The 72,089-nt window shown below is 41.3% G+C and overlaps 4 protein-coding genes across 4 annotated transcripts in view; 2 read left to right on the forward strand and 2 right to left on the reverse strand.

Annotated features, from left to right (window-relative positions):
• The window catches only part of LOC117490885 (gap junction alpha-5 protein-like), a 17,002-nt gene extending 11,152 nt beyond the window's left edge, over nt 1-5,850 (forward strand). Inside the window, 2 exon segments of the mRNA XM_034140665.1 lie at nt 3,880-3,940; nt 3,943-5,850. Of these exon segments, the coding sequence (XP_033996556.1) occupies nt 3,880-3,940; nt 3,943-4,392 (511 nt within the window). The 3' untranslated portion in view covers nt 4,393-5,850.
• An 11,902-nt stretch (nt 5,851-17,752) lies between these two features.
• LOC117490913 (cytochrome c) lies at nt 17,753-25,989 on the reverse strand. The gene is made up of 3 exons (XM_034140688.1): nt 25,844-25,989; nt 21,477-21,651; nt 17,753-18,646 (listed from the first exon to the last, which is right to left on the reverse strand). The coding sequence occupies exons 2-3, from the start codon at nt 21,643-21,645 to the stop codon at nt 18,501-18,503; spliced, it is 315 nt and encodes a 104-aa protein (XP_033996579.1). The 5' UTR covers nt 21,646-21,651; nt 25,844-25,989; the 3' UTR covers nt 17,753-18,500.
• Nucleotides 25,990-35,975: 9,986 nt separating this feature from the next.
• Nucleotides 35,976-49,509, forward strand: rbm45 (RNA binding motif protein 45). The gene is made up of 12 exons (XM_034140667.1): nt 35,976-36,272; nt 37,075-37,197; nt 37,283-37,409; nt 37,980-38,156; nt 39,287-39,460; nt 39,705-39,834; nt 39,915-40,017; nt 40,318-40,455; nt 41,013-41,031; nt 41,447-41,523; nt 41,712-41,836; nt 49,284-49,509. The coding sequence occupies exons 1-11, from the start codon at nt 36,003-36,005 to the stop codon at nt 41,826-41,828; spliced, it is 1,455 nt and encodes a 484-aa protein (XP_033996558.1). The 5' UTR covers nt 35,976-36,002; the 3' UTR covers nt 41,829-41,836; nt 49,284-49,509.
• Nucleotides 49,510-55,082: 5,573 nt separating this feature from the next.
• Nucleotides 55,083-71,125, reverse strand: zc3h15 (zinc finger CCCH-type containing 15). Its single transcript, XM_034140668.1, has 11 exons — nt 70,923-71,125; nt 68,121-68,222; nt 66,627-66,717; nt 66,390-66,542; nt 64,600-64,691; nt 64,105-64,290; nt 63,268-63,348; nt 62,702-62,767; nt 61,170-61,289; nt 59,619-59,757; nt 55,083-56,228 (listed from the first exon to the last, which is right to left on the reverse strand). Exons 1-11 carry the CDS (start codon nt 70,995-70,997, stop codon nt 56,050-56,052), a joined length of 1,284 nt encoding a protein of 427 aa, XP_033996559.1. The 5' UTR covers nt 70,998-71,125; the 3' UTR covers nt 55,083-56,049.
• Nucleotides 71,126-72,089: the final 964 nt, after the last annotated feature.

Below are 72,089 nucleotides of genomic sequence, written 5' to 3' on the forward strand. Positions count from 1 at the left end.
AAAGTACAGGTATTTGTGTTCAAACATGTAAGAAGTAGAAAGTACAGGTATTTGGGTTCAACATGTAAGAAGTAGAAAGTACAGGTATTTGTGTTCAACATGTTAGAAGTAGAAAGTACAGGTATTTGTGTTCAACATGTAAGAAGTAGAAAGTACAGGTATTTGTGTTCAACATGTAAGAAGTAGAAAGTACAGGTATTTGGGTTCAACATGTGAGAAGTAGAAAGTACAGGTATTTGTGTTCAACATGTAAGAAGTAGAAAGTACAGGTATTTGGGTTCAACATGTAAGAAGTAGAAAGTACAGGTATTTGTGTTCAACATGTAAGAAGTAGAAAGTACAGGTATTTGTGTTCAAAGTGTAAGAAGTAGAAAGTACAGGTATTTGTGTTCAACATGTAAGAAGTAGAAAGTACAGGTATTTGTGTTCAAAGTGTAAGAAGTAGAAAGTACAGGTATTTGTGTTCAAAGTGTAAGAAGTAGAAAGTACAGGTATTTGTGTTCAAAGTGTAAGAAGTAGAAAGTACAGGTATTTGAGTTCAAAATGTAAGAAGTCAAAGTCTTCAGAAAAATAAGTAGTGGAGCAAAGTACTGATACCAGAAACATGTACTTAAGTACAGTAACGAAGTATTTGTACTCCACTACTTCCCACCTCTGGTAAATGCTCTGTGTTTTATTGAATGATTCCTTCTTCAGAGTGTCCTTGGTAACTCATTGTGTTTGCTTCTGACTCTCAAGTCTTAGAGGTTATTTAAAACAAAGAGTAGAATATTGCAGCTCCTTTTATGTATTCCTTAGTATAATTTAAAGGCTTATATCACCCTTCAGATAACATCTATTCTCAGAGACTTTAAAGCGGCTACGTTTCTAAAAGAGTCTGAATGATCAGGTCTGAGTGCTGATTTTCCAACTTGATCAAAACTCCAAGGGCGTTTGAAGAGAGATTTGTTACCAGTGCATAATAACAAGTGTATCCGCAACCATGATTCCGATTTGCCCCAAATCTTAAGAGGTTATTCATCGGCTAATGCTCCACTTCTTCACCAAGTTTCATGGAAATCGGGAAAACAGTTTGTCCGTGATCCTGCTGACAAACAAACAAACAAAGTTGAAAACATGACCCTTTTGGCGGAAAATGAAAAGCTGCTTTTATAAAGGGACGATATGAATCCTACAAACGTCTTTATGAAACTTCACTGATTTCACACTTAAAGGTCAGTTTACCCATCATGAACTGGGGAAGACATTTTATAATCAATATGATCTTGAAGTCTTTGGAAAAAGATCTGTTGATGTGATCAGACTCAGATTGGGTTTTGTGAGAACATGAGAACAGAAACAGCCTGTTTTAAAGCTGCGGGCCCAGATATTAAAAACAAGAGATCCTGTTAGTTTCCGAGTAGATTGTTTTTTTAAAGTGAAAGTAGTGTAGTGTCCGTGGGAAGAAAGGCTCTTTGTGCACGTCTTGTAGAACTGGAGATAAACAAAGGTCTCTTTTCACCCACACCGAAGATCCTGCATTGATTTGAAGCATTCAGTGATTATTTGGTTTAACTTCATGTCGTTAAACAAAGGGCAAACTGAGCCTCAAACACCCTGAGGCCAAAACATGACTTCTTCTGCAAAGGAAAATCCATCTTTGTGTAATAAAAAGCTTCTTTCTACAAGACCACTGCTTCACAACCTCTGACTGGAGTTCAATATGACTTTCAAATCCACGGTCTCGGTACGTTTAGATTTAGAAAGATAGCGTGGTTCTTTTTTTTCTATTCGCCAGCGGGGTGTTTACTGACGTATTTCATACCGCAGATCTAAAATCTCTTCAGCTTGTGTTAACCACAGACCTCTGTCATGGTTTTGGATTTGTTGTTTTCTTTTTCCACCTTTTTATTTTGAAATGTTTTCCTCCTTGTGTCTTGTCTGGTCCTACTTCCTGTGTTTGCCTCCCTGTCGTTAGTTTCCCTGGTGTGTCTGATTGTCTGATTGTGTTCACCTGTTGCCCTTGTGTTTCTGCCTCCCCTGCCCAGCTGTGTCTTGTCCTGTGATTACCCTTCAGTGTATTTAGTCTTGTCTTCCCCTGTGCTCCTTGTCTGTTCGTCGTCTCTCCTTGTCTATGTTACCTGCCCGTCTCTTGATGTCCATGCTCTTGTCCATGCTACCTGTCACGCTCCATGTTTGTTCCTGAGGTTTTTTGCATTTGGGTCCTATTTTTCCCCACCCCTGACAATTTCAGGCTAACAACCAAAAACACATTCAGATAACCATTTGTCCAGGGGGGTATACTACGAATCTAGATTTTTGTTTAGCAAGCTAACTTCAGGGGTTTCCGGTCCTACGAAGCTGCTTCACTTTTTAGCAGGCTAGATAACTTATTCTGAACGGCTAGCCTCCGGAGCAGGATAGGTTCCAGGATAAAAGCACCGCCTGCTGACCAATCAGAGCTCAGTGTGCGGAGTTTAAAGCGATCAATTCATATGACAGGAGGAGAAAGGAAATACAGTTTAAACTGCCGTTGCAGGAAAGACGGCCGGACAAAATCACCGACTGTGTGAACGTGAACATTAATAGAATATCCCCTCCCATCTTCAGAGCAATCTGACTATTATAACATTAGCGTTAAGAAAGCTTACTTAAATATCTGCCACGACATAAGTAACCGGATCAGAGTAACATTAAGTACAGTCCACGTATCCACTGTGAGTGCAGACGTCGATGTGTGCCATTATCATTCATATCATATCACATCATAATGTATCATATATTTCCTTATCTGAGTCAGCTGAGCCGTATCTGGCCGTGCAACACTCACAGTGTCACATACTGTATGCAGAAGTATTATTTTAAGCAACACATTAAGTTGACGAAACACTCGAGTCAAATGTAATTAAAGTCAGATCGTGTCTTAGACGGGGCAGTGATATCATAAACCTGTTAATGTACGCATTCAAACACTTTCTCTGTTACCAGCTGTATTCACCTTGCAGGTGCAGCTATGTGGCTTTGATCCTGGATAAAGTGTTTAAGTCATGGATGTTTAAAGTTTAACGTCTTCATATTTGTCTAATATTAAAGTTCACTTTTCATTCAGGAAGTATGACGCTGCGCTGTCAGTACGCTTGTCCATGTTTGAGATTGGTCGAATGCTCCAAATACCACCCCTTTTATGTGAACGCGCACCTAACTAGATAGGACACGGCTGGCTTGAGCGATCGAGTTGATAGCCAGCGTCGTAGTACTGTTTAGCGAGAGCGTTTTTTTTTGGATTTAGTCAACCGGATAACTCAAACATATCCAGGATATGTTGAACTAGATTCGTAGTATACCCCCCAGGTCTCTTCATTCAGATAACCATTTGTCCAGGTCTCTTCTTGTGAAGCATTCAGATAACCATTTGTCCAGGTCTCTTCTTGTGAAGCATTCAGATATCTTGATCTTTCACATTGTGTTGGTTATTGAGATTTCTTCGCAGTGAGATTGTACGATATAATCATTATTACCTTAGCACAGTTACGGTCAGATATCCGACAACTTTTAAACTGAGTTGAAGTAAACCTTTTCAAAAAATCTGTCCAGCGTCCTCTCAAACTTCTAAATCCACCCAAAATTCATCAAAATCAGTCCATAGAGAGTTCAAATATGGTCACTTTCTGGTTAAAACTGCTTTATGATCCTGAAAATGTCAGAAATGGACTCAGTATCCTCAATTTACCTAAAAAAACACTCCAAAATTGTCCAAAGCAGCCAAGACATTTCCCCACATATGCTAATTAACGCAACTTATGCTAATTGTGTCCCAACTATATAACAATTTCTATCATAACACTTTTGGGGTCTCGACATCGTCTCAAATCATGTTAACTTTTCTAATTCTCTCTCCAGGAGTTACCTGTCGAACCGCCGTGCCGCCGCTTCAGGTAAAGCGTCTCTCGCCCGGCAGCTCTCTCTCCCTCTCTCTCCTCCCCCCCCCCCTCCACTCCCCCTCCAGACTTCAGCCAGTGTGTGATTGGCTCGTCTCTCTTCCTGCCCCTCCCCTTCCCAAACCACCACCTGGCTGACCAACAGAACTCTGAGAACATGGCGACTGAGAAGCACAAAATGGCCGAAGTGAACATGCTGCAGATGAGCTGCTTCTCTCAGAACCAGAATACCTTCATTACTCCTGGCTGGCAGGAAGCTGGGAACAATCAGATCCAAGATGGAGGATACCTGAGGACAGACACTACCTCCTATCCCCCATCAGGGAGGGACGTCAGCGGCGCTCAGAGCCAAAATGGCGGTGCAGGCGGTTTGATGAAGTGTCCGAACGGAGGAATCTGTCAGAAGGACAAACGCAGATTCAGCAAAACAAGTGGAACGAGCAGCCGCACGAGAACAGACGACCTCTCGGTGTAAATGGAGAATATTAAACTACACATAACGGCTGAATAAACAAAGGTCATACAACTGGAGGAATCGGGGCTTAAACTGAAACACTTTTCTCAGCCTCAAAAATGACTTTAATTTCCATATTTTTCTCCAAACTTCGACACATTTTCTGCTCCGTAAACTTGGACATATTTGGACTTGAACATTCAACTACAGACAACTGCAGAATAAACTGGGATATATTTGACCTTTAATGCATCAAATCAAAGGTCATTGAATACAGCTGGAGGAATCAGGACTCACTCTGCCGGTCAAAAATGACTCTCTTATTCCAAAGAACTGTCTTTTTCATTTCCATATTGTTCTCCGAACTCAGACACGTTTTCCGAGCACTACAAATATTTGTTCTTCCACAAATTCTTTAAACAATACAATTTAGCATTTTAGGAGGTCTTTTGTTTGCCTTTTTAAAGAGTCCCTATTCCTCTTTCTGTGGTATTCCCTCTCCTGTAGTGTGCTCTATATGTTTTAATGCATGTAAATGGTCTGCAAAGGCTAACTGTCTTTTTTTTTACTGTAACAGAAACAAATTCTTGCAGAAATACTGAATCTTCATCTGCAATGTGAACGTGTGTCGGCAGGTTTGAGCTGATGACTGGTTGCAAATCACTCAAAAGAAGGTGGCAAACATGTCTCTTTAAAATATGCTTCATGACAAATGTTCCTTCTGAAGATAAGCAACTAACGGGATGAAAAAAGAAGGTTCAAGAGCTGTGCATCCTACCACAAAGCAGCCGTCTGTCTAATGGAAAGCTTTTCAACTTGTTCACCAGTAAAGTGCCTCAAACTACTTTCTTATATTTCTGTGTTTCCAAAGAGCACCAACTTGAGGAAAGTCTTCCAAGCCGACTTTAATGTTTGTTATTTAGTGCCTGTTCTCTACGTCTGACTGATTTACGGACCCCTGAACTGAACATCTGTAAAAGTCACAACACTGGAGGGCGTTTGGGAACTTTTCACCCTTTAAAGCTCAAATATGATCCTGTTTCTCATCAATATCTCACAGGTCTCAGATACAGAACCTGTCTCTGAAGTGTTTGGCTGAAACTCCGTAAATGTCCTGTAATTATTGTTACTTCTAGGTTTGTTTACTTTATCGTCATTTTCACTGTGTTTTAAAGAGTCTAAACCTGTTTTATTTTGGGTTTCTTCAATTGTATTTCTTGTTTTATCAGCAGCAGTGATTGTTTTTCTACTGATACAGATGTGTGTCCAATCACTGGAGTGCACAAAATGCCTCTTTAAAGGAGGATTTTTCGTATTATTCTTAGTATTCCTTCACATTTCAAAGTTAGGCTATGTTCAAACTTGTCATATTGTGTTTGTAATTTGTTGTTTTGGATTTCTGCACCGTATTATTGTGATATATCATTAAAGGTCACCTATCATGCTATTTTTAGGCAATAGCATAGGTCTCAGATATATACAAATATATAAAAAACATGTCTATGAAGTGTTTTGCTCCAAATACCAAACAGATCACCCATTCTAGCCATGCCTCATATCCCTCTATTTCACTTCCTGTTTCAAAAGTGCTGATTCTGGGTATAAAGCTTCTTTTTTTTTATTTACTGAAAAAAATAAGAGGGGGCGGAGCTTATGCCGGCTCATGCGGGACCTGGCAGGATACTGTCTAAAATGCTGCGGTGATGAAACGCAAGGATTATTAGATCAAGGATTCTTTCTGAAACAGTATGGAGCTCAAAGGCTTTCTCTCTTGCCGGTTATACCACAAGGTGAGTTCCTTTTTATTTCCTGCTTCTTCACACACATGCTCTCCAGTACAGGTTAGCTCTGAGTGTTAGCGATGCTAATGTAAACAAAGACTATTATGTCCAAAACACGTCGGGAATTGTTTCTGATACAGCAACGTTTCTGATAGGCCGTGGGTCCCCGTTTTTAGAGATTTGGGTACGGAGGAAAAGAGAGAGGGTTTTATTTTCTGACGCTGCGTGAGTTCCCCGACACACCGGGGACACGTAGTTATGTATAAAAGACATCAAAAAGTGCATGTTGCATGATAGGTCCCCTTTAAGGGCTATGAAAACATCTGGACTCAAACACAATCTTTACAATCTTCGCGTAAGCTGTGTGTTTTAGGGTCAGGGTTCAAATATCATTAAAGTTACTGATATCAATGATGAATCAAAAGTGTTTCCCATCTTGTAGTTTTGTATTTATTATTCCACTTTAATACTGTGACTAGTGTAACGGCCCGTCCACACAGCGGCGTGCGTTGTCGCTTGCCGGCGGGCATGTCTGAAGCTAGACCAACAACCAATCACCTGAATCTCCCGCCCCGGACACACAAGCAGCGGTTTGATTGGCTAGAGCTTGTACTGGCATATAATTTGATTGGCTGACGCTTCCGTCGAAGCTTCAAAAGTTGAACATTGCTCAACTTTTGCAGCGACAATGCAGTTCGGCGAAGCGTGACGTCACCCCATTCAAAGTGAATGGGCTGAAGCGTTGAAGCTTCAACGCACGCCGCTGTGTGGACGGGCCGTGAGAGATTAAACTTTGTAAAACCTGCTAAAGCCTGTCTCTTATTGTCGAACAAATGCAGGTTTGTTTATCAGATTGAGACCATAAGAGGAACCCTTTAGCGTTTACGTTTTCATTCATGGAGATAACCAACATGTTGACCCTGTTATAACAAAGCACGTCGTTTCTTTATAAAGATGATTATCAATCAGATGTGAGAGCAACCTGCTGAGGTAGAAGATGGATGGAGTTAATGAGGGTGAAGAAAAGTCTAGTTTTCAACAGAAATACAAGGATTTAAGAAAATCAATAAATAACATTGATATGGTTTGTTTTTTAACGTTTGGAGAGACTCTTCGTGTTGCTAGTGTGTCATGTGACCCAGGTTAAATATATCTGTTTTGGCACAAACAATAAACAAAAGTGCTGAAAACATTTGGAAGTAATGCACCTACCTTTTGTATTTATATAACTTTATCATCGATATCCTGTGAGTATCTGATTATAGATCTGAATCCTTTCCCTTTGTCTCGTCTAAAAATATTAAATATTAGAGTTTGTATGATTGGTTGCTGAGAAAATGCTGGATACTTTAAGGAAGAGGCTCTCTGGGATTTAAAAATAACGTCTGCCCATTTCCCACGGCTCGTTTCCAGGAATGTTTCTCTGTTTTTCTTTCCCTCTTTCCATCTCCTCTCCCAGCTGTGCCATGTTTACACCACACATATATATATAGATATATATATATATCTATATATATATCTATATATATATATATATCTATATATATATATGAAGCTCATTAAATCACCTGATGATGTCACTCAGGTAAAAAGACAAAAGGAAATAAAGAAATGCAAATATGTGTGTGTGTGTGTGTGTGTGTGTGTGTGTGTGTGTGTGTGTGTGTGTGTGTGTGTGTGTGTGTGTGTGTGTGTGTGTGTGTTGTGTGTGTGTGTGTGTGTGTCTAACTAACGCAAATATGGCAAATATTTTTTTTTCAGATCAAAAATCTTTTTATTAAGTTTTAAAAATGCACAACCAGGGTTTGTCCTTTAGGAATGGAAAGCAAAATATAAGCATATATAAATGAGACTATAGTTTGCACTGATTATATGTACAAAGAGAGAAAGAAACAACACCAAAACAACAACAAACAATAACAACGACTAAAGTAACCCCTCACAGCCTCAAACAAACCAATATTCACCAGAAATGTTATTAAATTAATATATAGGCATGTAATACATATATACACACACACACACACACACACACACACACACACACACACACACACACACACACACACACACACACACACACACATGCTGAAGATAAACTGAATAATAATAACAGATGTTGTACCCAGTGTGGAATGCATTCAAACGAAGTATAAAATGTGACTTTTTTGAAATGGAAAAGCTCAAAGTGAAAGGCATAAAGGAAAATGTACTGGAGAATTGGAGATGAGAAATGCAGTTAAGTAAACAATGTGAAGCAGAGTGTGTAATCACTGAAACTACTTCAAGTCTCTCCTGTGGAAGTGCTGCCCTCTTGTGACCGAACACCGGACAAAACACCACATACATTGTGATTTGCTCATAGAGTTGTATTTTTGCACCACCTTCTCAGAAACTAGTAAAACAAGGAGTCATGAAAACATGAGTACTAGTATTTTATGTTAATGTGTACAAAGTGCATCAATAACAAAGTCAAATCAAATTAAATTAAATTAAAAATAAAGACAGTAAAAGAATGACGTGGTGGGTTCCTGCGTATATTAGGGTCAGGGTCAGGGTCACAAGAGGACAGGGAGATATTGTTAAAACATTCATTCAAACTCAACACAGGAAGTGACCGTCCATTTTCTACACGAACCAGAAAACCCAGGTTTCCTGAACATGTCCGTTAGAAAAACCTCGACTTAAGTCTCTGGTTCTCTCTAACTTCGCACGAGTTCTGTTTCTCATTTCCATTTTTTCCAGCACAATCACCACAGCCTCGTTATTTCCATGAGATAAGAGAGGGAGTTGAACCTCTGACCTTCAGGTTGGTAGACATCCATTGAGCGAAAGCACCTGCACAGGTTTCATTAAGATCATAACAGGTGGGCTTCTAAGTTCAAGGATCCTCATCTGTCAGTATTTAGCTTTTTAAGGAAAAAACCTGTTACAATATCTCAACGTGGAACTAAAGAAGTGGGAATGCAGTGTTTCATCAGCTACAGTACAAGCTTTCTGGTTCATTTGGGAAGCTGAGCAGCGTAACGAGGTCCAGATAAGAAGCTGGAGTTGTCAGAGGAAGAGAAAGAAAGTCTTATAGCAAAGCAGACACGTGAAGCTCAGCGCAAGTTCAACCAGGAAGACCGTCTTTCCTCATTCATTTACTATGTCCATGTTACTACTCTCTCTCCTCTCTATAAGTGATCGGGGGCGTCACTCCCCAGCTTAACCAATCACTTCGCTCTATTCTCAAAAGCCTATCATATCGCTCTGCTAAACCTTTTAAATCTGCTCTCCCCCCTCTGACAGCTGTCATTTCAGGTGACTCGACGCAACCCTCCTCCCCCCCTTTTCACCTCCTGTCCCTCTGAATCCAGGGTCAAGCTAAGCCCCTCCCCTTCAGACTGACCCCAACTATCCATTCACCACCACCAGGGTCAAGCTAAGCCCCTCCCCTTCAGACTGACCCCAACTATCCATTCACCACCACCAGGGTCAAGCTAAGCCCCTCCCCTTCAGACCGACCCCAACCATCCATTCACCACCACCAGGGTCAAGCTAAGCCCCTCCCCTTCAGACCGACCCCAACTATCCATTCACCACCACCAGGGTCAAGCTAAGCCCCTCCCCTTCAGACCGACCCCAACCATCCATTCACCACCACCAGGGTAAAGCTAAGCCACTCCCCTTCAGGCCGACCCCAACTACCCATTCACCACCACCAGGGTCAAGCTAAGCCCCTCCCCTTCAGACCGAACCCAACTATCCATTCACCACCACCAGGGACAAGCTAAGCCACTCCCCTTCAGACCGACCCCAACTATCCATTCACCACCACCAGGGTCAAGCTAAGCCCCTCCCCTTCAGACCGACCCCCAACCATCCATTCACCACCACCAGGGTCAAGCTAAGCCACTCCCCTTCAGGCCGACCCCAACTACCCATTCACCACCACCAGGATCAAGCTAAGCCCCTCCCCTTCAGACTGAACCCAACTATCCATTCACCACCACCAGGGACAAGCTAAGCCACTCCCCTTCAGACCGACCCCAACTATCCATTCACCACCACCAGGGTCAAGCTAAGCCCCTCCCCTTCAGACCGACCCCAACCATCCATTCACCACCACCAGGGTCAAGCTAAGCCCCTCCCCTTCAGACCGACCCCAACTATCCATTCACCACCACCAGGGTCAAGCTAAGCCCCTCCCCTTCAGACCGACCCCAACCATCCATTCACCACCACCATGGGTCAAGCTAAGCCACTCCCCTTCAGGCCGACCCCAACTACCCATTCACCACCACCAGGGTCAAGCTAAGCCCCTCCCCTTCAGACCGAACCCAACTATCCATTCACCACCACCAGGGACAAGCTAAGCCACTCCCCTTCAGACCGACCCCAACTATCCATTCACCACCACCAGGGTCAAGCTAAGCCCCTCCCCTTCAGACCGACCCCAACCATCCATTCACCACCACCAGGGTCAAGCTAAGCCCCTCCCCTTCAGACCGACCCCAACCATCCATTCACCACCACCAGGGTCAAGCTAAGCCACTCCCCTTCAGACCGACCCCAACTACCCATTCACCACCACCAGGGTCAAGCTAAGCCCCTCCCCTTCAGACCAAACCCAACTATCCTTTCACCACCACCAGGGTCAAGCTAAGCCACTCCCCTTCAGACCGACCCCAACCATCCATTCACCACCACCAGGGTCAAGCTAAGCCACTCCCCTTCAGACCGACCCCAACTACCCATTCACCACCACCAGGGTCAAGCTAAGCCCCTCCCCTTCAGACCGACCCCAACCATCCATTCACCACCACCAGGGTCAAGCTAAGCCACTCCCCTTCAGACCGACCCCAACTACCCATTCACCACCACCAGGGTCAAGCTAAGCCCCTCCCCTTCAGACCGAACCCAACTATCCTTTCACCACCACCAGGGTCAAGCTAAGCCACTCCCCTTCAGACCGACCCCAACCATCCATTCACCACCACCAGGGTCAAGCTAAGCCACTCCCCTTCAGACCGACCCCAACTACCCATTCACCACCACCAGGGTCAAGCTAAGCCCCTCCCCTTCAGACCGACCCCAACCATCCATTCACCACCACCAGGGTCAAGCTAAGCCACTCCCCTTCAGACCGACCCCAACTACCCATTCACCACCACCAGGGTCAAGCTAAGCTACTCCCCTTCAGACCGACCCCAACTACCCATTCACCACCACCAGGGTCAAGCTAAGCCCCTCCCCTTCAGACCGACCCCAACCATCCATTCACCACCACCAGGTTCAAGCTAAGCCACTCCCCTTCAGACCGACCCCAACTACCCATTCACCACCACCAGGGTCAAGCTAAGCCCCTCCCCTTCAGACCGACCCCAACCATCCATTCACCACCACCAGGGTCAAGCTAAGCCACTCCCCTTCAGACCGACCCCAACTACCCATTCACCACCACCAGGGTCAAGCTAAGCTACTCCCCTTCAGACCGACCCCAACTACCCATTCACCACCACCAGGGTCAAGCTAAGCCCCTCCCCTTCAGACCGAACCCAACTATCCATTCACCACCACCAGGGTCAAGCTAAGCCCCTCCCCTTCAGACCAAACCCAACTATCCATTCACCACCACCAGGGTCAAGCTAAGCCACTCCCCTTCAGACCGACCCCAACTATCCATTCACCACCACCAGTGTTAAGCTAAGCCCCTCCCCTTCAGACCGACCCCAACTACCCATTCACCACCACCAGGGTCAAGCTAAGCCCTTCCCCTTCAGACCGACCCCAACTATCCATTCACCACCACCAGGGTCAAGCTAAGCCCCTCCCCTTCAGACCGACCCCAACTATCCATTCACCACCACCAGGTTCAAGCTAAGCCCCTCCCCTTCAGACCGACCCCAACTATCCATTCACCACCACCAGGGTCAAGCTAAGCCCCTCCCCTTCAGACCAAACCCAACTATCCATTCACCACCACCAGGGTCAAGCTAAGCCACTCCCCTTCAGACCGACCCCAACTATCCATTCACCACCACCAGTGTTAAGCTAAGCCCCTCCCCTTCAGACCGACCCCAACTACCCATTCACCACCACCAGGGTCAAGCTAAGCCCCTCCCCTTCAGACCGACCCCAACTATCCATTCACCACCACCAGGGTCAAGCTAAGCCCCTCCCCTTCAGACCGACCCCAACTATCCATTCACCACCACCAGGTTCAAGCTAAGCCCCTCCCCTTCAGACCGACCCCAACTATCCATTCACCACCACCAGTGTCTAGACCCAGGGGGGGGTTCATCAGATCGGGTCTCCCCTCCCGAATGATACTCCCGCACAACGGGGCCTAATCGCCAAAACTCCATTACATTCCTGGCAATAAATATGTGTTCTTCCATCAACACCGTCTCTCCTGATTGAAATACGTTTGTTGAATATGTCAGAGGAGTTGACAGTTTTTCTCCTTCTCTCCTCTCACGTTCTACAACGCTGAAACTGCATTCATACATCTGAACGGCTCAATGGCGATGTTCCTGCTCTGAGTCTTATCTTTTCTGACCTGAGGATCACAAGGTGGCGGTGTGGTTGCTGTACAGGTGAAAGGTTGTAGGTTCAAACCCTGCAGTTGATATACATAGTTATAGCTAACAAAGCTTATTACATTACAGTTTCAAGGCTGGGATTACAAATGTAAAATATGTTGTAAATAATTTTAGGGGTTATATAGGGGTCATTTAGGGGTTATATAAGGGTCATTTAGGGGTTATTTAGTTTCTTTTTCGGGTCATTTAGGGGTTATTTAGTTTATTTTTAGGGTCATTCAGGGGTTATTTAGGGTTTATTGAGGGGTGAATTTAGGGGTTATTTCGTCTTTTTAGGGTTATTTAGGGGGTTATTTAGGGGCTATTTAGGGGTCATTTAGGGGCTATTTAGGGGTCATTTAGGGGTTATCTACGGGTTATCTAGGAGTTATTAAGGGGATATTTGGTGGTCATTTAGGGGTTATTTTAGGGGTTTCTTTCAGGGGGGTTTTAGGGGTAATTAGGGGTTTGTTGAGGGGTTATCTCCGGGTTATTTGGTGGTTATCTAGGAGTTATCTACGGGTTATCTAGGGATTATTAAGGGGATATTTGGTGGTAATTGAGGGGTTATTTAGGGGTCATTAAGGGGTCCTGACCTTTGCTCTTGTTGGTCAGTTTTTCTCCTTAACACAAACTAACCCATGAACTGATATGGGAGCTAAAGATGGAGGAAGACTGGAGATGGCTTCAAACTCATTTCTGGCCAACGCCTAATCTCGTCTAGATTTGGAAGCTAAGCAGCATCTGGCGACAGTTTTTAAAGTACAAGTACCTCTAAATTGTACTTAAGTACAGTACTTAAGTAAATGTACTTTACACATCTGCTTGTACTTAAATATTTCCATTTCCTGCTGCTTTATTTTCTACATTTCAGAGGGGAATACTATAACCTTAGTTACTCTTTATTTATTATAATCAACAAAGCATGTACTTTATAATGCACTGCTCGTCAAGGGAGCGTTCTCAAGCTGCTTATTACAAAGATCTGCTTATTGTACTTTGTAGTGATCACTAATTAACTAGGTTACATAATTCACTCATGGAACTACGGGTTGGGGGTATTGTTTCCGCACGGACACATATGTTGACGGTACCTACTGTGTACCTACTGTGTGCCCTCCTTTCACTTGTAGTCTTGTCTTCCTGGGCTGCGACCCGACAACATGTCTATTTCTGTCGCTCATTAAAGTACCCATTTGCACCTTCGATGCACCGCCTCCGACTCCCTTCTCTCGGCACTACATTGGTGACCCCGACATAAGTCTCGCGAAGGATCCGAGACTGAACCGAACACGGCAAAAAACAAACGCTGTTTTTCTCGAAATGCCGGGGATTTTTGGAGACGTCCGTGGCTGCCACGTGCACACGGACTGAGGCTCGGTGCGCCCCACGGAATGGCTGAGGACGTCGCTCGCCATTCCCGCGACCTGCTAGGTATGGAGGAATTCGACTTCTACCTCATGGAGCTGTTTCTTCGGGACATGCGGCTGCATGTCCAGGCTGCGCTAGCTAACACGGCTAGTGTTGGGCCCCGCGCTTTAGCCGAAGAAGCTAGCCGGTTCTTCCTGGCCGCCCGGCGATTTACCCCTGAGGTGCTGGCCACTATACGCTGCGGCACCTTCCCTGGTGGGGGCACACCGCCTAGCAGAGGCTCCGGGGCCGCCGACGCCGACGACAGCGACTAACGGCCGTCGAGAACGGCTAGCCACGGCTGCTAACGGCTAGCAGCTACCAACGGCTAACGACGACAACTAGCAACGGCTGACGACGACAGCTAACGACTAGCAGCTAGCGGCTATTGACATCAGTCTGTTTTTTTTTGTGGTGCCGGAGAGGAGGTTCGATCACGTCTGGTCGGCCTCGTGTGGATCCTCTCACAATTTCGCCCACCTGTTTTTGATCGTGGACAGGACGACCCTTTTGAGCTTTTTCTGGTGCCTGAGAGGAGGTTCGACCATGTCTGGTCGGCCTCGTGTGGACCCTCTCGCTTTTTCACCACCTCGACGGCGGCTTCGGACGTCGCCCATGCCTTCTTCGGCCCGTGGGTGGCGCACTTCTGGACCCCGTCTCGCCTCGACTCGACGGTTTCGGACGTCGCCCATGCCTTCATCGGCCCGTGGGTGGCGCGCTTCGGGACCCTGTCTGGCCTCTTCCCTCGCCTCGGCGGTTTCGGACGTCGCCCATGCCTTCATCGGCCTGTGGGTGGCGTGCTTCGGGACCCTGCCTGGCCTCACCTCTAACCGCGGCTCACGGTTCGCCTCGACGGCGGCTTCGGACGGCGCCCCGTCTGGCCTCTCCCCTGTCCACGGCTCCCTCCTCCCGGGGACACGGCTCCTTCCTCCCGAGGACTTCGTACCCGCCGCTGCTGTGCCTTCGCCTGCGGCCGGGCAGCGGTCCTCCCTGCTGGGGACCACCGGGATATTCACGCCCGTCCCCACGTCGCAACACATCGACCCTGCTTTCTGCGGCCCCCTGACGACGGCCCGTTCCGGCCCGCCCCCCACCCCCCGGTGGGGATGCCCTCGCCCTCGTTAGGGCCCCTACCCTATCCTGCGGCCCCCTTCCGACGGCCCGTTCCGTGGCCCGGCTCTCGCCTGCGGCGCCACCCTCCTCGGCCCCTGTGGTGCTTCCTCCCGGACGCGAGGATTGTGTCCATGGTTGAATTCTGGGGGGGCTTGTGTAGTGATCACTAATTAACTAGGTTACATAATTCACTCATGGAACTACGGGTTGGGGGTATTGTTTCCGCACGGACACATATGTTGACGGTACCTACTGTGTACCTACTGTGTGCCCTCCTTTCACTTGTAGTCTTGTCTTCCCGGGCTGCGACCTGACAACATGTCTATTTCTGTCGCTCATTAAAGTACCCATTTGCACCTTCGATGCACCGCCTCCGACTCCCTTCTCTCGGCACTACAACATCCTCTATAGATATCTTTTATTAAATCCATATCTACTGTCAACCCACTACTGCCACAATGATCTGAGTATGTTGACACTGTGATGTCACTACGTTTACTTAAGATAAAGAAATATAACCTCAGAGGAAATTAGAATCTAATTAAGAGGACATTAATAACATTATCAGCTGTTTATCTGTATTACATGTACTGCACACTGATCAATATATGACGTTCCACAGGCTGAGTGAGTGTGTGTGTGTGTGTGTGTGTGTGTGTGTGTGTGTGTGTGTGTGTGAGCTTTGATCGGGGGGGAGACGTGAACTCAGCTGACCTGTTCCTGGAAACACTTCACTGGAGGATTATGTAACACATATCAGGTGTGTGTGTGTGTGTGTGTGTGTGTGTGTGTGTCTTACTCAGAATTGATGTTGACTTTGCACTGATTGCTTTAAGTTAGTAGATGTCACGTTCACTGTTTTTATCTTGAGGCGTTTTACTCAGAAAACAATTCAGACTGTAATCTGTTTTATTCTGTTCAAACATCAGAGGTCTGAAGTACTGTACTTAAGTAGAATTTCTAGATACTTGTACTTTACTTGAGTATTTCCATCTTATTCTACTGTGTACTTCTACTCCTCTACAGTTCAGAGGTACATGGTGTACTTCTTCCACAAGCTACCCTGCAGTATACAAAGTCATTCAAACTAGCTGCTCCTTTACCAGCTTTGAGAACACTTTCATGATCAATCATTATAAAACATATCATATATATTATTCTGAAATGGACCAATCTGCACAATGACTACTTTTACTGTTGCTACTTTCACTATATTTTGATGAGAATACTTTTCTACTTTCACTTGAGGAACATTTTGAATGCAGGACTTTTACTGTAACAGAGTATTCCTACACTCTGGTACTTCTACTTTTACTCAAGTACAAGATCTGAGTACTTCTACTTTTACTAAAGTACAAGATCTGAGTACTTCTACTTTTACTCAAGTACAAGATCTGAGTACTTCTACTTTTACTCAAGTACAAGATCTGAGTACTTCTACTTTTACTCAAGTACAAGATCTGAGTACTTCTACTTTTACTCAAGTACAAGATCTAAGTACTTCTACTTTTACTAAAGTACAAGATCTGAGTACTTCTACTTTTACTCAAGTACAAGATCTGAGTACTTCTACTTTTACTCAAGTACAAGATCTGAGTACTTCTACTTTTACTCAAGTACAAGATCTGAGTACTTCTACTTTTACTCAAGTACAAGATCCGAGTACTTTTACTTTTACTAAGAACAAGATCTGAGTACTTCTACTTTTACTCAAGTACAAGATCTGAGTACTTCTACTTTTACTCAAGTACAAGATCTGAGTACTTCTACTTTTACTCAAGTACAAGATCTGAGTACTTCTACTTTTACTCAAGTACAAGATCTGAGTACTTCTACTTTTACTAAAGTACAAGATCTGAGTACTTCTACTTTTACTCAAGTACAAGATCTGAGTACTTCTACTTTTACTCAAGTACAAGATCTGAGTACTTCTACTTTTACTCAAGTACAAGATCTGAGTACTTCTACTTTTAGTCAAGTACAAGATCTGAGTACTTCTACTTTTACTCAAGTACAAGATCCGAGTACTTTTACTTTTACTAAGAACAAGATCTGAGTACTTCTACTTTTACTCAAGTACAAGATCTGAGTACTTCTACTTTTACTCAAGTACAAGATCTGAGTACTTCTACTTTTACTCAAGTACAAGATCTGAGTACTTCTACTTTTACTCAAGTACAAGATCTGAGTACTTCTACTTTTACTAAAGTACAAGATCTGAGTACTTCTACTTTTACTCAAGTACAAGATCTGAGTACTTCTACTTTTACTCAAGTACAAGATCTGAGTACTTCTACTTTTAGTCAAGTACAAGATCTGAGTACTTCTACTTTTAGTCAAGTACAAGATCTGAGTACTTCTACTTTTAGTCAAGTACAAGATCTGAGTACTTCTACTTTCACTCAAGTACAAGATCTGAGTACTTCTACTTCTACTTGAGGAACAGCTTGAGGACCTTATAATATCCGAGTACTTCTTAAACCGATGTAAATAAAAAGACAATGAGACATGTTTTCTGGACTTTTCTTTAATCCTTCATCCGTCCGTTTGCACACCGCTCGACATCATTATCATCATCATCATCATCATCATCATCATTACTATAGTTAAGTGCATACAGTGTGTGTTTCTGTGTGAACATCCTCACAGCAGGTTACAGTCAAATAAGTTAAACCCCTCTCTCTCTCTCTCTCTCCTGTGAAACCAGGTAAATAACGTACGCTTCCTTCTTCAGGACATGAGACACAGCGGGGATCGAACCGGCTGCAAAGAGGCTGATAACAGTGATTCAGACCTTTCTAAAACAGAGTGGCAGGAGGGTTAGTCCACATAATTTAAAAGAGTTCAATATTAAAACGAGAGGAATCTAAAAAGGGGCGTTTCAGGATAGAGAGTGTAAACAGCTCCTTGAGCACCACCTAGCCGTCTCACATTTCCACCGTTTCGCTCTGATTTCGCTCGTGTTTAGTTCAATATGAGGTCTATGTTGAAAGCATAAAGTACCAGACATGTGTCGTCATTAAAACAAAGCGTTAAAATTAAATAAAAGTGATTTTGTTCTTCATTATTCTAGTTTTATGTTTGGTCATTTGTTCAATCGTCTGAATCGCCACCCTGACCTCATTAGACTTTATACAACATAAATAAACCTCTTTAAAACGGAAATGACTAAACATAAAACGGTATATATTCAGTATGTGGCAGATAGATATAGACACGGGAAGAAATACAGTAATAAATGGACATTCATTGATCATCTTCATGAAGTGGCAGATTTGAGGTACGCCACCAGGTCCGTGCGCTCTCCCTTCTTCTTGATGCCGGCGAAGATCATTTTGGTGCCAGGAATGTACTTCTTAGGGTTCTCCAGGTACTCCATCAAGGTGGCGTCGCCCCAAACGATACCTGGGAGGAGGAGAGAGGGGGGGGGGTAAAGACGGAGAGATGAGTCGATTAGGAGAAAAGAGAGGAACATCTGAGAGACCAGGGGCCTCATTTATAACGCCTTGCGTAGGATTCACGTAGGAAGGTTGCTTACGTAGTACAAAGCAAAAAAAAATAGGTACAGAAATGTTCCGACACTTTCCGATTCACAAAACATTGCGTACCGGCGAGGGAAGTGCGTACGGCACTTCCTACGCCTGTTTCCCTTTAGAAATCACAATCGACTCGTAACGCCCATATTTGCCTATAAATAGTCAAAGAAACGCCCATTCATTCATTCATCCATCCATTAATTCATCCATCCATTAATTCATTAATTCATCCATCCATCCATCCATTAATTCATCCATCCATCCATCCATTAATTCATCCATCCATTCATCCATTCATCCATCCATCCATTCATCCATCCATCCATTCATCCATTCATCCATCCATCCATTCATCCATTCATCCATCCATCCATTAATTCATCCATCCATTAATTCATCCATCCATTAATTCATTAATTCATCCATCCATCCATCCATTAATTCATCCATCCATCCATCCATTCATCCATCCATCCATTCATCCATTCATCCATTAATTCATCCATCCATTAATTCATCCATCCATCCATTCATCCATCCATCCATTCATCCATCCATTCATCCATTCATCCATCCATTCATCCATCCATCCATTCATCCATTCATCCATTAATTCATCCATCCATTAATTCATCCATCCATCCATCCATTCATCCATCCATCCATTCATCCATTCATCCATTCATTCATCCATCCATCCATTCATCCATCCATCCATCCATCCATCCATTCATCCATCCATTCATTCATTCATCCATCCATTCATTCATCCATCCATTCATCCATTCATCCATCCATTCATTCATCCATCCATTCATCCATTCATCCATTAATTCATCCATCCATTAATTCATCCATCCATCCATCCATCCATCCATTCATCCATCCATCCATCCATCCATCCATTCATCCATTCATTCATTCTGACTGACTGCATGAAGAAGATCGCAGGAAATTACGATAGAACAGCTAAAAAAGACATCTCACACCGTGTCAGATTTTGGTTATTGTGGGGAGGTGGAGATAAATGATATTGTTTGGTGGATGCAGTTTGAACCAGAGTAGCAGCATGGAGGTCGGATCGTCACCAACATAAATAAATAAGTGGTCCGAAAAAAGTTAATGACAAAAAAAAGACACATAACCTTCCTCAGGCAGTGTGTTTGTCCCGGGGACAGGAGACCCCCCCCTTGATGAGAAACTGTAAGAAATGATGGGGGAATCCCTCCGGAGTGTAGTCATGACGACTGGATCTGAATGATTGTGTTGTATTTGGTGGTTTGTGTTCCAGCTGTCGATCAGCAACTATATATCCATAATCCACCAGTTAAAGGAAATACAATGTGTTGTGTTATATTAGCTGTTTACCACATATGGTGTTCTTAGTTTCCATACCTCCTGGGTTTTACGAGCCACTTATCAAGTCTTGGCAAACGGCATAAAACACGATTAAACGTGATAGTATATAAAACCATGCTCGTATCTACAACCTATAGAAATGCAAAACGGCGTCAGTTTAGACGTAATTCTGTCCTCCTGCTTACCGCATCATTTATGAGAAAACATTTCATAACATTAACACAACATATTCGAGGTGGTTTTAAATAACATATCCGTATTTATTTATTTCTCCAAGTTATGTTTTTGTGTGCACTGAGGAGTCTCAAACAGGCGTTTGTTTCATCATTTTAAGATTGGCTTTAATCAATGTTTGAAAATGAATTCTTCATATTTGATAAATGAGAGGTAACATTTTATTTATGGTATTATTTCCACATATTTCTCTCCATTCTTCCTTCTGCCAACGGTGTCGCAGTTTCTCGTCTCTCCCGTTGTTGTGCTTAGTGCGTACGCATGGGTTAGAGTTTGCGTGGAGGACCGCACATTTTCCCATCAAGTTAGTATTTTATAAATCGCAAACATTGCGTAGAAACTGGCGTACGCCATTTTTTGAGAGTATATCCCTTTATAGATGAGGCCCCTGAGCATGAGGGCGAAGAGTAAAAGGGTTAAGAAGAAACTAAGGTATCAATCAATCAATTAACTTTGATTGACAACCTGAGAGGAAATCTAAGAAACCAGAGCATAAGGCGAAGTTTATATAGATAGATAAGAAAGGGTTATTTAGGGTTTTTAGGGGGTTGTTTAAGGGTCATTTAGGGGTTATCTAGGAATTATTTACAGGTTATTTAGTGGCTATTTAGGGGTTTATTGAGGGGTTAATTTAGGGGTTATTTGGTCTTTTTAGGGTTATTTAGGGGTAATTGAGGGGTTATTTAGGGTCATTTAGGGGTTATCTAGAAGTTATTTACGGGTTATTTAGGGGTTTATTGAGGGCTTAATTTAGGGGTTCTTTAGGGGTTGTTTAGGGGTTATTTAGGGGTTCTTTAGGGGTCATTTAGGGGTTGTTTAGGGGGTTGTTTACGGGGTTATTTAGGGGTAATTGAGGGGTTATTTAGGGTCATTTAGGGTCATTTAGGGGTTTATTGAGGGCTTAATTTAGGGCTTATTTCGTATTTTTAGGGTTATCTAGGAGTTATCTACGGGTTATTAAGGGGATATTTTAGGGGTTTCTTTCGTTTTTTTTTAGGGGTTATTCAGGGTTTGTTGAGGGGTTATCTACGGGTTATTTGGTGGTTATTTGGTGGTTATTTGGTGGTTATTTCGGGGTCAATTAGGGGTCATTGAGGGGTCCTGACCTTTGCTCTTGTTGGCGTCCGTGTAGGAGTATCCCACCCCCTGGCCGGTCTTGCGTCCAAACAGACCCCACAGGTTGGGGCCGACCTTATGTTTCCCCCCTTCCTCCACTGTGTGGCACTGAGCACATTTCTGCACAAACGCCTTCTTTCCCTTCGCTACGTCGCCCATCGTCAGCTGCACAAACACAAACAACAACAACAACAACAACAAGGCAAGGTTATTCATAGAGCACTTTTCAACACAAGGCAATTCAGAGTGCTTTACAAACATGAAACACGTTAGGAAGCAAAGATAATAAAACATGAATAACAGTTACAGCGCAGTGTGAGATGTGAAGATTTCAAAAAGAAAAGTCTTCAGCCTGAATGTAAAAGTAGTCAGAGTTCCAGATGTTTGGAAATCTCCCTCACCAGATTCTCACATTCCTCGACCCCTATTCTTCTTGTGAAATTATAGTTATTTTGACACTTTTCTAACCTTTGTATATCCCTTTCACCCGTTTAGCCTCCCCCCGTTTAGCCTCCCCCCAGACACACATCTCCCCGTGTCACTACCCGATTTGCATCTCTGCCCGATTTGCATTGCATAAGCGCGAGATGGTCTGCCATATTGGACAGCTACATACGGCAACCCAACGACAACATGAATCTGAACGAGAGAGATGAGTTATTGTTATTACAACGTGACTTCACTTTTATTAACAACTCCTTTTATTGGGTTGATTCTCAGAGTACGTGAGAAATGGATTTAACTTCAGTTAGACAGCTATCATACTGAAGAATGATTTACTGTGAATTTATGCTAAGATGTATGGCATTAATAATTTATATCTAATCACATTAACTGTGACTGTCTTTCATTTGATTTCAAATTAAATAAAATATTTTTGTATAGATATTTGAGACGTTTAAGACTCGTGCATGCGCAACGCAAATCGGGCAGAGATGCAAATCGGGTAGTCACACCCTGTTTTACTGTTACCCGAACCCATCTTTGACCTTTAACCCCTAACCCTTTTTAATTCCCAGAATGAGGATATTTAAACAAACAATATGATTTATTATCGTCTCCATGGCCCCGAAATAACCAAAATCTGACACGGTGTGAAATGTCTTTTTTAGCTGTTCTGTCGGCATCTGTGCAAAATATATATATATGCCGTTAATAACTGTGCAATATATACCTGGCTGCTAAATCTTCAGAACTGTTACAGGATGTGTATTTTGTAAATTGTGTAATTCTTCTTGTTTATGCTTCTTCGTTAGCATTAAGCTGTCTTTGGCTCTTTTCTGCTGTAACAATATGTAAGTTTCTCCTCTAATGAATATTAACACAGGGTTTTCCTTTGACTATTTATAGGCAAATATGGGCGTTACGTGAAGTCCGAATTTCGAATTGATTGTGATTTATAAAGGACAACCGGCGGCCATCGTTAGCTGCACAAACACAAACAACTTTAAAGGTCCCATGTCATGCTTCTCCGGTTCTGACCCGTCCCCTTGTGTTCTGTAGCTTCTGCATGTGAACGGTCTGCAGAGTCACAAACCCTCAAAGTACACCCTGTAGCGAGTAAAACTCTAACACAGAGAAGACCTGTCTATGCTGCCCCAGAACGCCTCGTTGGACATTTCTCTTTTTCCATTGCTTTCTTCTTATAGTGTAGTAAGTACAGTGACGAATTGGGTATAGTGACGTAACGTCTCACACACACTCAATCTTTTCTCAGCTGCAGCTCCGCAGATTTCTCAGCCTGAACTCAGACTGAACTCAGACTGAGACGGCGAGACGCGGCGGGGCTCGTTCTGAGCACACACGCAGACTCACAGCCAGGCTGCAGGTGTGTGTGTGTGTGTGTGTGTGTGTGTGTGTGTGTGTGTGTGTGTGTGTGCTCAGGCTGGGCTCAGGCTGGGTTTCGTTGTGTCTCGCCGTCTCGCAGACCCCACGCAGCAACCAGGAAACGACACCAGTAATCCAGCTCACACTGTCCGCTCCTCGAGCCTCAAAGGGCGGAGCAGCGAGCCCCGCAACGTCCCTCCAACACGGCACCCAGACCCCACGCAGCATTCTCATCTGTTTGTCATTACTGGTGTCATTTTCTGGTTCCTAACAAACGCCATTGTAAAACATAATCACTGATGATCAGCTGTAACGGTGGTGGACTCATCAGAACAGAGTGGGCGAGCTGACTCAAGCCGTGTAGGACAGAGAGTGAATACACATACTATAGAGATGCTGTTTGAGAAACCAATGTGAGTTTGGAACATTGAACAATGTCAATCTATTCTAGTAGACCTCAACAATGGGATTATGATCAGTAGAAATGGCCATGACGTGGGACCTTTAAGTCAGGGGAATGACATGATGTGTAGACATAAAACCCAATATCACAAACCACGTGTGTCTAAATAAAACAGATTGAAATATGTGTCAAAGGTCATGAGAGAAGCTAAATACTAGTATATTAATTCAGCAGCTTGTTTTCTATTCTTAGTCTCAGTTATGGCAGGAATCTCATTCTCTTTCTCCCCGGCGACACGTAGTGAAGGTCGTTTGGGGACAAGATCCGCTAACAAGACACTGAGGTCATTTCAGGGAAATCTGACATGAATATAAAGCGGAAACAGATCCAAATAAAAAGCCTCGGCTCATGTTACTGTATATGGAGTACAACAAAACGTAGCTTAAGATCTGTCAATGATACTGTGGAGGAAAGGCTGTAAAAACCTGCAAAAAAACCCGTCTATTTCTCAGTGTGTGTATGTATGTATGTATGTATGTATGTATGTGTGTCCAATACCAGGGAAGCCTTTACAGTGCATACCCTTCCTTTAAATAGGCTTCACTATCTCCTACAATACATGGAAGCTTCCAGTATGAAGCAGTGCTTTTCAAATTAAAAGCTCAAATGTCATTTAAAAAGGTACACACACACACACACACACACACACACACACACACACACACACACACACACACACACACACACACACCACACACACACACACACACACACACACACACACACACACACACACACACACACACACACACACACACACACACACACACACACACACACACACACACACACACACACACACACACACACCACACACACACACACACACACACACACACACACACACACACACACACACACACACACACACACACACACACACAACAAGTCGTGACTTTCCCTCCCAGCACTGAGGTCATTTCAGGGAAATCTGACATGGATATAAACTGGAAACAGCTCCAAATAAAAGCCTCAGCTCGGGTTACATCACAAGAAAAGGGGTTGTGAAATAAGGGAGCAAAGATTGATGTACTTAGCTTAAGATATGTACATGATGAAACTGTTTAAAAGTGCGCAAAAACCAGCTTTTTTTAAGAGTATGTGGGTGGGTGTGTGTGTGTGTGTGTCCACTCCTTACACGACCAGTACCAGGGAAGCCTTTACAGTGAATACATAACCAGCCATTAGCTTCACTATCACTATCTCCTACAATAAATGGAAGCTTCCAGTGTGTAGCAGGTAGCGCTTTTCAAAACAAAAGCTCAAATGTCATTTAAAAATGGGTACACACTACACACACACACACACACACATTGCTGTCCTACAAGAAAGAAAACCCGCAGTGAGGAGAACACGACTCACAACTGAGACAAAAAGGGATTAATATCGCCAGTTGCTGAACGTTATCTATGAGCAGTTACATATTATTAAACGGTATTTTCCGCCCATGTTATATCTCGCACTTTTGTCTATCAGGTGTTAACGTCCAATCCCATTCCCTATAATACTACTATAAGATAAAGATAGCATAGGTACCACAACCCAGACAGGCTTTTAATAATCTAACATGGCGGGATACCCCTCGCACACATTCTTCCCATCAAGGACACACACATCATAAAGTTAAAAATAAGCTTCCATGCTCTTATTTTGAAACGTAGGCTTTTTATTTTCTTCTTATCCGCGCTTATACTTTGATATTACGGTAACCCTCTTTACCCTAGCTGCTAGCAAGGTTAGGGTTCAAGGATGCTTCAATGTCGGCGTAGTTAACGAACACCTTTACTGCCAGGAGAAGACACTAGGAAGGACATTAAATATATATATTTAAAACAACAATTAAATCCACCATTTAATTAACAGTTTGAGTAGAATCAAAGATGGATTTACGTAAAGAGAGTAACCGGCGCGATGCACCAAAATGGGCGGCCGGTAGCTAACCGTTAGTTCTCAGCATCTCTTCCTCTTTGATCCTTTATATTGTATTTTAGCATAATTTAAACACCAACACACCCACCCTCAGTGTCTGTTTGATATACAAGCTGAGTATGAAGTGTGATCATTTACCTTTTGGTGGAGATATGCGGGGATAAAGCAGGTTCTTCTCTCGGCTGATGGTTCCTCTCTGTCGGAGAGAAGGTCACTTCACTTTAGAGGCACCGGCTTTCGACGTCATCATCAATCACGTGAGCGGCGATTACGTTAGAGATCCCTACGTCGTAGATTCATTCCGGGCTGCGTACCATTTCTATAAACAGACATTTCCTTACACGACTTTACATCATTAAACTCCATTAAATCGTTTTGTTTTAGGGTTCACATGAATGAAATACATATTAATAAAATACTGATAGCTATATTTGAAATATAATGCTGAATCTCTTCATTATTCTTGTAAAAGGTAAGCCAAGGACACTAGGAAGGAAGCGATACACATGTGTTGGGATGCGACCACGCATTCCCTAGCTTCCATTGTGGAGCAAGAGGCACCTGCTGGAGTATCCTTACAAGGGCATACATTGAAAAAGCGAAATACATTAAATTAATAGAATAAAAGGGAATAAAATAGTTTAAAACATGAACAGATCTAAGTGCAAGTCAACATAAAATAAATATACAATTAAGTTACATATGGGTAATTCAGACTTTTCCAATTATATTCCATTTTATAATGTTTGTGTTTCTGGTAACATCTTCATAAATCTGACTCTATATGAGACAAACATCTGGTTAGCGACACATTGGAATAATTAAGCTATTTTACACGTACATTATTATTTTATGTGAATAAGACAACAATTAATGGATTCACATTTGCTGTAAAATAACTTTAGATAACTGTAGGATCATGTAACTAACTCCCTATACGACAGTTTATATCATAATAACACAGATAAAGTATAGGCTGCTTCAGTAAAAGGGTAAACATATACAATGTGGAGCAGACTAGCAATCTTAACAATAACATTTAAAAGTAAATTAACTATTTAATAAAACTAAACAAAAACGGGTCTTAACATGTTTTAAAGGTGACCTCGGACAGACGGTCAGGGGTCACAACCTGAAATAAATGAATTCAAAATGTTTTCAGATAACTCAATCAAGTCTAAATGCATATTATTGTTAAAGGGTGAAACTGAAAAGAAAGTTTATATCCATTGTACTCTGTACACACACACACACACACACACACACACACACACACACACACACACACACACACACACACACACACACACACACACACACACAGACAGACAGACAGACACACAGACACACACACACACACACACACACACAGAGAGACACACACACAGAGACACACACACACACACACACACACACACACACACACACACACACACACACACACACAGACAGACAGACAGACAGACAGACAGACAGACAGACAGACAGACAGACAGACAGACAGACAGACAGACAGACACACAGACACACACACACACACACACACAGAGAGACACACACACAGAGACACACACACACACACACACACACACACACACACACACACACACACACACACACACACACACACACACACACACTCACACACACACACACCCACATAGATATCATTCCTGAGAAACCAACAGGTCACGAGTTTCTGACGCCATTCATCAGCTGACGTGGGAGTTGACGTAGTATACTTAATCCAACATATTAATACATATGTTTTAAATATATTAAGATCAACTTTTAATACTTATAATATGTTCTAATTAATATCATTTTCCCGGCTTGATAATCAATAAACCAATCAACATTTTTGCTTAGATTGTTTGGGAAAATAAACCTGTTATCTCTCGGACCCTTTGGCTGAAAGATGACATGTTTTGACTTTTATATATTGATTAAAAGATTTCTGAAGAATCCAGGAAGTCACTTTTTTTGTCGACTACTTAAACGTTAAACCAGTGGTCGTAGTTTTCCTCTGCTGTACTGTGTTGGAAACTCTCTTATTATATCAATTAAACAATATAGCACAAACAAATACTCTACTTTTATGCTTTTAAACCAAATTAAAAGCATAAAAGTAGTTTTTACCGATTTTATATCATATTTGACTGATAATGAAACTTACATTTCTTGGCACCAATACTAAACTGTCAAATATTATTAAATTATAAAGACATTTCTAATTTACTACATTGTTTAGAAGACCCTTAAGCTTTGTTTTTTGTGTTAAATGTATTGCATATATATATATATATATTAGGCCTACTATTTCCCTTTAGAGGTGAAATATGTTATTTAATTCAATCATAGTACAAGAAAAATACTTGTATTCTACACCTTGAAAAAAGCTTTGTCATTCAAAATGATTTATCTTTATAGAAATGTGATTTATATAACCTTAATTAGGAGTTATAAAAGCTTCCTGCCGCATCCTTGTGCAACAGAGTGCAGTTACACACCAGGGACTCTAGAGGGCGCGGTTCTGCTGCGAAGACGGCTTCAAAACTGTGGGGTTTTACCTTTATATATACAGTCTATGGGTTTTACACGATCACCTCAAACCTCATCGCTTTTATCCAAATATTATATTTTATATTTATTTTTATATTATATTTCTTGACTCATTATCCAAGTATGTAGGATTATGGTTGAAATGGCTTCACTGAATTTAAGTTATGTATAATAAAAGTCAACGAAAGGCTGCTTTCTTTTATATTTTTCTCATGGTCCCCCCTTTCTTTTCCCATGATCTCCGCTCCACACACTAGGGGGCGGTAATGCACCTTTTACACCTTAAATCCCGCCCGGCATTAAAACCAGAAGAAGAAGAAGAAGAAGAAGAAGAAGAAGAAGAAGGAGGAAGAAGCAGCGCGTCGTCACCATGGATGTATAATAAGAACTGAATCCGCGGGAAGATGGCGGAGTGAGAAGTAACAACGTTGCAGGCTCGTAGAAAAAGTTTAGATTTTAGTCCTTGACTGTAAAACTGACAGGCAATAGCTTATTCATGATACACTTTAAGTTATTATAGAAGCTTAAATAGTCACATTTTACTTTAATTCTCCAGTTACCAACACTTTTGACATAAAGTGCCTGCTAGCATGACCGACCACGATTACAACTTAAAAGTTCTCCGTGAGGCGTGTGACGACTCGGATATTGAGGACATGGAAGCGGACAACTCTAAGGGACACAAAATAAATCGGGACCACACACCAACTAAAGGACCGAATCCAAAGAAATCGAAGGTTCACGGCGAAACACAAATGGCAGAGGATAGCAACAGCACCATTCTCCAGGCAATTCAAGTCTTATCCGGAAAAATGGATGAACAGACAGAGCTGTTAAGAAAGTTTGAAAAACGCATTGAAGCAAACACTGAAGCAGCTAAAGAAAATAAGAAAGACATTTCTGCTCTTCAGAAAAAGTTTGATGATCTTCTAAAAGATAACACTTTACTACGTAAGTCTGGCGAGGAGCAAGCCCGCTACAAACGGAGGTGGAATCTGAGGATGAATGGTCTGCCTGAAAAAGAAGGAGAAAACACAAGAGAAGCTGTGATCGGGATACTCACAAGAGTTGTTCCGCTGTCTGTGGAGAAGCTGCGTGACTCAGTGGACACTGTCCATCGGCTGGGTATGAAGGGTAATGCAGCTACTTCCAACAACACACCGCGGTCAATCATCATTCAGTTCGGGATGAGGACTGTTCGTGACGAGATCTGGAAAAAGTCCAAAGATGCGAGAGTCTGCAGCGAGATGCACATTCGTTTCAAAGAGGATTTCTCCAAGGAGGACCGGGAGGCTCGCTCCAAGCTGTGGCCACTGGTTCAAGAAGCCAGGAGAAAGGGGAAGAGAGCCTTTTTGAAGGAAGGCTTCGCGCTGATTGACAACAAAAGAGTGGACCCGGAATAAAGTGAAAAACACCGCAGTAATTAACTGGAAGGACAGGGAGCAGGTTTTCTGTCCTCAGTAGGTATGCTGAAGTTCTCAGTTTGAGTGTTTGATTGGACTTGTCTCAGGTTATATTCAAAATGTTGTGAGCTATTGCACTAAATATGTTTGTTAAGGGCTACGTTACTCACTCCTGCGCATCGATATAACATTCCTTTGCGCATTTTCTTAAAGATTCTATCTTTGCTCTTTCAATGTTATCTTTCATATCCTTAAATGCTAGGGGGCTAAAAAACAATGTGAAACGTAAGGCAATTTTTCTTTTTTGTAAGGAACAAAAAGCAAATTGTGTTTTTCTGCAAGAAACTCATTCTGCAGAGGCAGACACTAAGTTCTGGAAAGTACAATGGGGAGACAACATTTTTTTCAGCCATGGAACAACACATTCGGCTGGAGTGATGATTTTATTTAACAGGTTACCTGGAAATATAATTGACCACAGGAGTGATACAAACGGTCATTGGCTAATGGTTGTGACTGATGTTAATGGGTCTAATTACATACTGGTGTGTGTTTATGGGTATAACAGAAAGATTCAAAACAATAATTTTCTTTCAATCTTGTGCCAACAATTAGAGGAATGGAAAGCACTTTATATGACTGATAAGATTATAATCGGAGGGGATTTTAATGTAGTTCCTGATGAGTGGTTAGATCGTCTTCCTTTAAGGGGACAATGTCATAATTTTAATGATTCTATTATTCACTTGGCCTCTAAACTTAATTTAACTGATGTTTGGAGAATAAATAATCCCTCAAAATCACAATATACCTGGTTTAACTCTTCTAACAATGGTCAGTGCTCTAGGCTCGATTATTGGTTAATCTCTACTAGTTTAACTAATAATGTCTCAAAGTGTGACATTTCAGCATCACCTCTGACGGATCACTGTGTCATCTCTTTGTCCCTTTTACTATGCAACTTCAGTCCCAATCTTAACCCTATATGGAAATTCAATAATAGTCTTTTGGAGAATGCAGATTTTTGTAGAGAGATCAAACAACTGATAAAAGAAACTCTGGCTTTGGATATGTCATCTCTCAGTAAATGGGAATGGTTTAAATTTAGTGTGAGACAGATTGCGATAAAATCCTGTAAATACTCTTCTAGATTAAAGAAACAAAAACAACAAGAGATGACAAGTGCAATTAATAATTTATGCCTTAAAGCTGAGTTATCATTGGATGAGCAAATTCAACTGAACAATTTACAAACTCAATTAGACAACATGTATTTGGAAAAAGCAAAGGGAGCTTTTATTCGTTCGAGAGCCCGATGGATTGAGCAAGGAGAGAAAAACACTTCTTATTTCTTCAATCTTGAAAAGCAAAGACAAGTGAAAAAGAAAATCCAAAAACTGATTATTAATGATGTCACTATTGAAAATCAAGACCAGATAAATGAAGAAATTAGACTTTTTTATAGCAATTTATATAACTCAAAGTTTTCTAAAGAAAATTGTGATAACTTTTTTAGTAAAATTACAGAATTCAAAAAGACAATAGATTATTCTTTTAAACAGTATATGGACGATGGACTAAAAATTGAAGAATTAGATAGTGCATTACTGCAAATGTCTGGTGGCAAATCACCAGGGCTGGATGGTTTAACCATAGAGTTTTATAAATGTTTTTGGTCAGATGTGCGAGAAATGCTTTATAAGGCGTTCACAGATTGCATTTCAGCAGGAAACCTTTCGCCAACCATGAAACATGGCCTTATTACCTTAATTCCAAAACCAAATAAAAATAATCTTTTGTTGGATAATTGGAGACCTATTACCCTGTTATGTAATGATTACAAACTTTTAGCACATGTTTATGCTAACAGGTTAAACTCGGGTCTGAATCAACTAATAGATGAATGTCAATCAGCCTTTATAAAGGGCAGAAGTATTCATAACCATACCAGACTGATATTGGATATGCTTGATTACCAGGAGTTTATTGATACTGAAGGTCTCGTACTATTTCTGGATTTTTACAAGGCTTTTGATACTGTTGAACATTCCTTTTTAATGGAAACTCTGACATTTCTGGGTTTTGGTGAACATTTCTGCAACATAATTAGGATGCTCTACTCGGACATTTATAGTTCTGTATCTTTGAACCCTGGAATGAGTCCTAGGTTTAAGGTTTTACGTGGTATTCGACAGGGTTGTCCTATTTCCCCCAAATTATTTATTCTGACCACCCAAGTATTAACAACGCTTATTATAAAGAATCACAAAATATTAGGCATTACCCTCTTTGACAAAGAGTTCAAAATTAGTCAATTTGCAGATGACACATCCATTTTCCTAAAGAATAAATCCATGGTAAAGGAAACTCTTAACACAATTTCAATTTTTTCAAAAGCATCAGGGTTATCTCTTAATCTTTCAAAATGTGAATTACTCCCTATCCATTCATGTGATGATTCCACTATTGACTCTATTAGAGTGGTACCTGAGGTGAAATATTTGGGAATAACATTATCTAAAAATTATATCAGGAGAGAAGATCTTAATATTTGTAACCGTATCACAGATATGAAGAAATCTCTCAGTCGTTGGTTAACTAGAGATCTTACTATTTTTGGCAGAGTTCTTCTTACTAAAGCAGAAGGTATATCTAAACTTATTTATCCATGCCACTCATGTTTTGTCTCTTCGGCTAATATAAAAAAAGCCAACTCAATTATTTTCCAATTCTTGTGGAGAAATAAAACTCACTACATTAAAAAGTCACAGCTTGTTAAAGAATATGATAAAGGCGGAATTAAAGCTTTAGACTTTGAATCGATGATTGGAACAATTAAAATAAAATGGTTGAAAGCCTTTTTGTCCCAGCCAGAATCCATGTGGTTCCATATTCCAAAGGCCATATTTAAACGTCTAGGAGGGTTTGATTTTCTTTTAAAATGTGATTTTGAGGTTAATAAGATTCCGACCAAATTGTCAAATTTTCATAAGCAGATACTTCATTATTGGAAGATGATATTTACCCACAATTTTTCTCCTCATGGATCTACGTTATGGAACAATAGAGTGATTATCATAAACAGAAAATCCTTGTTTAGGAGTGATTGGCATGAGAGGGGTATTTTGTTTGTTAGAGATTTACTAGATTGCAATGGTAAACTGCTAGATTTTTTGGCCTTTTCAACGAAATACAATATAACGTGTACTGCTAAAGATTATAACAAAATCTGTAAAGCAATTCCTGTACCACTTATTGGAATGATTCATAATACTTTACTGTACTCAAATGTTGTATCAGTTTTACCTAATTTGGAAATTATTGGCGATACTCTTAAGAATAACAAATCTATTAATGCTTCCCTGAAATCCCACATTTTTCACAATTTTAACAGAGGCTTATTTCCTCAAGTGACCGATTTAGACACTTTATCTGTAATGGAAAAAGCTCTATCTGATTTTATAAAATGGCCTATTTCCCCTAAAGCAAAAGAAACTCATTTTAAAATTGTTCATAAAATCTACCCGGTTTCTACTTTTTTAAATTCAAGATTTAAATTTGAAGTGGAACCATGTTCCTTTTGTAATTTATCTGATGAATCGTTGGAACATTTATTTTTCTCTTGCCCCTTTTCTGAATTGTTTTGGTCGAATGTGAGAGATTGGTTGTTACTTAAATTAACAAATATTCCGGCCTTCAAAATATATCACATTTTATATTATATTGATAATTTGGACTCTCCCATTTCTGATTTGGTAAATATAATTATTATTTTGGGTAAATACCATTTACATTGTAGTAAATGGAGAGGAGGCAAGCCCTCCTTTCCCTGTTTCATAAATGAGTTCAAGTCCTTTTTTCTGTCCCTTAGAAAAATACAATCTTGTAACCTGTCTATAAAGATTTGCAATGACATTTCCAAATGGTTATTATTTTAAGTAAGCTTAATGCCTCTTAAATGTTTTTGTGCCTTTATGCTTTTTTCTTTCCCCCTGGCTCTTACTGGATGTATTAGTTATGTTTTTTTGTCTTATTGTGAATGAATGTCTTGAACTTATGTTGATAAGTTGATGATATCCTCACCGAGCTTTTGTATGTTTAAAAAAATGTTCAATAAAAAAAAAAAAAAAAAAAAAAAAAAAAAAAAAAAAAAAAAAAAAAAAAAAAAAAAAAAGTATAATAAGAACTGGATACAGCGTGGGAGGCGGGGCCTCATTCATTCCTATGAGAGTTGCTCATTCGCGCATGATGATAAAATGGCCCAACTTTTGAGAGAGCGAAACGTCACAGATTACCCGGCATGCCTGAGAAGTACCCGTATGTGCGCTCATAGCGCATGCGCAACTTTAACCATGCCCCCCAAAATGCTCGTTCACATCAAGCACGTCAATTTGCGTACACGTAACAGCACCGCACGTTCATGACAGCATGGTAATGTTTGTTATGATAGATTTGATATTAACGAGGCGGCAGTTAGCAGCTAGCGGTTAGCTAGTAATTATGCTAATTTACACATCAATCGTTATGTACTTTTATATTACGCTGTAACAGGATCTAGTGATATCCAAGCAACAGAGCTTCATTTAGCATGAAAGAATTATTGCACTGTATATATATATATATATATATATATATATATACACACAGTGCAATAAGCTTCTTAGTGCAATAAGAAGCTACAGGGACGTTAATCTACGTCGGTAATATTAACTTTATTTAATACAACATTTACGGTACAAGATTTAATCATACAGCCCATGTAGTATAATATGTTATAAATGATGAATTACAGCAAACATGTGCAATATATCCATTATTACAGCTCCGTGGGCTGGCAGTAAGGCGATATGGGTCAAGCCCCCAGGAAGTGCGCCGGACTCTGATGAAAATATTCGTGCTGGCCAAACGGCGGTACTACACTTCCTTTTGGTTGCCAGGCCCGGAAACACTTTTTCCCATTGACTTACATGGGGAAAGAGTGGTCTGTAAATCGTTGGATAATTTTTTTTAAACTAAATAAACTACCCAGTATGAACACTTGTATAGCCCTTATTAAAAACATTCGTTCCTCAAGTTGTAAAATGTGCTAATAACGTTATTCTGAGAGTTATTTCCCTCTGCATTATGAACGCGCATCTAACCCACGGGACCGCGCCGCCCGGCACGTTCATGTTACGTGTTCAGCACTACATGCGTTTATCTTTACCCATGGATGCACAATAAGAACGGACCCATATCGCCTTACTGCCAGCCCACGGAGCTGTAATAATGGATATATTGCACATGTTTGCTGTAATTCATCATTTATAACATATTATACTACATGGGCTGTATGATTAAATCTTGTACCGTAAATGTTGTATTAAATAAAGTTAATATTACCGACGTAGATTAACGTCCCTGTAGCTTCTTATTGCACTAAGAAGCTTATTGCACTGTGTGTATATATATATATATATATATATATATATACAGTGCAATAATTCTTTCATGCTAAATGAAGCTCTGTTGCTTGGATATCACTAGATCCTGTTACAGCGTAATATAAAAGTACATAACGATTGATGTGTAAATTAGCATAATTACTAGCTAACCGCTAGCTGCTAACTGCCGCCTCGTTAATATCAAATCTATCATAACAAACATTACCATGCTGTCATGAACGTGCGGTGCTGTTACGTGTACGCAAATTGACGTGCTTGATGTGAACGAGCATTTTGGGGGGCATGGTTAAAGTTGCGCATGCGCTATGAGCGCACATACGGGTACTTCTCAGGCATGCCGGGTAATCTGTGACGTTTCGCTCTCTCAAAAGTTGGGCCATTTTATCATCATGCGCGAATGAGCAACTCTCATAGGAATGAATGAGGCCCCGCCTCCCACGCTGTATCCAGTTCTTATTATACATCCATGATATGGGTCCGTTCTTATTGTGCATCCATGGGTAAAGATAAACGCATGTAGTGCTGAACACGTAACATGAACGTGCCGGGCGGCGCGGTCCCGTGGGTTAGATGCGCGTTCATAATGCAGAGGGAAATAACTCTCAGAATAACGTTATTAGCACATTTTACAACTTGAGGAACGAATGTTTTTAATAAGGGCTATACAAGTGTTCATACTGGGTAGTTTATTTAGTTTAAAAAAAATTATCCAACGATTTACAGACCACTCTTTCCCCATGTAAGTCAATGGGAAAAAGTGTTTCCGGGCCTGGCAACCAAAAGGAAGTGTAGTACCGCCGTTTGGCCAGCACGAATATTTTCATCAGAGTCCGGCGCACTTCCTGGGGGCTTGGTCGTCACTAGCCTAGCTTCCAGTTTGCATCAAAGATGGAGGACCTACCCGCCAAACAGGAGAACCTGGACGACCCGCCCAACAGCCGGCTGTTCGCCGTCACCAGCCGCTCCCTGACGGAGGAGCAGCTGCGGGAAAGCTTCGCTGTTTTCGGGGACGTTCAGGGCGTCTGGGTGGTGAAAGATAAACAGACAAAGGAGTCCAAAGGGATTTCTTACGTTAAATTCAGCAAGTCGTCACAGGCCTGCACCGCCATGGAGGAGATGCACGGGAAGGTCCTGGTGGAGGGAACAAAACCTATTAAGGTAAATAATATATATACTGTAATATTATATATATCATAATACACGGAGGAGAAGCAGATGAGGGAACTAAACCTATCAAGGTAAATAATACAATATAATATATATACTATAACATATATATACTGTATATACATATAACTCATGGAGGAGATGCACAGGAAGGTCCTGGTGGAGGGAACAAAACCTATTAAGGTACATAATATATATACTGTAATATTATATATATCATAATACACGGAGGAGAAGCAGATGAGGGAACTAAACCTATCAAGGTAAATAATACAATATAATATATATACTATAACATACTGTATATACATATAACTCATGGAGGAGATGCACGTGAAGGTCCTGGTGGAGGGAACAAAACTTATTAAGGTAAATAATACAATATAATATACTTTAATATATCTTATACAATAATACACGGAGGAGAAGCAGAGGAGGGTACTCAACATATCGAGGTAATATAATACTGTAATATACTGTATATACATATAATACATGGAGGAGAAGCACGGGAAGGTCCTGGTGGAGGGAACAAAACTTATCAAAGTAAATAATATAATATAATATATATTTTAGTATATGTGCTTTGTTAACATGCTGTTGTATCAAAAATAGTTTCCAGGTTTGGGATCAATAGAGTAAATCTAACCAGGTAAAATATACATCCTGAATATCTGAAAAGTCAAGGGTTAGTTTCCACACCTTTCACGCCTCATTAAACTATAATTACAGATGTTTTGTTCCTGAATGTTTAATTAACCTGTATTTATAAATGTTCTCCTCTCTTGTTCAGGTGTTTATCGCTCAGAGTCGCTCCTCAAACAGACACCGAGACGTGGAGGATGAAGAGCTGACCAGGATCTTCGTCATGATCCCCAAAACCTTCTCAGAGGAGGACCTGAAAGACACCTTCAAGGTAAACACTCACATCTTTCATTCACCATTACCTTACCTTAACCTTATTTTATCCTAATCTCTGTGTTTATCTGCTTCTCTTCCAGGAGTACGGAGATATTGAGTACTGTGTGATCATCAAGAACAAGTTCACCGGGGAGAGTAAAGGCCTCGGATACGTCAGATACTACAAACCCTCCCAGGCCGCCTTCGCTATAGAAAACTGCGACAAAAGTAAAATGCGGTTAAGATATATTTGACTAGTGACTGTAGTTTATACTTTAAAGGTCTCCTATCATGCAAAATGCACTTTTTGATGTCTTTTATTCATCAACATGTGTCCCCGGTGTCAGGAGACTCACAAAGTGTCAGAAAATAAAACCCTCCGTACCCACATCTCTAAAAACGGGGGCTTTTCTAAAGCTTTAGACCCAGAATCAGCACTTTAGTATCAGGGCTGAAATAAAGGGGTATGAGGGGATTTCTAAAATGCATGAGTTTGTTATGTATTTTGAGCAAAACTGATCTGTATATATCTGAGACCCATCATATATGTCTAAAAATAGCATAATAAGAGACCTTTAATACTTGCTTGACATACAGTTAACTGAATATTCGACATTGTTACTAAATTAAATGATTCTTGCACTATTTCTATTCTATTTTATTTGTATTTACTTGCACTAGTTTATCAGTTGTATTGTGTTGCTCTGATGGAGGAGCCTGTGACCTCAGGTTTCCATTGATATCTCTACACTGTAGCTATGTACACATGATGATAACAGTCTTGAACCTTGTTTTCAGGTTACAGGGCGATCCTGGCTGAGCCTCGCTCTAAAGCCAACGTGACGGAGGAATATTCTGGAGGGGCGCCCAGAGGAGATTACTCCGGAGGAGGAGGAGGAGGGGGGGGGGGAGGAGGAGGAGGAGGAGGAGGAGGAGGTCCCCAAGACTCCACAAACCAGTACGCCTTCCCCATGGGTAGGTACTGGTTTCACATTTTGGAAGTTAATGGTTTTCTGAATGTGTTTTTGTTTGTTATCCTGTGGTTAACACAAGCTGAAGATGCTTTAACGGTTGCTAACAAGTGTCTAAATGAGACGACTAAGCGTCATCACACTCAACATTAGCCGCCTTTTTGCTTAGCGGTGGTGATGTGAAGTCATGTGACCGTGCTGTAGTTCCTTTATAGCCCAACATTAGCCACCTTTAGCTTAGCGGTGGTGACATGAAGTCATGTGACCGTGCTGTAGTTCCTTTATAGCCCAACATTAGCCACCTTTAGCTTAGCGGTGGTGACGTGAAGTCATGTGACCGTGCTGTAGTTCCTTTATAGCCCAACATTAGCCACCTTTAGCTTAGCGGTGGTGACGTGAAGTCATGTGACCGTGCTGTAGTTCCTTTATAGCCCAACATTAGCCACCTTTAGCTTAGCGGTGGTGATGTGAAGTCATGTGACCGTGCTGTAGTTCCTTTATAGCCCAACATTAGCCACCTTTAGCTTAGCGGTGGTGACGTGAAGTCATGTGACCGTGCTGTAGTTCCTTTATAGCCCAACATTAGCCACCTTTAGCTTAGCGGTGGAGACGTGAAGTCATGTGACCATGCTGTAGTTCCTTTATAGCCCAACATTAGCCTCCTTTAGCTTAGCGGTGGTGACGTGAAGTCATGTGACCGTGCTGTAGTTCCTTTATAGCCCAACATTAGCCTCCTTTAGCTTAGCGGTGGTGACGTGAAGTCATGTGACCGTGCTGTAGTTCCTTTATAGCCCAACATTAGCCACCTTTAGCTTAGCGGTGGTGACGTGAAGTCATGTGACCGTGCTGTAGTTCCATTATAGCCCAACATTAGCCACCTTTAGCTTAGCGGTGGTGACGTGAAGTCATGTGACCGTGCTGTAGTTCCATTATAGCCCAACATTAGCCACCTTTAGCTTAGCGGTGGTGACGTGAAGTCATGTGACCGTGCTGTAGTTCCTCTATAGCCCAACATTAGCCTCCTTTAGCGGTGGTGACGTGAAGTCATGTGACCGTGCTGTAGTTCCTTTATAGCCTAATGTTAGCCTCGTTTAGTGACGTCATGTGACCGTGTTGTTTCTCCCCTCTCTTCAGCACCGGAGCCCGTAAATTATCAGCAGATTGATTATCGTTCTGGAGATTTTACTCGCTGCCTGATGGTTTCCACGCGAGCCGCCCTCACTCAGGAACAGATCTTCGCTCTTTTTGACCTCATCCCAGGAATGGAGTACTGTGAACTGCAGAGAGACGCCTACGGACTCAGCAAAGGTTGGTTAAATACACGCATGTATAATAAGAACTGGATACAGCGTCAGAGGAAAAAAAAGTTGACAAAAAACAAGTTGACTAAAAAAAAAAGTTTGATGTACTCAAGTAAAAAGTACCCGTAACTAGAGTACCAAATGTTTTATAGATTAACTCGACCTCACTTTATATTAATAGAACAATTATCAAGCCGAGTTTTTGTACTTTGGTCATGTGATGATGCTCAACCAATCAGGTGTCTCCTCAGGTCACGCTCTGATTCGCTACAGTAACCTCGGATCAGCTGTTTACGCCAAAGACAAGCTGAACGGATTCGAATTCCCGCCTGGAAACAGACTTGGAGTCAGTTATGTTGACGATGGAGAGGACCGTAGCAGGTACACACACACACACACACACACACACACACACACACTTAGTATGCTATGTGAGTATTAATGTGTGTGTGTGTGTGTAGTCCCGTAGGCCGCATGGCGATGCAGTTCGTGGCGACTCAGATGATGTCATCAGCGTGGAACGGACCCTCCAACAACCAACAAGGGATGAAACCCCCCCCGCCTGTGAGTTCTTTAAGACCATTAAGATGACTTTTAGTACAGGTTTAAGAAGATTTCTGTGGACTAGGTAAAATGTTTGACAGGAAATGCTTTTATTTTGACGTGCAAGTATGTATCCTGCTCTTTCTCTTTCCTGTTATGTTTTGAAATGAATACGAGTATGTCGAGTGCATTTTCCCCGTCTTCTACCGTTCTTGTTGGAAACGGTTACTTTAATATAAAGTCAATAAACGTTCAGTTTGGACTAGACTCGCTTTATTCTTCATTGGAAGCTTCTATGACACAACACACTGTCTCCTGCAGAGTTACCCCCCCGTCTCCAACCTGCCGAGGATCCAGACGGACGTGAGCCTCCCCCCCCTGAAGAAGCTGTTCCCCCCCGACACCAAAGCCAAGGAGCGTCTGTTCGTGGTGTTCAGCCCCTCGCCGCTGCCCCACGACGTTGCTTGGAGGGGACGTCTTCTGGTGACGCTTACTTTACTTTATTACAACAAGTCAACACACATTACAACACACCTCAACGCACACCACACACCTCAAGACACACCACACCACACCTCAACACACACCACACACCTCAAGACACACCACACCACACCACAACACACAACACACACCTCAAGACACAACACAACAACACACAACACACACCACACTACAAAACACACACTACAACACACAACACACACCTCAAGACACACACACAACAACACACACACACAACACACAACACACAACACACAACACACACTACAACACACAACACACACCTCAAGACACAACACAACAACACACAACACACACTACAACACACACTACAACACACAACACACACCTCAAGACACAACACTACAACACACAACACACACTACAACACACAACACACACCTCAAGACACAACACACACCTCAACACAACACACCTCAAGACACAACACACACTACAACACACCTCAAGACACAACACACACTACACCACCTTTAGCTTAGCGTGGTGAGGTTCTGGAGGACGTCTTCTGGAGACGCTTACTTTACTTTATTATAACAACAGGGAGATAATTAAATTCAAGATAAATCAAATAAAAGATAAATGCGGTCATTTTTCATAAATTCTTACTTTTTTCAGAAAATCTTAAAATCCTCCAAAAGAGCATCATGAATATATATATATATATATATATATATATATATATATATATATATATATATATATATATATATAGAGGACATAAAACAGATAAAATAGTGCAAGGGAATGTTTGAGAGTAAATAGAAAGATATATAGATCAATAATTAGCCAGATGCAAACAGATGGATGCTCTTCAGTGTTCAGGTGGGATGAAACTGTCTCTGAGTAAAGTGCTGCTAAACGTTAGCAATGCTGCTAGTAGAAACTAAACCATCAGCATTTTCCTAACGTCTTTGTCTCTGCAGCCGCTTTGGATCCCTGATCGAGGTTCATCTGGTTCCTCTGAGGAAGGTGGGATACATGAAGTACGCAGACAAACAGGTGAGGAACTTGAGACAATGAGGTATGAGAAGAAGGAAGCAAATCGCCTTGTTTACAGCTTTAGCTTCACCTCGGGTTAGCGATAAAAACAACCTGGAGGGAGTGGTGAAAGGAAACAAAGATGGAGGGGTGGATAGAGGTAAATAACAACAGGAAGTCTCATGTCCCTCTCTCTCTCTCTCTCTCAGTGTGCAGACGATGCTCTGGCGGCGCTTCACGGTCGGATCGTGAATGGAGTGAAGCTGAAGGTGATGCTCGCTGACCCTCCCAGAGAAGAATCACACAAACGGCCCCGAACATACTGAGGGAGACGGTGAGTGCCCAGAGTGTATATAAAAACATGTACTATACTGTAAACTACTAGCATGTACTATACTGTAAACTACTAGCATGTACTATACTGTAAACTACAACCATTATACTGTAAACTACAACCAGGTACTATACTGTAAACTACTAGCATGTACTATACTGTAAACTACACCCATTATACTGTAAACTACAACCATTATACTGTAAACTACAACCAGGTACTATACTGTAAACTACTAGCATGTACTATACTGTAAACTACAACCAGGTATTATACTGTAAACTACAACCAGGTATTATACTGTAAACTACAACCAGGTACTATACTGTAAACTACACCTAGGTACTATACAGTAAACTACAACCGGGTACTATACTGTAAACTACAACCAGGTATTATACTGTAAACTACAACCGGGTACTATACTGTAAACTACACCTAGGTACTATACTGTAAACTACACCTAGGTACTATACTGTAAACTACAACCAGGTATTATACTGTAAACTACAACCAGGTACTATACTGTAAACTACACCTAGGTACTATACTGTAAACTACAACCAGGTATTATACTGTAAACTACAACCAGGTACTATACTGTAAACTACACCTAGGTACTATACTGTAAACTACACCTAGGTACTATACTGTAAACTACAACCAGGTATTATACTGTAAACTACAACCAGGTACTATACTGTAAACTACAACCAAACTACAACCAGGTATTATACTGTAAACTACAACCGGGTACTATACTGTAAACTACAACCCGGTACTATACTGTAAACTACAACCAGGTACTATACTGTAAACTACACCTAGGTACTATACTGTAAACTACAACCAGGTATTATACTGTAAACTACAACCAAACTACAACCAGGTACTATACTGTAAACTACAACCAAACTACAACCAGGTACTATACTGTAAACTACAACCAAACTACAACCAGGTATTATACTGTAAACTACAACCGGGTACTATACTGTAAACTACAACCCGGTACTATACTGTAAACTACAACCAAACTACAACCAGGTACTATACTGTAAACTACAACCAGGTACTATAATCTAAACTACAACCGGGTACTATACTCTAAACTACAACCCGGTACTATACTGTAAACTACAACTTGGTACTATACTGTAAACTACAACCAGGTACTATACTGTAAACTACAACCCGGTACTATACTGTAAACTACAACCAGGTACTATACTGTAAACTACACCTAGGTACTATACTGTAAACTACAACCAGGTATTATACTGTAAACTACAACCAGGTACTATACTGTAAACTACAACCAGGTACTATACTGTAAACTACAACCAAACTACAACCAGGTATTATACTGTAAACTACAACCGGGTACTATACTGTAAACTACAACCCGGTACTATACTGTAAACTACAACCAGGTACTATACTGTAAACTACACCTAGGTACTATACTGTAAACTACAACCAGGTATTATACTGTAAACTACAACCAAACTACAACCAGGTACTATACTGTAAACTACAACCAAACTACAACCAGGTATTATACTGTAAACTACAACCGGGTACTATACTGTAAACTACAACCCGGTACTATACTGTAAACTACAACCAAACTACAACCAGGTACTATACTGTAAACTACAACCAGGTACTATAATCTAAACTACAACCGGGTACTATACTCTAAACTACAACCCGGTACTATACTGTAAACTACAACTTGGTACTATACTGTAAACTACAACCAGGTACTATACTGTAAACTACAACCCGGTACTATACTGTAAACTACAACCAGGTACTATACTGTAAACTACAACCAGGTACTATAATCTAAACTACAACCGGGTACTATACTCTAAACTACAACCCGGTACTATACTGTAAACTACACCTAGGTACTATACTGTAAACTACACCTAGGTATTATACTGTAAACTACAACCAGGTATTATACTGTAAACTACAACCGGGTACTATACTGTAAACTACACCTAGGTACTATACTGTAAACTACAACCAGGTATTATACTGTAAACTACAACCGGGTACTATACTGTAAACTACACCTAGGTACTATACTGTAAACTACAACCAGGTATTATACTGTAAACTACAACCGGGTACTATACTGTAAACTACAACCAGGTACTATACTGTAAACTACAACCAGGTATTATACTGTAAACTACAACCCGGTACTATACTGTAAACTACAACCAAACTACAACCAGGTACTATACTGTAAACTACAACCAGGTATTATACTGTAAACTACAACCGGGTACTATACTGTAAACTACAACCGGGTACTATACTGTAAACTACACCTAGGTACTATACTGTAAACTACAACCAGGTATTATACTGTAAACTACAACCCGGTACTATACTGTAAACTACAACCAAACTACAACCAGGTACTATACTGTAAACTACAACCAGGTATTATACTGTAAACTACAACCGGGTACTATACTGTAAACTACACCTAGGTACTATACTGTAAACTACAACCAGGTATTATACTGTAAACTACAACCCGGTACTATACTGTAAACTACAACCAAACTACAACCAGGTACTATACTGTAAACTACAACCAGGTATTATACTGTAAACTACACCTAGGTACTATACTGTAAACTACAACCAGGTATTATACTGTAAACTACAACCCGGTACTATACTGTAAACTACAACCAAACTACAACCAGTTACTATACTGTAAACTACAAACAGGTACTATAATCTAAACTACAACCGGGTACTATACTCTAAACTACAACCGGGTACTATACTGAAACTACAACTTGGTACTATACTGTAAACTACAACTTGGTACTATACTGTAAACTACAACCAGGTACTATAATCTAAACTACAACCGGGTACTATACTGAAACTACAACCGGGTACTATACTGAAACTACAACTTGGTACTATACTGTAAACTACAACCAGGTACTATACTCTAAACTACAACCGGGTACTATACTCTAAACTACAACTTGGTACTATACTGTAAACTACAACCAGGTACTATAATCTAAACTACAACCCGGTACTATACTGTAAACTACAACCAGGTACTATACTGTAAACTACAACCAAACTACAACCAGGTACTATACTGTAAACTACAACCAGGTACTATACTGTAAACTACAACCAGGTACTATACTCTAAACTACAACTTGGTACTATACTGTAAACTACAACCGGGTACTATACTCTAAACTACAACTTGGTACTATACTGTAAACTACAACCAGGTACTATAATCTAAACTACAACCGGGTACTATACTGTAAACTACAACCCGGTACTATACTGTAAACTACAACCAGGTACTATACTGTAAACTACAACCAAACTACAACCCGGTACTATACTTTAAACTACAACCCGGTACTATACTTTAAACTACAACCGGGTACTATACTCTAAACTACAACCCGGTACTATACTGTAAACTACAACCCGGTACTATACTGTAAACTACAACCCGGTACTATACTGAAACTACAACCGGGTACTATACTGTAAACTACAACCCGGTACTATACTCTAAACTACAACCCGGTACTATACTGTAAACTACAACCCGGTACTATACTGAAACTACAACCGGGTACTATACTGTAAACTACAACCCGGTACTATACTCTAAACTACAACCCGGTACTATACTGTAAACTACAACCCGGTACTATACTCTAAACTACAACCCGGTACTATACTGTAAACTACAACCCGGTACTATACTGTAAACTACAAACAGGTACTATACTGTAAACTACAACCCGGTACTATACTGTAAACTACAACCCGGTACTATACTGTAAACTACAACCCGGTACTATACTGTAAACTACAACCAGGTACTATACTGTAAACTACAACCGGGTACTATACTGTAAACTACACCTAGGTACTATACTGTAAACTACACCTAGGTACTATACTGTAAACTACAACCAGGTACTATACTGTAAACTACAACCAGTTATTATACTGTAAACTACAACCAGGTACTATACTGTAAACTACACCTAGGTACTATACTGTAAACTACAACCAGGTACTATACTGTAAACTACAACCAGGTATTATACTGTAAACTACAACCAAACTACAACCAGGTACTATACTGTAAACTGCAACCAAACTACAACCAGGTACTATACTGTAAACTACAACCAAACTACAACCAGGTACTATACTGTAAACTACAACCAAACTACAACCAGGTATTATACTGTAAACTACAACCGGGTACTATACTGTAAACTACAACCAAACTACAACCAGGTACTATACTGTAAACTACAACCAGGTACTATAATCTAAACTACAACCGGGTACTATACTGTAAACTACAACCCGGTACTATACTGTAAACTACAACTTGGTACTATACTGTAAACTACAACCAGGTACTATACTGTAAACTACAACCCGGTACTATACTGTAAACTACAACCAAACTACAACCAGGTACTATACTGTAAACTACAACCAGGTACTATAATCTAAACTACAACCGGGTACTATACTCTAAACTACAACCCGGTACTATACTGTAAACTACACCTAGGTACTATACTGTAAACTACACCTAGGTATTATACTGTAAAACTACAACCAGGTATTTATCTGTAAACTACAACCGGGGGTACTATACTGTAAAACTACACCTAGGTACTATACTGTAAACTACAACCAGGTTTATACTGTAAACTACAACCGGGTACTATACTGTAAAACTACACCTAGGTACTATACTGTAAACTACAACCAGGTATTCTACGGTAAACTACAAACCAGGTATTATACTGTCAAACTACAACCGGATACTATACTGTAAACCTACACCTAGGTACTATTACTGTAAAACTACAACCAGGTATTATACTGTAAACTACAACCGGTACTATACTGTAACTACAACCAACAAACCGGGTACTATACTGAAACTACAACCAGGTATTATACTGTAAACTACAACCGGGTACTATACTGTAAACTACACCTAGGTACTATACTGTAAACTACAACCAGGTATTATACTGTAAACTACAACCCGGTACTATACTGTAAACTACAACCCGGTACTATACTGTAAACTACAACCAGGTATTATACTGTAAACTACACCTAGGTACTATACTGTAAACTACAACCAGGTATTATACTGTAAACTACAACCGGGTACTATACTGTAAACTACACCTAGGTACTATACTGTAAACTACAACCCGGTACTATACTGTAAACTACAACCAAACTACAACCAGGTACTATACTGTAAACTACAACCAGGTATTATACTGTAAACTACAACCGGGTACTATACTGTAAACTACACCTAGGTACTATACTGTAAACTACAACCAGGTATTATACTGTAAACTACAACCCGGTACTATACTGTAAACTACAACCAAACTACAACCAGGTACTATACTGTAAACTACAACCAGGTATTATACTGTAAACTACACCTAGGTACTATACTGTAAACTACAACCAGGTATTATACTGTAAACTACAACCCGGTACTATACTGTAAACTACAACCAAACTACAACCAGGTACTATACTGTAAACTACAACCAGGTACTATAATCTAAACTACAACCGGGTACTATACTGAAACTACAACCGGGTACTATACTGAAACTACAACTTGGTACTATACTGTAAACTACAACTTGGTACTATACTGTAAACTACAACCAGGTACTATAATCTAAACTACAACCGGGTACTATACTCTAAACTACAACCGGGTACTATACTGAAACTACAACTTGGTACTATACTGTAAACTACAACCCGGTACTATACTGTAAACTACAACCAGGTACTATACTGTAAACTACAACCAAACTACAACCAGGTACTATACTGTAAACTACAACCCGGTACTATACTGTAAACTACAACTTGGTACTATACTGTAAACTACAACCAGGTACTATACTCTAAACTACAACTTGGTACTATACTGTAAACTACAACCAGGTACTATAATCTAAACTACAACCCGGTACTATACTGTAAACTACAACCAGGTACTATACTGTAAACTACAACCAAACTACAACCAGGTACTATACTGTAAACTACAACCAGGTACTATACTGTAAACTACAACTTGGTACTATACTGTAAACTACAACCGGGTACTATACTCTAAACTACAACTTGGTACTATACTGTAAACTACAACCAGGTACTATAATCTAAACTACAACCGGGTACTATACTGTAAACTACAACCCGGTACTATACTGTAAACTACAACCAGGTACTATACTGTAAACTACAACCAAACTACAACCCGGTACTATACTTTAAACTACAACCCGGTACTATACTTTAAACTACAACCGGGTACTATACTCTAAACTACAACCCGGTACTATACTGTAAACTACAACCCGGTACTATACTGTAAACTACAACCCGGTACTATACTGAAACTACAACCGGGTACTATACTGTAAACTACAACCAGGTACTATACTGTAAACTACAACGTTCATCTCTATAGAGGAACATTTGGGGGGAAAACGTCCCAGAAATCCTGAGATTTGAGTCACAGAGGAACGAGGGGCTTCATCACAACTGACTAGCTATGTTTATATTCAGCAAAAGTAAAAGTACTCAGATCTTGTACTTGAGTAAAAGTAGAAGTACTCAGGTCTTGTACTTGAGTAAAAGTAGAAGTACTCGGATCTTGTACTTGAGTAAAAGTAGAAGTACTCAGATCTTGTATTTGAGTAAAAGTAGAAGTACTCAGATCTTGTACTTGAGTAAAAGTAGAAGTACTCAGATCTTGTACTTGAGTAAAAGTAGAAGTACTCAGATCTTGTACTTGAGTAAAAGTAGAAGTACTCAGATCTTGTTCTTGAGTAAAAGTAGAAGTACTCAGGTCTTGTACTTGAGTAAAAGTAGAAGTACTCAGATCTTGTACTTGAGTAAAAGTAGAAGTACTCAGATGTTGTACTTGAGTAAAAGTAGAAGTACTCAGATGTTGTACTTGAGTAAAAGTAGAAGTACTCAGATCTTGTACTTGAGTAAAAGTAGAAGTACCAGAGTGTAGGAATACTCTGTTTCAGTAAAAGTCCTGCATTCAAAATGTTCCTCAAGTGAAAGTATAAAAGTATTATCATCAAAATATAGTGAAAGTAGCGACAGTAAAAGTAGTCATTGTGCAGATTGGTCCATTTCAGAATAATATATATGATATGTTTTATAATGATTGATCATGAAAGTGTTAATCCAGATCTGTAAAGTAACTAAAGGTATTAAATACATGTAGTGGAGTAGAAGTACACAGTAATACTCAAGTACCTCTAACTTGTACTTCAGGCTGTTTCTCTCCTCTTGATTAACTCTTCAGCTTCTTGTTCCCTAGGCTACTGTCATGACACAAAGACACGTGACCTGCCTCGACCTCTGACCTTTGACCCCGTCTGACCCGACCTTTACTGAGAGCTGCAGTCTGACTTTCTTTAGATATTTTCCACTGAGTTTCAGTTCTTTTAGTTTCTCTCACCTTGTTGAGACTCCAGGTGTTTTCCAGACTGACTGTAATCTGTGTTTTCCTCTCAGTGAGAAATAAACATCAGTTCATCAACTCCTCCCGTCTCCTCTGTTTCCTGATCAATTATTGTTGTTGTTATTGTTTATGTGTACCTGTTGTCTGAAGAGGGTCCTGTTTCACTCCGTTTAGATTTCTATCATGAGCTTTTTTGCTAAATCGTGTTATTTTTAAGAATAATAGTCAAGTTTCGTCTGAATATTATGAATGTACGGTGGCCCAGATGGTTCAACACGGCTCAAAATGCACTGTTCATTAGATATCTCTTGTTATAAATTGTGCAAAACCATTAAATAAATGACGAGATTTCCCACAATTTTAATTAGATGTCGTTGGATAATTAAAGTATGCATACATGTTATTAAATTAGCAGATAATCTACCTGTAACGCCGCGTTTACCTTCTGCTACAACGGCTCAGAAGCATGTAAAAACCTGCAAATACAGAAATGAAAAACACACAAACCCTGAAAACAAACACAACAGAAATGAAAAACAAACGCAGCGATTCTCTGTTTGTTTTTGGGGTTTGTGTGTTTTTCATTTCTGTATCTGCAGGTGTTTTTGTGCCGTTGTAGCAGAAGGTAAACGCGGTGTTCCAGGTAGATATTAGTCTCATAACTTTGACCCAGTGTTTCAGTTCAAACTGTCCTGACTGAGCGCACGCACCTGTAGCCTTGGCTGCTGTGCTCTCAGTGCTCTGTCTCCCTGCTCCTGCCTGCTGGCGTCAGCTGATAGACGTGTTATGATTCTATCTTGTTATGATCAATGTTGATTATTCTCTCTGAGCTAGCTAAACACACGGGTCTGGGGTAGAGCTCTTCAGAATTGACGTGGTAACTCTACCGTGAAGTCAGAACCTCTTGACTTTGACTTGTTTTGTGAACTCTCCGGCCGAAGCTCCAAATAAACCCATCAGTGTTTGCCATCAAAGCTCCAGCTCTCCCCGTGTCTCCTTTGAGTCGGTGACTCCTCCTGCATTGCTACACAGACGTTTCCCCCACAGATATCTGCTAATTTAAATACATGTATGCATACTTTAATTATCCAATGTATCCAATTAAAATGGTGGGAAATCTTGGCATTTATTCAATGGTTTTAGGAGGCGAATTACTGCACGATTATTGTTGTTTGTGTTATTTTGTATGTGTATCTGTTGTCTGAAAAGACTCCTGTTTGACTTCCTTTAGATTTCTATCATGGGCTTTTTTGCTAAATCGTGGTATTTTTAAGGATAATTTGAGCTCAAGTCAAGTTTCCTCTGAATATTATAAAAGTACGGTGGCAGAGACGATCCTGTTCATCACATATCTTTTTTTTAATCGTGCAAAACCAATAAATAAATGCCAAGGTTTCCCACTTTTTTAATTGGATACATTGGATAATTAAAGTATGCATACATATAGAGAGGCGAAGTCCCTCCCTTTCCGGTGGAGCTCCACGGGATCTTATTTCAGAAAAAGTATGTATTGAAGTCAATGGAGAGAGAAAGATTATCTTTCGATCCCGTTTGAATTGAGCCATGAATTACACATATGATGTTTGTCAATCTAAAAGATAAGTCAAAAATAAAAATGTGTCATAAAATTGTGAAGTAACACTTTTTTTTGTGTGAAACCGCTCAATGAACTCCATCTCCCGTCTCGCACCACACACCCAGACGGCCGTCACGTTGGCACATTTCACTTCTTTCTTTCAGAATGAGGCGGAAAGTATTAAACGAGGTGAAAATCACTCCAAGTCTGGGCGTGTTGAGAGCTGTACATACACACAAGGGGAGTTAGTCGGTTCCTAAGAGCCAGCATGCGGGACCGGGACTCTGGGATTTGTAGTCTTTCTAGTTGCGTATTTTTCAGAGTCTTATATTTCAACAGTTTTACGACAAACTTTTTTGACATGGAAATTATTATTTAAGATTGACAAACATCATATGTGTAATTCGTGGCACAATTCAAACGGGATCGAAAGATAATGCATACTTTTTCCGAAATAAGGTCCCATGGGTCGGAAGTAGATGGGCGGGACTTCGCCTCTCTATACAGGGGGTGTTTCTCAATAGCGAGTACGCTTGCTTGGTAGCACATGTCTGCCGAGCATCTTGCTTCAGAAGCGAGTCAAGAATACTTCCTGGCATTCGGAAAACAAAGAGTGGAACAGGCTAGCAAGTGTGCAGGTGTGCGTCATATGAGAGGCCCCGCCTCTTACATCTTCCGCCACAGATTTGGGGAAATTGGTCCGTGCGCAAAGCATTGTGGGGATTTTAAGACCGGAGTCTACTCATGTGCAGCCTTGATGGGTGTTTCTCAATCGCGAGTAAAGCTGCTTCAGAGCCACTATTTCAAGCATGCTACGTCATCGAGTGCCGCCAAAGTACTGTTCCAATCTCCAGCATACGTGGAAATCTACCGAGCCCGGCGTACTCCGTTTGGAGAAATATCGAGGCTGCACATGAGTAGACTCCGCGGTCTTAAAATCCCCACAATGCTTTGCGCACGGACCAATTTCCCCAAATCTGTGGCGGAAGATGTAAGAGGCGGGGCCTCTCATATGACGCACACTTGCACACTTGCTAGCGTGTTCCACACTTCGTTTTCCGAATGCCAGGAAGTATTCTTGACTCGCTTCTGAAGCAAGATGCTCGGCAGACATGTGCTACCAAGCAAGCGTACTCGCGATTGAGAAACACCCGATATTTCTCCAAACGGAGTACGCCGGGCTCGGTAGATTTCCAAGTATACTGGAGATTGGAACAGTACTTCGGCGGCACTCGATGACGTAGTGTGCTTGAAATAGTGGCTCTGAAGCAGCTTTACTCGACATTGAGAAACACCCAGGGTGTCCGCGGGGTCTTAAAAAGTATTACAAGTTGATAAATCAATTTAGCGAAATTAAGGCTATTAAAAAGTATTAAAAAGTATTAAAGGGCATTTTCCAAGGTATTAGATGTTGTAGCTGGTTTCCAATAAGTATATAAATTGTCCAAAGAGGTTGTATTCTACAGTCTGCCTGAATGTAATCATTGCGTAGGTGTGTAGTGTGATTCTGTGTAGTTTATTTATGGCATCCCGTTGGATGTGACGTCATCTGAACAGGACATCGCACGCTCACTGCTTGATAGCGCGAAGGTCCGTTTACGCCGGTTGTTAAACAACATGGTTATGGGGAAATGCAAGTCTGCGTCCAAATGGTTGGAAGATAAGGAGGAAGGACAATCAATACTGTATATAGTCAATGTGAGGTAAAGTGTGTCGCCAAGGTAACCGGTTAAAACTCCAAGTGGAGATGAGGTCTTAAAATGTATGGAAAGGGTCTTAAAAGGTTTTACATCTGACTTCAGTATTCCTGCATATACCCTGATAAAATTCAATTAGCAGATATCTACCTGTAACACCAATTTGATACTGCTTAAAGGTAGGGTAGGTAAGTTTGAGAAACCGGCTCGAGATACACTTTTTGTTATATTCCATGGAATGCTCTTAACATCCCGATAGCAATGAATATCTGAAGTGCTTTGACAAAAAATCCATAAAAATATCATCTGTGGAAGCTGTAGTACTGTGAAAAGCACGACCAATCATCTGAGCCGGCCCGGCTAAAATAACTGGATGGCCTACCTGCCTGTCAGCCTTCCATCTGTGCACAAACTTATCTCGTGCCCTCATTGGTCATGTGCGCGTTCGTGTGTGTTGGAGGAGGGGCTCTGTGAGGAAGTGGCAGAGTTTCTCCGGCTGTGTATTTTCAAATTCTAGCGCACTCGAGCTGGTTTCTCAAACTTACCTACCCCACCTTTAAGTTAAAGGGGACCTATCATGCAAAATGCACTTGTGTACGTCTTGTCTACATGAATATGTGTCCCCGGTGTTCCAGGGAACTCACCAAGTGTCAGAAAACACAACCCTCTCTATTTTCCTCCATACCCAAATCTCTAAAAAAGGGGCTGCAACGGATCTGATAAAAACTGATCCAGATTTGAACACTGTCCTGACGTCAGGACGGTGGCGCTACGGCTATTGGGCCAACTCCACCAATCAGGAGGAGACAGCCACGGCCATTGCCGTTCGAAAGCGCTGGAGACGCTGAAGTACATATGCCAGGCCTGTAGGTGGTGCTGTTCTCACTGAATCAGCCCTTGCAAAAACAGAGCTAAAAAATGTCAAATTGAGCGAAATGAGGCATGGCTAAAATGCATGATCTGTTTGGTATTTTGAAAAAAAAAAAGTATAAATATGCCTTATATAGGTATGGTCCTACACTATATTATTATAATATAGCATATGTCCACTTTAAGTATCTAATTATTTTGTTTCATTTCATTGTATTACACGTTCGAAATAAATCAAATCAAAAGTGTGAGCGAGTGGTAATGCTGTGTATGAATGAGGGGGAGGAGCTTCAGTAGCACTACAGGTGAGTTTGATCCAATCAGTGAGCAGCAGGTGAGAGGCGATCGAAGGAGACACACTGGATGTACAGATATCTTTATTTCTTCAGGAGGAAACTCAGGAGAATATTATTTACATTTCATTGGAAATAATTCATCAGAAGCTCGGCCCGGATTCTTCCTTCATGAACCAGTTTGAAACTGAAGCTAAAATTAAACGCGTTTTATTTTGAGGGAAACGATCTTTATTTTGGTTTCAGAGCCGATGAACAGATTCAGTTTCTTACAACAGAATCACTCCTGTTCATTTCTCACACTTTATTATTTGTACGGAAGAGGATGAGGACCACGTGTGGAGATTGGATCAAAAGTTGAGGGGAAAAAAATCCTGAAGAGTCGGAAAAAAACGTCCGACTTTATTCAAACGTACGACTTAAATCACAGGAAATAAATCACTTTGGGTCAAATTTTATAAGTGAAAACGTCATTATTTTTCCAGAACTAAAGAAAATACACTTTGGGTGTCAAGTCTTAATTCTGACTTGTTTCTGTGTCAGAAGTTTCTGAAAAAGTAAAACAGAAGTCAGTAAAAGTTTTTTAAAAGTCTGAAAAATAGTTGAGAGGAGACAAGAGGATATTATAGGAGACAAGGGGAGATGGGGGAGTTGAGAGGAAACAAGGGGATATTATAGGAGACAAGGGGAGATGGGGGAGTTGAGAGGAAACAAGGGGATATTATAGGAGACAAGGGGAGATGGGGGAGTTGAGAGGAAACAAGGGATATTATAGGAGACAAGGGGAGATGGGGGAGTTGAGAGGAAACAAGGGGATATTATAGGAGAAAAGGGGAGATGGGGGAGTTGAGAGGAAACAAGGGGAGATGGGGGAGTTGAGAGGAAACTAGGGGAGATGGGGGAGTTGAGAGGAAACAAGGGGAGATGGGGGAGTTGAGAGGAAACAAGGGGAGATGGGGGAGTTGAGAGGAAACAAGGGGAGATGGGGGAGTTGAGAGGAAACAAGGGGAGATGGGGGAGTTGAGAGGAAACAAGGAGAGATTATAGGAGACAAGGTCCAGAAAAGCAAATCATAATTCTGACTTTTCCCCCCCGAAAACCTCCCGATGAAGAATCTTTCCACGTGACCCTAAACTCTTCCGTATCTTCTCCATCATCCATTGACGTTATTTAAAATCTGAAGGTGAAGGTGTGACTGCCAGGTTTGTCGAGCAACAAGAAGTGCACAAATTCTGCTTTTAATGGAAATATCTGGACGCCGACAGAAAACAAAGATGTAGTAGTCGGCCGCGACAGGAAGTGATGTCATGAGATAATCAGGCTGTGTTTCTGGAGTCTCTGAAGTTTTAAAATCAAACGCCGGGTCTCTTTGTCGCCATGCATCCGTCCGTCTGCAGCTCATTGAGTCCTGCTGTGAACACGTGGAAGACCCCAGAGCGCAATGACACACCTGTGGAGTAAGGGTCTGAAACACATAGAAGCTGCCGGATGCTAACCTGCAGATGTTGGGGAATTAGCACAATTAGCATAAGCTGTGTTCATTGGCATACGCTTAGTAGTTGGAAGATTTGGACAATTTGAGTGTTTTTGGGGTCGATTTCTAACCAGAAAGTAGTTATATTTGAACTCTGTTGGCTGATATTGATTATTTTTTTGAAGTGTAAGGGGACTCTGGATCATTGGGATTGGACAGATTGCTTATTTATTTGAAAAAAAACTGTCCACAGTCGAGGTAACAATGATTATGTTGTGCTCTCTGTATCCAATGGTTGCTAACTCAGTCCACAGAGAGGACAGATGTGGACACTTTCTGATCCTGAACATCCTCAATAACTGACTTTGAGGCTGATTTTGAAGATATTAGAAGACTCTGGATCCTTTGAATTGGACAGATTGGTTATATATTTGAATAAAATGCTAAATCAGTCCAGAGAGAGAGAACAAATAAAGCCACTTTCTGGTATTGATCCTAATAATCGTCAATAACCCCCAAAAACACTCCAAACAATCAGCTACTATTAGAATATGCTAATAATGCTACCGAACACAACTTGAGGTCATTGTGCAAACTGCCCAACATGTGCAGCTCAGCATCCGGCAGGTCCTCTGTCCTGGAGACCCCTACTCTACATCTCATTAAACTTTGGGGGGTTCCTCTCCGGCCCACAGCCTTCACGTTGTGTCTCTCAGTCCTCCAGATTCAGTTCGTTCAGTTCTTCGTCCAGTTCCTCCAGATCTTCTCCTGTGAACAAGTTCTCGTCCACCGGTACTTCCTCCACTTCCTCTTCCTCCTCTTCCTCCTCCTCCTCTTCCTCCGACAGACCGTTAGCGTCTTCCCCGCCGCAGGCTCCGTTCAGCAGCTCCTCTGTGGAGAGAGCATGTGAAGAGTCAGAAACACAGTCTCCTATAATCTCCCCTTGTCTCCTTGTTTCCTCTCAACTCTCCTTGTCTCCTTGATTCCTCTCAACTCCCCCATCTCTCCTTGTTTCCTTTCAACTCCCCTTGTCTCAACTCCCCATGTCTCCTCTCAACTCTCCTTGTCTCCTCTCAAATCCCCTTGTCTCCTCTCAACTCCCCTTGTCTCCTCTCAACTCCCCTTGTTTCCTCTCAACTCCCCCATCTCTCCTTGTCTCCTCTCAACTCCCCTTGTCTCCTCTCAACTCCCCTTGTCTCCTCTCATCTCTCCTTGTTTCCTCTCATCTCTCCTTGTTTCCTCTCAACTCCCCCATCTCTCCTTGTCTCCTCTCAACTCTGCTTGTTTCCTCTCAACTCCCCTTGTCTCCTCTCAACACCCCTTGTCTCCTCTCAACTCCCCCATCTCTCCTTGTTTCCTCTCAACTCCTCCATCTCTCCTTGTCTCGTCTCAACTCCCCCATCTCTCCTTGTTTCCTCTCAACTCCCCTTGTCTCCTCTCATCTCTCCTTGTTTCCTCTCAACTCCCCCATCTCTCCTTGTCTCCTGTCAACTCTGCTTGTTTCCTCTCAACTCCCCTTGTCTCCTCTCAACACCCCTTGTCTCCTCTCAACTCCCCCATCTCTCCTTGATTCCTCTGAACTCCCCCATCTTTCCTTGTCTCCTCTGAACTCCCCCATCTCTCCTTGATTCCTCTCAACTCCCCCATCTCTCCTTGTCTCCTCTCAACTCCCCCATCTCTCCTTGTCTCGTCTCAACTCCCCCATCTCTCCTTGTTTCCTCTCAACTCCCCCATCTCTCCTTGATTCCTCTCAACTCCCCCATCTCTCCTTGTCTCCTCTCAACTCCCCCATCTCTCCTTGTCTCCTCTCAACTCCCCCATCTCTCCTTGATTCCTCTCAACTCCCCCATCTCTCCTTGTCTCGTCTCAACTCCCCCATCTCTCCTTGTCTCCTCTCAACTCCCCCATCTCTCCTTGATTCCTCTCAACTCCCCCATCTCTCCTTGTCTCCTCTCAACTCCCCCATCTCTCCTTGTCTCGTCTCAACTCCCCCATCTCTCCTTGTTTCCTCTCAACTCCCCCATCTCTCCTTGATTCCTCTCAACTCCCCCATCTCTCCTTGTCTCCTCTCAACTCCCCCATCTCTCCTTGTCTCCTCTCAACTCCCCCATCTCTCCTTGATTCCTCTCAACTCCCCCATCTCTCCTTGTCTCGTCTCAACTCCCCCATCTCTCCTTGTCTCCTCTCAACTCCCCCATCTCTCCTTGTCTCGTCTCAACTCCCCCATCTCTCCTTGATTCCTCTCAACTCCCCCATCTCTCCTTGTCTCGTCTCAACTCCCCCATCTCTCCTTGTCTCCTCTCAACTCCCCCATCTCTCCTTGTCTCGTCTCAACTCCCCCATCTCTCCTTGATTCCTCTCAACTCGACCATCTCTCCATGTCTCCTCTCAACTCCCCCATCTCTCCTTGTCTCCCCCCAACTCCCCCATCTCTCCTTGTCTCCTCTCAACTCCCCCATCTCTCCTTGTCTCCTCTCAACTCTCCTCTCCCCCATCTTCACTTTTAGTCAAATGTGAAAAATCTGAAAAGTCCATAAAAAGTCCCCAAAAAGTCATAATTCTGACTTTTATTCCAGAACAAACAAAACAACCCGACTTTAGGTCAGATTACCCAACTTCACACGTCACCCTAAACTCTTCCGTTTCTTCCCAAACATCCAATGACGTTATTTAAAAACTTATCCTCCAGGTTTAGTGCTTTCTCTTTAACCCATCACTGAGAAACCCCTCGACCCGTTCTCTACTGATGAAAGAAACCTGATTATTGTCACGCTAAATGAACGTCTGCCAGTTTACACAGCAGCTCATTAAGCACATGTTTAACCTGTTTCACCTCGGAGAGACGGTCTTTTTTTATTCTGACAAAAGAAATCGAAAAAGTCAGAACTAAACGTCTCCGGTCACATTCACAGCAGCCTTGTATCGTGCGGTTGAATCGAACCCTGGTGCGTTTACCCGCTTGGTTCGTTTGGGTCGGTGTGAACGCAGACCTCTGAAGTGAACTAAACAACCGGACTCTGGTCCCTCAAAGAGGTGGTCTCGGACCGCTTGCTAGTGAACTCTGGAGCGGTTCATCGCTGGTGTGAACGCAGTCCGCACCAAAACATCAGAAGCGTGGTATTTACGAGTCACAAGAACGCAGATATCTTCAGAATCTTTAGCGAAAGAGTGAAGCAGAGTGAAGAGTTGATTAGTGTCGTGGAAAGTAAAAATGCTCCGTCAACTAAATAAAAGTAAGAGCCACGGTGAAACCCCCTCCTTACTGCAGAACATCTCTCATTATATGTTATAATGTTTTTTAACGGACGTTGTCTGATTATATAATGTTAAACCCTGCTTAACAAGTTAATCCCAGAAGAAAATCACTTTTGGTCAAATTTAAAATAGCCGCGTTCACACCAAGTACTTTGCTGTACTTAGTGCCGGCACTTATGACCCCAGGGCACTTAGTACAGATCACGTTCACACCAGAATAAGTTCCCCGAGGGAAGATTACGCAAATGAGCCGCTGACGTCACTTCTTCTTCTTCTGCTTTGGGTTTACTGGCAGGCCACAAACCACTTCACGGCGTATACTGCCACCCGGAGTCCCCGGCCGGAAGTCCCCGGAGTTGGGGAAGGCTTCAGTAGAAGCTGCTGGGACTCCCAGCAGCTTCTACTGAAGCCTTCAGAGGAAATCGCCAGAACGCCGACACCTCCTCATCTCCACCGCTCCCATGTTTTATTTTGTGTTGCCATAAGTTAGTCTCTCTGCGTTTGTGCGCTGGGCAAATGCTAATGCTAATAATGCTAATGCGAGGATAATAAAATGGCGGCTCTACAAAACATTTCAGAGTTGTACGGGGCGTGGTTTGCAATCCGCCCAGCCAATCAGAACTGGGGCACTTTTTTCCCCCAGGAGAGTACCATCTCTCAGCAGGCACTAAACATGGGGGTAAAAGTTCCCGAGATGAAGTGCTCTTTTTGGTGTGAACGCGACATAAGGGGTACTAACGGAACTAAACGCGAAAAGTACGGTGAAAAGTACTCCGGTGTGAACGCGCCTAATGTGAAAAGTCATAATTTGGACTTTTCAGACTTGTTTCCCAGTCAGAAAAAGTCACAATTCTGACTTTAATTCCAGAACTACTAAAGAAAACACACTTTGGGTGTCAAGACTTTTAGAAAAATCCCCCAAAAAGTACAACAAAATATAATTCTGACTTTTTCGCCCAGAATTACAAAAAAGAAAATGCTGGTTTTCTTGTTGGTTTGAATCCCTTAAATCTGTGTGTTCCTCACCGGAGTCTGGGTCTGTGGGCCGGGCCTTGCTCCTGGAGGAGAAGCGGTCCGTGGAGGCGACGGTGATTCCCACGGTGTGGTCGACTTCTTGTGGAACAAAGCGGGAAAGATCGATGTCCTGGACGTCTACAAAGTCATCCTGAAATAAAACAATTTAGACACGAGTTTAACACACGAGAAAACAGTCACAATCTGAAAGACCCCATTAATGTGGATTTAGGGGATGAATACACACCACGTCTTGTTTCCTATTAGTTTAACCTGTTAAGCACCAAGCCTGTTTTTCATGTTTCAGGCTCGAAAATGACATGCCCAAAACAAATGACTACAACCTAACTTCTAAAAGGGTTATATGAATAATTTCTTTTTATCAAAGCAAGGTTACATCTGTGAGTTGGATGTAGAAGCGTCAGAATCAATATAAATGTTTTTTATTTTAAAGAAAATTCAGATTTTACATAGTAAAAAACTGTAAATTATAGTGTCCGTCCAAAAGTTATTTTTTACAGATAGTGAAAACTACCCTTGGATGATGGGTTAGTAGACTAAAAGCTTTAGGAATCCAAAGTACAACATATAATAAGTACCCTGTATCAAGATTGATGCAAAACAAGTGACATTTGACCTTTTTAGAGAGGTTTAGCCAAAACCACCCCACCTCTGAGGTGATTTGGGTGAAAATGTTTTTTTTCTATATCTCTGGCCCCCCTTGGTCGATTTGGATGGTTGACACCTCTTTCTAACCATTAGAGCCAATAGAATCGAAGGGGGAGGCCCACACACACACACATTGTGAAGAGAAGAGGTGGGGGCTTCGCGCATGTAAATATGCAGCAGAGTGAACCTATCTCTAGCTCTGGCATTTGGAAACTAAAAAGCAGTTTTATTGCTTATGGATTATCAGAAATCATTTCAAAGAGGACACAGACACATTGGATGAACCTATGGATTAACTTCAGCATCGTTTTTTTATCGTTTTAATGCCATTGAAGACCAGTTTTGACCAAGGTAAACCATGTTAGCGTTTGTAGCTACCTAGCTCCACATGTTATGATGATAGCATTGTGTTTTTTTTTTGGATTTAAAAAAAAAAAAGATCAGTTAGCTGAGTTTCTTCCCGTTACATGGATATAAAACATTCATAGTTTATTAAATATTAAGATCCCTTAGACGTTGTTTCCTGCAAATGACGCGTTTATCCGCCCGGTACCGGGGGGGCCGTGCGGAACAGGTTAAGGCTTGTATAATCTGCAGATCTGATCGCCGTCTGCTCTCTTTGAAAAGAATAAAGCAAACACTGAAACTCTCAGCTGTATAAAAGAAGAGTATTATAACTGAAGTACTTCAGTAAAAGTACTTCAGTTAAAGTACTTCAGTAAAAGTACTTCAGTTAAAGTACTTCAGTTAAACTTTGAGGCACTTGTTCTTTCCTGAAGTCTTCTCACATGCTTCGGTCACTCCCTTTATCATTGTTGTTTTTATTGTGCATTTTGTGTCTGAAACGACTCCATAAATAAAGTTTGATTGAACAAAGTGTGTGAGTAACTGTACCTCCTCCATGTCGTTCTCATCTTCATCATCGTCTTCATTGATGTATCGAGTGTCGTCGGCTTCATCGTCGTCTTCGTCCACCAAATCTGGACGAAACTCAAACACCTCGCGTCCGCTCACCTTCAGAGAACGGGAGTTTCATTTCATTACATTTTCACAACAAGAAGCTTTTGTTCCACTAATCCCAAGTTTCCTCTCAACTCCCCATCTCCCCTTGTCTCCTATAATCTCCCCTTGTCTCCTATAATCTCCCCTTGTCTCCTATAATCTCCCTGTGTCTCCTCTCAACTCCCCCATCTCCCCTTGTCTCCTATAATCTCCCTGTGTCTCCTTGTTTCCTCTCCCCATCTCCCCTTGTCTCCTATAATCTCCCCTTGTCTCCTATAATCTCCCTGTGTCTCCTCTCAACTCCCCCATCTCCCCTTGTCTCCTATAATCTCCTCTTGTCTCCTATAATCTCCCCTTGTCTCCTATAATCTCCCCTCGTCTCCTATAATCTCCCCTTGTCTCCTATAATCTCCCTGTGTCTCCTCTCAACTCCCCCATCTCCCCTTGTCTCCTATAATCTCCTCTTGTCTCCTCTCAACTCCCCCATCTCCCCTGGTCTCCTATAATCTCCCTGTGTCTCCTTGTTTCCTCTCAACTCCCCTTGTCTCCTATAATCTCCCTGTGTCTCCTTGTTTCCTCTCAACTCCCCTTGTCTCCTATAATCTCCCTGTGTCTCCTTGTTTCCTCTCAACTCCCCTTGTCTCCTATAATCTCCCTGTGTCTCCTTGTTTCCTCTCAACTCCCCTTGTCTCCTATAATCTCCCTGTGTCTCCTTGTTTCCTCTCAACTCCTCTTGTCTCCTATAATCTCCCTGTGTCTCCTTGTTTCCTCTCAACTCCCCTTGTCTCCTATAATCTCCCTGTGTCTCCTCTCAACTCCCCTTGTCTCCTATAATCTCCCTGTGTCTCCTTGTTTCCTCTCAACTCCTCTTGTCTCCTATAATCTCCCTGTGTCTCCTTGTTTCCTCTCAACTCCCCTTGTCTCCAATAATCTCCCTATGTCTCCTCTCAACTCCCATAATATTGTTTCCTTGTTTCCTCTCAACTCCCCTTGTCTCCTATAATCTCCCTATGTCTCCTCTCAACTCCCATAATATTGTTTCCTTGTTTCCTCTCAACTCCCCCATCTCCTATACTCTCCCCTTGTCTCCTTGTTTCCCCACTTATAGCAAACAGAACACATTCTCAAAAAATTAAATAAATAATAATAATATAATAAATGTCAAAGTCAGCCTCTAGCTCCTAACCCAACAGAAGGGATACACAGGTGTGCACACTGAAGACACAGGTGTGCACACTGAAGACACAGGTGTGCACACTGAAGACACAGGTGTGCACACTGAAGACACAGGTGTGCACACTGAAGACACAGGTGTGCACACTGAACACAGGTGTGCACACTGAAGACACAGGTGTTTGATTTAGTTCCGCTCCACTGAGGTATTATGGGATGTGAAGCGCCATAAAACAAGATGTCCGACTCACCGTTAGCGATTTCCCCGCCTTGAAGTCGGCCTTCTTCTTCTCCATCTGCTCCCTCGCTTTCTCAATCTGTTCGAGGAGAAGATGGGATTTAAAACACATCGTTAATGTTTAAACATTTAAGTTATTTTAACCTAAATAAACGACTCTTAAAACCTGTATCATCTCAGGATCACATGACCTTTCATTCATTATTCACTTTAACACATTTCCTTTATTCATTTTGTTTATTTCGTTCTACTGGTTTAATTCATATACCTTTTTAATAATAATCTTGTTTAACATTGTGTATTTTAAATTGTGCAAAAACAAATATATATTAAGACTTGTTTTCAGTTTTTATCCCGACATAAAAAGTGCATTCTCTGCTCTGTGTGTTTTGTTTTAATAGTTTGTTAGGTTGCATTGTCCCTTTCTAATGAACACACATCAGATATAGCATGAGATCTCGAGAACATGACGCCCGTATACAAGATGGACGTCAACAACACGGCTCTCATTTCTTCTTCTGTGGTCAGAACTTTGTAACTAACTGATGTTTCTTTAAAATATATAAAACATGTTCCCACCTTCTCCTGCCTTTTCCTCTTCTTCCAGGCCAGGAAAGTCTCCAGAGTGATCCGAGTCACGTTAGCTCCCAACGCCGCTCTCTGTGGAGAGACGAGAGTTCAATCAGACACATGGAGAACAGCAGTTGGGCTATAAAGGAACTACAGCACGGTCACATTACTTCACGTCACCACCGCTAAGCTAAAGGAGGCTAATGTTGGGCTATAAAGGAACTACAGCACGGTCACATGACTTCACGTCACCACCGCTAAGCTAAAGGAGGCTAATGTTAGGCTATAAAGGAACTACAGCACGGTCACATGACTTCACGTCACCACCACTAAGCTAAAGGTGGCTAATGTTGGGCTATAAAGGAACTACAGCACGGTCACATGACTTCACGTCTCCACCGCTAAGCTAAAGGTGGCTAATGTTGGGCTATAAAGGAACTACAGCACGGTCACATGACTTCACCTCACCACCGCTAAGCTAAAGGTGGCTAATGTTGGGCTATAAAGGAACTACAGCACGGTCACATGACTTCACCACCGCTAAGCTAAAGGTGGCTAATGTTGGGCTATAAAAGAACTACAGCACGGTCACATGACTTCACGTCACCACCGCTAAGCTAAAGGTGGCTAATGTTGGGCTATAAAAGAACTACAGCACGGTCACATGACTTCACGTCACCACCGCTAAGCTAAAGGTGGCTAATGTTGGGCTATAAAAGGAACTACAGCACGGTCACATGACTTCACGTCACCACTGCTAAGCTAAAGGTGACTAATGTTGGGTCTGATGACGTTTAGTCGTCTCATTTAGACACTTATTACTATATTTCTATATTTCCTCCTCACCTCGTTCTCGATCAGCTCCTCCAGTGAGATCTTCTCTTCCTCCTTCTCGTCCTTCTTCTTGTCTTTCTTCAGGACGAAGCCTGGTGGCAGAGCGTGGCGGTACATGCAGACTTCTCCGCCTGACGGACACGCCCAGAACCAGCCGTACTTGTTGCCCTCGATGGCGTCCAGGAAGTGCTTACACACCTGCACACACACAGAGACACACACACACACACACACACACACACACACACAGAGACACACACACACACACAGAGACACACACACACACACACACACACAGAGACACACACACACACACACACACACAGAGACACACACAGTTAATGGAAGTTGTATCAACATGGCAATAGAGCTCGTGCAATATTTCAGTGGCACAAAGCCTTTTTGTCTCTTAGTCATCTGTACATTTTCTAATTGATCATTTGATAAGAGTGCAGTTTCCCATCATGCACCTGCCTCCTGATCTTCTCCTTTATTAATAAGACTTACGATATTTGTTTTGACTTTCTTCTTCTCTGACTCTCCGTGCTTATGGGCCACCACCTCCTCCAGCTTCTTCTCGTCCCAGCCGTCCATAGTGTCTACAAATAACAACATTCATTTAACACATAATTAAGCTTTTTATAAACAACTAAACCCCTGAAAGTACAATCAAAGTCTCTGTAAAAGCGAAAATAAACTCCGAACAGTCCTGGATGATTCTCAGGTGATATTATCTCTACCGTGTTTCTTATATTTTACAAAAGATAAATGTGTTTACCTTTAACCTGTTAAGCCCTGAGCCTGTCTTTCAGGTCTCAGACTCGAAAATGACATTCCCAGAACAAATGACTATATCTTCGCTTCTAAAAGGGTTAAATTAATAATCTTTTTTCTCAAAGCAAGGTTACATCTGTGAGTTGGATGTAGAAAAGTCAGAATCAATATAGATGTTTTTATTTTTAAGTAAATTCAGATTGAATATAGTAAAAAAATGTAAATTATAGTGTCCGTCCAAAAAAAGACATTACTTATAGTGAAACCTACCCTTGAATGATCGGAGACTAAAAAGCTTTAGGAAACCAAACTATAACATATCAGAAGTACCCTGTTTCAAGATTGATGCAAAACAAGTGACATGTGACCTTTTTAGAGAGGTTTAGCAAAAATAAAAACACCTCTGGGGTCATTTGGGTGGTTTTGCCATTTCTCTGGAACCCATTGGTCGATTTGGATGATTGACACCTCTTTGTAACCGTCAGAGCCAATAGAATCGAGGGGAAGTTCCTAAAATCCATCTTAACATTACCATTGAGGAGTGAGAGTGATGCGCACGCAGTTTGCCCAAAACCGGAAGCTCCGTTACACTCTATATGAAAACTAGGCTTATTGCCAGAAATGTTATGATGGATTATCAGAAATCATTTCAAAGTGACACGGAGACATTGGATTAACCTTCAGCAGCGTTTAAATGTGTTTTAATTCCATTGAACACACATTTTGATCAGAAAACAGCAACGGTAAGAGTTATTTGCCGTTTGGCCCCGTAAAGCTACGTTGTGTGTCGTCTGGTTTCGCCTTCACTGCCCTGAGCTCTGGTCGCACAGTGATGATACTTATACCAGTGGAATCTCAGCTTTAATCTGTTTGTGACGATAGCATGAAGTATAACATATTTCTACCGTGAGTTCTGTGCTAAGTGCGTTAGCCAGAGTTCCCGTTAGCTGGTAATTACCGGACTTTGACCGGTAAAATATGCTGAAGACCGGCAAATCTAAATCTCTCCGGTCAAAATAATTTCCCTTTAGCACAATGATACTGACGGGATGTCAGGAGAGGGAGAGAGAGCGCTCCGTTTATTATTCCCGTGTTATAAATTACTGTACACTTTTGAATAATGTAGTTAATCTACTAGAATTAGTTTGTTTAATATCGAATCATATCAATTTGTTTTAAAGCTCAATAAATAAGAAGACCTTTGACCGGCACTTTTCTCATTTTGTCCGGAAGATTTAAACTTTAACGGACATGTTGACCGGCAAAAAAATATTCTAACGGGAACTCTGGCGTTAGCACCCTTTCGCTTAGTGCTGATTCAGAGACTTGGTGTTACCCTTGTGTTTCGTTTTGCTAAGAATTGTTAATATTGTCTGATAGCTGAGTTTCTTCCCGTTAAGTGGGGATGACACATTCATAGTTTGTTAAATGTTAAGAAGCCCTGAGACACAGTTTCGTGAATATTGTTGTGATCGCAGGCATAGTATAGTATATAGCAAGTATATCATAAAGTATTCCCCGACCTTTCTCCAGCTCGTCGTCCCTCTTGTCGACGTACAGACTCCTCTTCTCACACTTCCTCTCCATGGTGAGGTCGTGGCTGAACTTGCACTTGTCTCCTTTGGTGCACTGGCCCTGTTTGAAGAACGCACAGAGCACCGATTTGGGGTCCACGCCTGGAGGAAAACACACAGGATTCGAGGGTTAATAAATATCTACGATCCCATACGATAATAGTTTAATGGTCGGATCAAGTCTACCTGCGGCGACTTTCTGAGCAGCGATGACGGGTTTGAAGAGGTCGTTGAGTTCGTCCAACTCCTTCTTCTTATCCCCCTTCTTGCCATCCGCCTGACGCACACACACACACACACATTAGAGAGAGTACATACACTTCAGATGATCAATGCAATATAATCAGTTCTGTTCAGAGCTGCAACTAACGATTATTTATTATTATCCTATTTGATAAATCTTCTAAATAGTTTCTAGAGTTTGAAGTGAAAATTATGAAAAATGTCCGAGGTGAAGTTGCTTTATCCGTCTAACACTCAAAGATACATTTATGTAGTTACCATTTATTATATTGCAATATATCGCGATTTTTAAACCTGTAATTTAAGGCAAACTGTCTCAGAGTATAACGAGTAAATAATGTTTACTCATGCATCACAACAAGGAGATCTGGAGGAAAACAGATCTCCATTCATTGGAGAATGAATGCTGTGGTTTTAAGAATGTATTCAGTATAACAAAACATAATATTGTGATATTTGACAATTTCATACACCCATACCTGGGATATGAAACGGAGAAAAGCAGAAGATGTACACATTTGAGAGGCTGCATTTTCCACTATTTAAAAGTGACTAAATGATTAGAGAAAAGAGTTGTTATCGGCTGCGATGTCTCATTGTTCTTCCGTCTCTTACAAGGTTATTATCACAGCTGAGGATTTAGGAGGATTTGGTAGAAGAGGAATGAGGTAGAGAGAAACCTCTGTGGACATTTAAATAAAACACAGACAGAGTGGTGCAGGAATGAGTCCTAAAACCCGGAAGTGAGTCAGCATTTTACACTGCTCCCTGGTCTCAGAGCCAATGGGATCTCTCCATAGGATTTAGGAAAATATCTGTAAGTAAGGTCTGAGGTTGAGACTCATTGAAGAGACGGATCACGTTTTGTTCTAGGACATTAAATCCATCAGCAGTGACCCCACTGGTGATTTCTGAAAAGTTGACGTGTCTGAAAAACGATGGTTGTTACCAAGTGGCTGAATAGGACTACAGAAGTCGTGGAGGACGTTGTACGTCATTACGCCGAACACGTAAACACTCCTCTAAGTTAGTTTGCCCTGTTCTGCTTGAAAGCAAGTACCTGCCTCCTGCTAACTGTTCAAACAAACGCTTCAACTCGTACCATTTAGAATCTGTGTGTTTGAATATGGATCTGAAGTTGGCGTGACGTTGAAGTCGTGCAGCTGTACTCGCAGCTGATTATAGCATCACGTTAGCATTTAGCTTCTGGCCATTAAAAGTAGGGAAGACATGTGGAGATTATCCGGCTGAACAAAACGTGCATTTATCAAACAGGTTAGTTTTCCACAGATCTTATTTTTTACAATATTCCTAAATCTTATGGAGAAATGTGTTTGCTTTTAGTCGAGGGAACCAGCCGCTTCCTTCAGGGTCGAACTACACAAAGCAACATCCCTGCTCCGCTCTGTGGTTATTGAACAGAGATTTCCTGCTGACCTTTGGCCTCGGAGGTCCTCCCGATTTGACCTGGTGCTCCACATTCTTTATGAACTTCTGCTGCTTCCCCCCCTTCTTGTTCTTCAGGCCAAATGTCTTGTCCTGGAAACAGAAATGTGCAAAAAGAATACAGGACATTTAATCATATGCATTCTCAAATACATATATACTAAGGGGAGAAAGCGTCTGAACTTTACACCATTTGAGAATTGTTTTTATTACATTTATAACAAATGGGGACATTGCAGAAGTGGAAAGTGAAAAGACTAAACTACTTAGAGGAAATGTTGAATACGGTTCATCTATTTGGAGAACTGCAAGCTGTACTCTGCTCTGTTTGTGTGCTTTTATTGTATTTCGGTTGAATTTGTTAATTTGCAAATGTAATTGTATTCTTGGTCTGTACTTTAAACTGATTTCTAGTAACGGCATTACTTTTTTAAATGTCATTATTTTGTAATCTGCCATATGTCTAATGTTGTGTTTGTGTAATGTGATACATGTAAAAAAATCAATAAATACATGTTTTAAAAAAAAAAAGCATTCTCAAATAACAACTGCTCCTGTACTTTGTTGTCATTATTACAAACCCACACAATAAAGAGGGGCACATACGTTGCCTCAAACTAAACAGGAACCATCATGGTTTCTACTATTGGGCAGTTCTTCAAATGAAGGATGATGCACCCGCAACAAAGACTATAACCAGGGGTGCACACAACTTTCCCAGTGAGGTACTCAGATGAGTACCTGGAGTCAGTGTTTGGTACTCCAACTTCTGGCGATTGTCAACGGGGGGGGCGGGGTGGTAGTGGAGTGCAGAGCTTCATGTCTGCGGAGCGTGTGAACGTTGTGATCAGCTGTTTTAGCGCAGGGCTGCTGTACAGACCGACGTTAACAGCAGCCCTGTCTGTGCACAAGGAGACCGACTCTGTCGTCCGGTGATCTAACCGCCTTCTGGAAAAGCTTCACAAGTACGTCGGGACGCAAATGCGCTTTGTGACACAAGTGACGGTACGCATTTCAGATTGTTGCCGCGCATGCGTACCTGCGTACCAGTTATGTGCACCCCTGACTATAACACTCCTTATGTGCAATATATATATATATATATATATATAATTCCACCTGTTGTACTTTCACCTGGCTGCTGTATCTCTAAACTGTTATTGGTACTGGATGGGTTGTGTCATTTCTAGTTTTCTATCTTTCATATGTTGATGCTTCTTGAGATATATTAGAAAGATAGATAGAGATAGAGAGAGAGAGGGATGGATGGATAGATGGATGGATGGATAGATGGATAGAGAGGGAGGGAGAGAGATAGAGAGAGATGGATGGATAGAGAGAGAGATGGATAGATAGAGGGAGGGAGGGAGAGAGATATTTTGTTACAGAAGCAGTGTGTTCAGACATTAAAATACAAATACTTAAAAAGTGGAAAAGACAATTAATAAAGGAAAAGGAAAAATAGGATATTAAATATAAACAAAAGAAACACATTCTTGATCATTAAAAGCTATGTTTGTCTCGTTACCTGCTGTAACAACTATACATTACATCAAATAAAGGTATTCTGATTCAAAACACTTTACGGCATATCGTGCATAATTAACGTAAAGATACCCCTACAAATGTAAGTGCCATGATGTCCTTAAATGTTTTCCAAATACCCACAATTATATGTATATTTTACAATGATATATGACAACAACAACAATAGTTTATATTATGAATGTTTTTCTGTCAAAGGATTTTTTGGTTTTAGTTTTATTTCCATTGTTAGAAATAAACTTGCCTGGGAAATGTAGTTTAACATTGTGTGGCTCATGAGTATTCAATAGTTTCTGGACAACAATAGAGGTCTCATGGCACCGAACAAAGAGCTGAATCAGACTTCAGATCAACACACAATACTTCATTATAACACAATCTATACATTTCCATGATATGTAAAGAAAACCTAACTTTCCCCTTTAACATCTGGCCATAAATCACACTTAGCACCTGTGGTAAGATGTGGCAGGTGATACTGTGTACAGGAGACACTTCGCAGCTCTTATATCACACAGACATGGATATAAACACGGAATGAAGTCACTTTAAATGAAGCTATTGAGTCAGAATGTGCAGCATGAACCCAGCTGTCCGCTAACACGTTGCAGTGCAATCTGAGCTGCAAAAGGCGGCTAACGCTAAAAGCCGGTTATGAACACTTTGACTGGACGATATGACAATCATTTAAGACCTCAGCTGCTTTTACATCACAACATCCACACTGACAATCATCTCAAGTTCCAGAAGAATCTATGTAAGTTTAAAAAAATACAACTTTTCTCCAGTTTGAAGCTAAAATCTGGTCTTTTGAGGCCGACTGTAAGCAGGCCTGCGCCCTTTAAAGCCACATAATGAATAAAAAGCACAGAAATAATCGTAATAAACACTATTTACAGTTCATGTAAAGCCTCACGGGGATACCTGCTGATTTTGAGGACATAAATCATCTTTATTAGGACAGATTAGAACACTTACAACAGCTAAACCGTTAATTTATCAGCTATTTGAGTTAGCTCCAATTAGCATGTGAGCTAATATTAAAACACATGTAGTTAGCCTCGTAACAGCTAGCTAATAATAACTCTCTTAACATGTATTTAAAGTGATGAGGGTATTTGTTATAGGGTAACTTAATAATCATAACCACTACTGATGAGTTAACGTTGACAATAAGGTTCATTTATCGTTAACTTGTGTTAGCTCCTAGTTAGCACGACATGCTAACTCGTGTGTAATTTTTTTTACCTCAATAATCTTTTCCTTTTTCTTCTCCTGGGTCTTTTTATTCGCCGCAGGCTGGGCGGGTTTCTTGGGAGGCATGTTGGCTCGGGAGTAGCTGTGTGCGACACGCGATTAAAGCCGTAATATGTGTTTTATATTCGGTGTTTCGGGCAGTAGATGCTAAAACACCGCAAACAGCGACGGCGTCTCTCTAGGCCACATGTGAGGTTGTGTTGATGTGCTGTGACGTCATCACGCATCGCGAAAAGCATGTTGGGTAATGTAGTCTTCAATTCCATTGCAAGGCTTTATCGTCATTTGCACATTAGCTACAGTGTAGATATGGCAATGATACACTTAAGGCTCCTCCAACAGACCAACATATAGGACAAATAAAACAGATAAAATAGTGCAAGAGAATCTAATCTGAATCTGACACTTGAATTTAAATATACAAAATAACCTTAACATTTTTATATATGAGAATAAATGACAAACTTCAATGTCTTATATTTTAAAGTGGAGGGATATGCAATCATAATACCTCTTTATTAACACAGTAGAGGAGAAATGTACATTGTTAGGTGGGGGTACTATTTTATTATATATAAAACCGTAGAATATTTCTGGCAATAATTCAACCGTGTACCACCAGTTTTGCTATATATTTTGATCTGCATTCTTATTTACAACCTAGTAGTCCATTGTAAACCACTTAATCATTGATCTTATTATCATTATTACATCTTGCAAAACAAGTTATATACTGAAAAATAAAACACACACATTTTTTCCATATTTATTGGAGGTTTTTATCACATTTTGTTTGATTGCAGACTTTTGTAACATTTAAACCTCTCAACAGGTAAATGTGTAATGTTTAAATCTCACAAGGCACAACATATCATATGAAGTTCAGATACAATTAAAAGGGATATCCTGTATATCTTATATCTAGGATGTTGCATCTAAATGAATACATGTCTATTAATTTATGTTTGTATATATATGTTTGTTTATGTCCCACTATCATGTCATTGCAGTGTGAGCATTTGGCCGCTAGGTGTCCGTGTTGCAGTGTCTGATGGTTAAAGTGACACGTAGCAGATGAACTGACTCATTTAGTGGTGAAGTGCAGCTTTTATGAGCACAAGTGGAATCTAATGATATATCCTTAGAGAGTATTACACT

The sequence above is a fragment of the Trematomus bernacchii genome, unplaced genomic scaffold (assembly GCF_902827165.1).
Source record: "Trematomus bernacchii unplaced genomic scaffold, fTreBer1.1, whole genome shotgun sequence".
Taxonomy (NCBI): Eukaryota; Metazoa; Chordata; class Actinopteri; order Perciformes; family Nototheniidae; genus Trematomus; species Trematomus bernacchii.

What these genes read in the sequence shown, in the direction of transcription:
- LOC117490913 (XM_034140688.1), bottom strand. Translation starts at nt 21,645, where the DNA reads ATGGGCGACGTAGCGAAGGGAAAGAAGGCGTTTGTGCAGAAATGTGCT. An exon ending in GGACGCCAACAAGAGCAAAG is followed by an intron (nt 18,647 to 21,476) that starts GTCAGGACCCCT and finishes TCCTCCTCCCAG; the next exon opens with GTATCGTTTGGGGCGACGCC.
- rbm45 (XM_034140667.1), top strand. Translation starts at nt 36,003, where the DNA reads ATGGAGGACCTACCCGCCAAACAGGAGAACCTGGACGACCCGCCCAAC. An exon ending in ACCTGAAAGACACCTTCAAG is followed by an intron (nt 37,198 to 37,282) that starts GTAAACACTCAC and finishes CTTCTCTTCCAG; the next exon opens with GAGTACGGAGATATTGAGTA. An exon ending in TATAGAAAACTGCGACAAAA is followed by an intron (nt 37,410 to 37,979) that starts GTAAAATGCGGT and finishes CCTTGTTTTCAG; the next exon opens with GTTACAGGGCGATCCTGGCT.
- zc3h15 (XM_034140668.1), bottom strand. Translation starts at nt 70,997, where the DNA reads ATGCCTCCCAAGAAACCCGCCCAGCCTGCGGCGAATAAAAAGACCCAG. An exon ending in GGACGACGAGCTGGAGAAAG is followed by an intron (nt 64,692 to 66,389) that starts GTCGGGGAATAC and finishes TGTTATTTGTAG; the next exon opens with ACACTATGGACGGCTGGGAC. An exon ending in GCCCACAGACCCAGACTCCG is followed by an intron (nt 56,229 to 59,618) that starts GTGAGGAACACA and finishes CTCTCTCCACAG; the next exon opens with AGGAGCTGCTGAACGGAGCC.